A 72,089-nucleotide genomic window follows, 5' to 3' on the forward strand; every position below is an offset into this window, starting at 1 on the left:
CATGCCCTGAACTACATCTCTATTGCAAGTTTTATTTTGAGACAGAGTGAAGCTAAATTGCAGAGGCTGCTCTAGCAGGTTATTGATCTATTTTTGTTTGTTTTGTTTTGCTGTTTGTTAATGAAGGTTATATATATATATATATATATATAATATATATATATATATATATTATATATATATATATATATTTAGAGAATGAACTCATTATAGAAATGGGACCTCCTGAGAAACTGAGGCAGTTAAAAGACCCCCTTGAGCCCTTGATTTTGCAATCACATCAGAAAGTTTTCAGACATGTCACCCTGTAACAGGCATGAACTTCTTGAAGGGTAAGGGGACATTCTCAAGGGCGAGAGTGGATCCTTTCAGGAACAGAGGGACTGCGTGCCTCTTCTGCACTCTAGTTTTATTGGAGTACCTGGGAAGTTTCCAGAGTCCTGCCCAGGTGCACTTTTTGACTTTTGACAGCAGGGTGACATCATACTTTCAAGTCTCGACGGTCATGGCAACTCTATGTCATCTTGGCCCTCTCTGAGCCATTCTAATTGGATTCTTACCCAGAGAATTATCCTTTCTTCCAAAATCTGGTCTGTGGAAAGAGTCACAAAGTCTGTCCCCACATAATCACTTGGGTTCCTCTTAGGGGTTTTCCTGCCTGCATTTCTCATGCAGATCACAGGTAGTTTGCTGAGGATGTGACACCTCCTGTCCACTTAGGCCAGGCAGAGTTGCAGGTAAATTGCTTTTTGGAAAAGAATGCATGTGCAGGTCATCATGGCGGGCCCATTTTGCAGGATTATTCTCTTAACCGTCTGTTTCCACCATTCTTGTGTGGGTCCCCTAAAAGACTAAGAGACACAGGTACAGAGAAAGCACAGCTTTTGCTGACAGTGTTTCAGGATGGAACATCAGGGCAAGCAGGCAAGTTGCAGTCAGCATTCTATCCTCTGGTTCACAAGGGTCCCCGCTTCCCACCCCAGTTCCTCTTTGGCAAAGTACTATGGGGTGCACCAACTTCCAGATCTTCACCTGGGTTTCCCTGTGTCCCACTGGGATGTTTAAAGAAGTATGCTTCGGGGCAGAGTGGCACATGCCTGAAATCCCAGTGGTTTGGGAGGTTAATGCAGGAAAACTGCAAGTTGGAAGCCAGCCTCTGCAGCTTAGGGAGGCCCTAAGCCACTTAGCCAGACCCTGTGTAAAAGTCAAAAAGAGCTGGAAGTTTGGCTCAGTGGTTAGGCAGCGCTCAGTCAACTCCCTGGTATCAAAACCCCACATATTTGTATATAAAGCAATACACCCTTAGTTGTCCCCAACTCCCTTTGTCCTTTTGTGCCAGGAAAGTCTTCTTGGATTGAGTGCATGTTGGACCTAGACAATTTGACTTTAACTAAATCAACACTGTTTCTTTCTCTCTTGGTCAGGGTGACCCCTCCCTGACCTCCTGTGTGTCCAGGGTGGTTTAGGTGCATGGACTCAGGATCTACCACATCCACAGTCGGAAGCTGTACATGTGACTCTCCATTTTGCTCTACTTGCCCTCAGGTTGCCTTTCTTATGTCTCAATTCTACATTTAAGGCAAAATACTATATTCTCATACCCAGCCATGTTTGGTATTTTATTTAGAGTCAATGCTCCGGGGCCCACAACCACAAATATACGGGGCAGTGGAGGAACCCAGCAGCACCATCAGGGTGGTGCCCAGGACACATTGTCCATTAAATCCCTCATCAGACAAACCCGAGGGAGCGCAGGGTTGGACATCTGCACCTCTGCCAGAGCAGTATTAACTCCAGAGATGGGAGTTCAAATCATTCCTACAGGAGTAAAAGGACCTCTTCCCCAAGGAACAGTAGGCTTATTATTGGGACGTAGTTCATCTACATTAAAAGGACTTATGATAAGTCCTGGGGTAATTGATCCCGATTATGTAGGTGAAATAAAAATTATAGCTAGTTCTCCAGGAGGTATATCAGTAATTTCACCTGGAGATAGAATAGCACAGTTGTTAATAATAACCAGCCTACATAATAAGTTCTCTAGTCATAATGTAGAAAGAGGTTCTAAGGGATTAGGCTCCACAGGTGTAGATTGGGCTATGTTGTCTTTAAATTTAGATTCTTGCCCGATGCTAAAACTAAATATTCAAGGTCACGAGTTTAATGGGCTACTGGACACAGGTGCTGACCTTAGCATCATATCTCGTCGAGAATGGCCAAAACATTGGCCATTACAACAAGCCACTCAAACGCTTCGAGGCCTAGGAGTGGCAACTAATCCCCATAGAAGTTTTATGGTATTAGATTGGAAGGATCCTGAAGGATGTGAAGGAACTATACAGCCATATGTTTTGGATCACCTTCCTATTAATCTATGGGGATGAGATGTCCTGGATCAACTAGGTTTGATGTTAACAAATAACATCAATTCTAATGCGCCCACTACTAGGGCTAGACAAGGTGTTAAGAAAGAAAAAAAGATTAGGAAAACAAGAACAAGGTTTAGCAGCACCAATTCAATTAGATCAAGGAACAGACAGACATGGGTTGGATTTTCAGAAAGGGCCACTGAGACATTCAAAATTACTTGGAAATCAGAAAGACCAGTGTGGGTTCCTCAGTGGCCCTTGACTAAAGAAAAGATACAAGTAGCCCATGATCTGGTCAAACAACAATTAGTGGAAGGACATTTACAACCTTCCATATCTCCCCATAATACTCCCATTTTTGTCATCAAAAAGAAATCGGGTAAATGGAGATTATTGCAAGATTTAAGAGCCATTAATAATGAGATGGTTATTATGGGACCTGCTCAATCAGGGATTCCTCAATTTCTGCTTTACCAAAAACGTGGCATGTTTTAGCCATAGATATTAAAGATTGTTTTTTTTTTTCGATTCCAATTCATCCCGAGGATAGTCCATGTTTTGCATTTACTATCCCTGCATTAAATCATGAAGGTCCTGATGAGAGATATGAGTGGAAAGTACTCCCTCAAGGTATGGCTAACAGTCCAACTATGTGTCAAATCTATGTAAATAAAGCAATCCAGCCACTTAGAAATCAAAATCCTGAACTAAAAATATTTCACTATATGGATGATGTATTATTAGCACATAAAGATAAAAACATATTGCTGGAATGTTATGCCACACTTACGAACTTATTAAAAAATTATAATCTAGAGATAGGAATAGATAAAGTACAATTAAATTTTCCAATTAAATATTTAGGAGTTCTATTATCCTCAACCATGGTCCGTCCGCCGAAAATTCAAATACGAGTAGATCAACTCAAATCACTCAATGATTTTCAAAAGTTATTGGGAGACATAAATTGGATAAGGCCTTATCTAGGCATACCAACAGGAGAGTTGGGACCTTTATTTGATATTCTAAAGGGTCCATCAGATCCAAATTCACCCCGAATGTTAACTCCTAAAGCTAGAAAGGCATTAAAAATTATTGAAACATATATGGAAAATATGCATCTAGATAGAATTGATATAAGTTTGCCTTTATTATTTATTGTACTACCAACAAAAAATATTCCTACAGGAGTATTTTGGCAAGAAGGTCCATTATTGTGGATACATTTATCTTATTCTCCTAACACTATTCTTACTAGGTATCCTGAGGCTGTAGGAAAATTAATACTCAAAGGAATAAGAGCAACAAAGGGAGTGTTTGGAATTTCTCCCAATAAAATTATTACTCCATATACTATGGATCAAATTGATGAGTTAGCTAATGAGATAAATACTTGGGCAATAATCATGTGTAAATCTAATGTTTCATTTGATAATCATTTGACATCGAATCCTTTGTTGTCTTTTTGGTCTAAGCATCCTGTAGTTTTTCCTAAAATGACAAGGAAAACACCTATCATGAATGCTCCAAATATATTCACTGATGGGTCTAATAATGGTACAGCAGCTGTAGTTACCCCTGATCAAACTTTTACATTTTTAGTACCCAAACAATCAGCTCAAAAGGTAGAGCTTAATGCAGTTTTACAATCTTTTGTGATGTTCAAAGATTCTGTATTTAATTTATTTTCTGATAGTCAATATATAGTTAATGCTATTAATTCCCTTGAAGATGCTGGTAGGATTTCCCTTTCCTCTACTGTTTTTTCTTTGTTTTCCACTATACAAAGTCTAATCTGGGACAGAAAAGATCCATTCTTTATAGGACATATTAGGGCACATAAAGGATTGCCTGGAGCCCTTAGTTTGGGCAATGATTTAGCAGATAAAACTACACATGACATACATATTTTCTCTACATTAGAAGAAGCTACAAATTTTTATAAAAGGTTTCATGTTAATGCTAATACTTTACAAAAGCATTTTAAAATAACTAAGGAACAAGCCAGGAATATAATAAAACAATGTCAAAATTGTGTGACCTTTTTACCACAAGTTAATCTTGGAGTCAATCCTAGAGGACTGATACCTAACCATATTTGGCAGATGGACATCACACACTTGCCAGAATTTGGAAAATTAAAATATTTACATGTTACAGTTGATACTTCTTCTGGATTTTTGATGGGCTCCCTTCATGCCGGAGAAAAAACTAAAGATGTTATAGCTCATTGCTTACAAAATTTTGCCACTGTGGGTGTTCCTAAACAGTTAAAAACTGATAACGGTCCTGGTTATACTTCTGCCTCTTTTAAACAATTTTGTTCATCATTTGGAATTACTCATATAACAGGAATCCCATACAATCCACAGGGACAAGGCATAGTTGAAAGAGCTCATCAAACTATTAAAACATACCTATTAAAGCAAAAAGAGGGAATTTGTAAGGGGTATATATCCCCCAAAGATAAACTTAAAATAACTCTTTTTACTCTAAACTTTTTAAATTTGGATTCATCAGGACTTAGTGCTGTGGAAAGACATATGTACCCGAAAAATGTACATAAGCCTAAGGTACTTTGGAAAGATATTCTAACAGGACAATGGAAAGGCCCTGACCCAGTTATTGTCTGGAGTCGGGGTTCCATTTGTGTGTTTCCACAGGGAGAACAGCAGCCGATTTGGATTCCAGAGAGATTAACTAAAGCAATTTCTACAGAAAAAGAAGATCATTTGACTCAAATCCATAACAGCTGATATCCAGAGCTCCAGCTTGGCTATTCTTACATCTGCGACAGTGATTAACCACGGTGCTTTTTTCAATATCTATTTTATTATTGCATTTTTCCCACATCGAAAAGTTCTGTTTTATTTTTTGAGCTCATACAAACCTAGGTTAATGTTTTTCTGATCAGTTTTATTTTTTGACTGTGTTTTATTTTTTGACTGTAGAGTTTTTAAACATTGCAATGGAGATTTCACCTAGGTAAAACTACAAGGCCTTTATTGTCTTATGTGTTGTATGTTATGTGTGCACATTTCTGTTTTGTGTTGTATGTCTGTATGTGTGTATGTCCATATTTTATATATGAGGAGCGCTCATGAAAAAATGGATCCGAATTTTTTTTTTATTCACGTGATTTAAATGGTTTAATTTAAATTAGGTAAACAGCTGTTAATGATTATTTTTAAAGGTGGTTAACAGATCTGTTTGCTTACTAATTCAATTTAGGTAAACAGCTGTTAAGGATTGTTTTTAAAGGTGGTTAACAGATCTGTTTGCTTATTAATTTAAATTAGGTAAACAGCTGTTAAGGATTGTTTTTTAAGGAGGTTAACAGATCTGTTTGTTTACTTTTGCCTTTCCTTTTCATTATATTTAATAATTCTGCTCAGGATAATGTCTCTTTAGCGTCATTGCCAGAATTCCCATCTCCATCCCAGTGCTGGTGAAGACTAAGATAAAACCAAACTACAGCTTCTACGATAGCTATCACAGTAAACTGTATAAACTGATACATCAATGAATATAACTCAACAAGTAATGCTCAATCAAGGACTTGATTTACTTTGGGAGGAAATGGACATATTGATAGACTCCTCCAATTTGAACTGCCTGCAGAACTTGCCTGGACTATATATCAGTTGCATGCATTGTGAAATATCGTCTGATGCAGCGAATTGTGGTACTGCTGGCATATCTTTGCTGATGGTGTCACCAGTGATGCAATTTCCTTGCCAGCGCACCCCATGTTAATTGTGGTAATGCTGGCATATCTTTGCTGATGGTGTCACCAGTGACACAATTTTTCCAAAGGAGCCGTCAATTGGCTTGGTGTCATGGCATTTCTGTATCTTCCTCCCTTCTACTAGTGATGGTCTAAAATTTGGGGGCCAACAGAGGTGAGGCAAAGAACCTCACCCCCCCACTGGCACCAAGGCTAAATTTGGGGGCCAACAGAGGTGAGGCAAGAACCTCACCCCCCCACTGGTGCATAGACCTATCCACAAGCATGGCTGTATGCTGGACCGGTAGTCCGTGACGGCTTGATCTGATTGCAGTGGATTCAATCTAAGACAGGAGGCTGACGCCTAAAGGTCAGTTTTCCCATGATGGGTAAGAACCATATGTTGAATTGGACAACCTACCAGGCACGGTCCTTAAGCCACATTGCTTGTTGTTTAATTAATCAGAAGGGGGGAGATGCTGAGGGCCATTACCAAGTAGGAATGACGCATCAAAATTTCCTTGCCAGCGTACCCCATGTTAAATGACTTGCCTTGGAATTTCGCTGTTGACATTGCATGTAAGGTGACCTTGCTCAAGGAAGGCGGATCCAGGTTTAGAGCTGATCAGGTTTGAGGAAGTATCCCGGTCCTTGGGTTTAGGGCATTCCCAGTTTAAGACCTTGGGTTTTAGGGAAGTTCGATGTTGAGGATTATTGCTGCTGGAATTAGGGCGTTCCTGCTGCCTGAGCTCCCATTGAGTTCTCGTGAGATTCAGAGAGCATTTTGGGAAAAAAGCCTCATGGAGTAGGTGAATCGGGTGGCAGTAGAACTGGGATTGCCCCAGAGCGTGTGTGGAGGCCGGTGTGAGTTCGGGAATAAAGATTGCTCTTTGAATCTACAAAGCTGTGTGGTGGCTCGTGATTCTGTGCCCAGCCAAGACTATGGCACAGGCTCTCATTGAGTTGCTTAGCACCTCATTTTTGCTGATGGCTAGATTCGAACTACCAATCCTCCTGTCTCGGCCTCCTGAACCTCTGGGATCACAGGCATGAACAACCATGCTTGGTCTTACCCTCTGATTTGTCAACTTATTCATTGGATTGATAGTAGGTTGGAGTAACCATCTGGAGTTATTCTCTCAGGCCCATTACAGTTATGCTCACACCCACCTTCTTTGGACCACAATAAAAGGGATGCTCAGTGGCAAAGTGCCCCTGCCCTCAATTCAATCTCTACCATGGGGGACAATAAAGACACCTGGAATTCAATTCTCAGCCCTGGGCAGCTATGTGTCCACTTTTCCACACCTGTGGAAATATGACTTTTTACACAATAGCCCCCCTAGTCCATGGGCAATATTGTTAGGTAGCATGAACTTGGGCCAGTGAACAGGATGTGATGGACTTCACAAAGCCCAACTTAAGAGTAGAGAAAAAAATCGTACTTAATTTCCAAGAGGGGGAAAGACATGACAGGCAGTATTGGCCTCAAGTGGCAATTTTTTATGGTTTATATGCAGGGTTAATGGGCCCAGAGTTTCTTTCTGGTTGGACTATCAGTTCAAACCCAGGATGCTAAGAGTGCTGGGTCAGCTCCTGGGGGTATGTTGTGTCCTAAGACTTGTGGCTTTTCTTGAAAACCTTGATATGGAAAGAATACACTGGAGGGGGACTTCCTCCTGACAAAGTGAGGTCAGTCTTTGCAATAGAGCAAAATATGTCAAGGGGGCAAGTGAGCATGAGCTCACAGACAAGTTATAAGACCACAGATGCCTGAAGCTTAAATCCTACAGATAATACTAAATGCTATCCATACATGCCTATGATTACCCTTTCTATAAAATCTCAAAGTCCTCGTCAGCATCTGAAGACAGGGTAAGGACAGGGTTTCCTTGTCTTCCTGGTGTAGCTGCACTGGTCAAAGTTTCTTTCCTGCTTTGCATTATAACCTTTTCTGTTTGGTTTTCAGTGAACACCTGACAAGACCTGTGGGGTCGACAGAGTCACATCTCTGCCGAAGGCTACCTAACAGTCGAAGTAGAACATCGACACTAAGCACAAAGCACCCATTTTATTTCCACCCCACATTGCTGCCCTAGAGGATTACCCTCCTTCCTCCCCCACCCTTTCTGCTGGGGATGGAGCCTTGAGCATCAGAGCCAACCCCAATTGCTTCCTTTCATAGATCAGGAACCTCCTCAAAGCAACAGAGGCCAGAAGGTGAGGAGAATTACTAAATATTTTCAATTTTAGATATTATATATGGGTCATATATATGATATCTTTAAATAGTGTTTCAAAAATTTGGAGACTGTGTCTTTCTAAGTTGCTTGAGGTCGCATCAGCTGGGGGAAATATATATATATATATATATTTATATTTTATATATATATATATATAATATATTATATATAATATTCTGATTAGATGTACTTGGTGTGAGAAATATATATATATATATATATATTATATATTATATATATAAAATATATATTATATGTATAAAATATATTATATAAAATATATATTATATATATTATATATTATATATATATTATTATATATTATATATTATATATTATATATTATATATATATATTATATATTATATAATATATATAATATATATTTTATAAAAATATATAATATATATTTTATATATACAAAATATATATAAAATATATGATATATAATATATGTTATATATAATAAAATATCGTACTTTCTTTTTTAAGGTACTGGGGAACAAACCTAATGGGGCTTGACCCCGACCTCTGAGCTCCATCCCCACCTTTTCATTTTATTTTAAGACAGGGTCTCACTGTTTGCAGATGCAGACCTGACCTTAGGCTCCTCCAGCCTCAGCCTCCTGAAGAAGCTGTGCTTTGTCTTTCTGTTGAAGTTAAACCCAGGGCCTTGCCATACTCAGAAAGCACTCTATGGCTGAATCCTAGCTCAGCGCCAGGTGTCACCTCTGTCCCAGAGGCTAAGCCAAGGCTTCCCACCTGGATTAGTTGCCAGCACAGCCAGGAAGCTCCTCCTGAAAAGGGCTGGGGCCAAGAATCTGTCACTCTACCCAATTTTAGCCAGTGATTGGATGATGTTAGCTGTCAGTCACGATCCAGAGGCGGGCCTGGAGGCCATCCATCCGGGTCATTGGGGGGAACTGTCCAATCAGTGCACAGAGGGAGGGGAAGGGCGGGATTCCACAATCTCGCTGGCTTTTCTTCCTTACCAAATGGGCTACTCCTTCTCCAGGCCCTGTGTTCTCTGCTCCTGGGACCCAGGTGACTCTGCGCTGCCGTGTTCCCGGGGATCTCGGGTGCCCGCAGGTTCCTCCAGAGGATGCCAGGTCACCAGAGAAGCCAAAAATGGTGAGTTTGCTGAAGGTAGGCGGTCAGCACCTGCCTTGGGGCCCTGTGCGCAGGAGAGCTGATGAGTGCCAGCCAAGTCCCCGCTGTCGGGTGGCCCTGGCCCCCGTCCCCTGGTTCCCTGGGTTTGGAAGGGTGGCTCAGGTCCCAGGTGTCCCCTTTGCTCCCTACCAGTGGCCGGCACTCACTTTTCCCAAGGTGTAGAAAGCAGGGCCAAAAATGCACCTTCCTTCTCCCGGTGGAGCTCCACCTAGTGGAGGTCCTCCAAATTGCAGGCGCCTCCTGCCTTCTAAAAGGCCACCTTCCCTCCACCTCACAGCTCAGCCAGACATTAGTTCTTCCTGCTAATTGTCATTATCACTTAGTGAAATATTGGAAAGAATCAGTCAATCTCCCTTCCCCCTCCCTTCCTCCCTTCCATGTGTTTTGGAAGCTGGGCTGGCCTACAAATTGTGATCCTCCTGCTTCAACCTTCCACGTATCTGGGATTAGAGGCCTGTGCCAATGTCCCTGGCAAGAAGAACACTTTTGAAAGCATTTGTTTTCTATTTGTGAATATTATCCTTGAGGGGAAAGAGTAATCTCTTAACACTTCCTTGTGTTTGGTCAAAATAACTGCTTTAAAGGGAATAAGGAGGTTGTTTATAGATCTCAGGGATATAGAATTCTGTGCTACATCAGTATAACTGCTCCCTTTTCTGAGAGTCCATGATGTAGAGTCACACCAGTCGTGTAGTCATGTAAAGCACACGGGGTGATAATGATGTAGGGACAAAGGAGGCAAGGCACTGAAGATAGCTGGAAACTGTTTTATCTGCAGCCAGTCTCAGAGGACAATGCTTTTGCTGTATTCAATTCATCCATCTCCTGAACCCTGAGTTCAGGTGGTTTCAAAATTTTATACCCAGCATGTAAGGGGAGGGGCTCAGAAGTTCACATTTTAATACCGGGACTCCCCAAATAACTCTCAGACCACACAGTCTCATTCCAGTTAAGCTTTTATTGCTAGCCAGTGGCAGACATTCTGCTCTCAAAAGAATGAGATGGTCAGAGTGGTGCCCCTGCCTTCAGTTGGCTCCATATTTAAGCACAAAAGCCACAAAAGGGAAGTTTTGGGGTTCAGACAACGTAAGCAAGCCTGAAAGTTGTGGTCAGTTAGTCTCCAGTTGGCCACATAGATCATTCTGTGTTCTTGGGGGAATTTTCATGAACAAAAGAATACAAACTGCCCCAGTCATGAGCTATTTATTTATTTATTTATTTATTTATTTATTTATTTTTATATTTTCACGGGGAGCAACGCATTATGAGAAGATGCTAATGGAGAATAATTTTTTTTTAAATATTTTTATTTATTTTTGAGAGAGAGAGAGAGAGAGAGAGAGAGAGAGAGAGAGAGAGAATATTTTATTTATTTTTTAGTTTTTTTTCGGTGGACACAACATCTTTGTTTATAATGTGGTGCTGAGGATCGAACCTGGGCCGCACGCATGCCAGGTGAGCACGCTACCGCTTGAGCCACATCCCCAGCCCAATCATGAGCTTTTTGAGTGTCATGGCTGAGTTCACAAAGTGGAGTCACCATAGTCAAGTTGTCACATCACACACATAAAAGCAGGTTTTTCTTTCATTGTTCTGGCCAAGTTAACCCTTCAAGGACAGCATGTGAGAAGGGCTTCTTCTTGCCTTTCTTTCTTCCCCCACCAGCAGTTACCATGGAGCCCAGTTGGTGACTTCTCTGTGAAGCCCAGCTCAAGGCCAGAGGCCTTGTTTGCACAATTCTACAAACTACTATACTGGATACAAGTGTGTAAAAATCTAGTAAGGGAGAGTCCAGCACCTGGAGTGCTGTTGTCTTCCAGACTAGCAGCCCAGTAAAATAGGGTAACACAAAAATGGGAAGTTTATCTACACTGAACTTTTTTGTGGACACTCTTTTGTTTACAGTCCTAAAATTAGACATGGTGCAGATTTCTGGAGAAACCCAGTTAAAATTTTCTGTGAAAAAAGGGGATGCCACTACAATAATGTCTGACTCCTTTACTGTCCTTCATCCCCAGCTGTTTGCAGTATGATTTTCAGAATGGATGTGGCTATGGTGCCCAGCCTCGCCTGAAAATTGTGATCCTCCTGTCTCAGCTTCTCAATCTGTTGGGTTTAAAGGCATCGACAGACCCAGCTACAGAAAATAGTTTATTTTAACCCAAATATTAATGACTGTACTAAGGAACATGGATGATGTGTGTGTCCCTCCCTGGAAGAGATTACATCACTTCTTTCTTTCTTTCTTTCTTCTTCTTTATTTTCTTTCTTTCTTTCTTTCTTTCTTTCTTTTTCTTTCTTTTTTTTTCCTTTTTAATACACCAGGGATTGAACCCAGGGGAACTTAAACACTGAGCCACATTCCCAGCCCTTTTTATATTGTATTTTCAGACATGATGTCACTAAGTTCCTTATGGTCTCACTAAGTTGCTGAGTCTGGCTTTGAATTTAGCAATCCTCCTATCTTAGCCTCTCAAGCTGCTGGGATTACAGTTGTGTGCCACTGTGCCTGGCCTCCATGAACTTTTATAAAAGAAACTGTGTATCACTGCATTAACCAATTGCATTGGTAGGAACATGAGTTTGGTGGGGTACAGAAGAAAAAAGTAAAATTTCTTCTGTATGTATGTTATTGCATTCTGAGCTTTGGTAGATATTGGAGACGTCTGGTAAGGTCAGTGATATATTCTGAGAAGTTTTGAGATTGTGGTCTGATACAGAAATTAAGATGATTGGCTATTAAAGGGCTTAAGATAGCCCAAGATAATGTTTGCTCTCCATACAGAACCCTGCCTTTCCACCCTCATGTTGGTCTAGTTAGCCAAAGTCAAGTACTCTGAAGGTTCTTTGATGTAGATGCAACTGTATAGAGAACTTGAGTTTACAGCTGTAAAAATCTTGTGCTTCTCCTTTTGTCTTCCTTAGGTGTAGGCACCATGTCAGATTTCTTGGGTAGAGGTTCCCTTTGGACACCTCCCAGAGTACCATGTCCTCAGCAACTATCCTCTCCTGGAGCTGCCACAGAGTGCCCCCAGCTGCCCTGTGCCTTGCAGGGTGAACAGAATTTCAGGCTCTGGGTCAGCTCCTCCTAGAGGATAGCCTGAGGTGTGGGGTGCAGCCTCTCAGGGAAGCTGCTGGGGCCCCTGGGCTGAGGAATCTCCTGGAAAAGGCCTCATCTAAACAGCTACTTCCTTGGGACCTTGTTTTCCCCAAGTTCTGTTCCCATTCCTTGGAGACAGGTGGACAGTCAGCCTGTGGATGCTGGTGCTGAGGGGCCAGGTCATCAGTGACTCCTGCCCTTTTAGTCTCTCATGGTGTGAAGGAGCGAAACCTCTCCCAGAGCATAAGGACCACCCACACCAGTGCAGAGCTGTGCAAAGCTAAAAAGCTGAAAAACCTCATGGACTGGAGTCATGGTCCAGGTCCCTGGGAGGGTGATCCTGGATGCTTTCCATGAGCAAGACCAAGAGGAAGCATGTCCCACAGTCAGGGACCTTCCCTGCCCCTAGAGCCTGACACATCTGTGCTCTCTAAACACCAAAGTTTTCTGTGTATCACTTTGAAATGATGTGCTCACTTTTCTGATGCCCAGGTTTATTTATTCAGAGCCAAATGGGATGGACTATTATTAAAGAGGCAAGAGAGAGGTGGGTTAAAATCCACCTTTTTTTGTGTGTGTTAAAAATCCCAGCTTACAGCCAGATACAGTGGTGCACACCTGTGATCCTTCCTGCTCCAGAGGCTGAGACAGGAGTGTTGCAAATTTGAGGACAGCCCTAGCAACTTAGCGAGGCCTTATGCAACCTGGTGAGACTGCGTCTCAAAATAAAATGTAAAAGTGACTGGGATGTGGCTCAGTAGTAAAATATCTCTGGGTTTAATCTTGGGGGCATCAAACAAAAAAGAAAAAAGAAAAAAAAAGAAAAAGAAAACACCTAATTACCTAATTTACCTTATGCTACCCTTGAGTATGTATAGAAAGTTTGTAAGATTCAGATTTGTCTTCTCAGGGATTTCAAATTGAAATCCAATTCTGGATTCCAAAGTACCACATAAGATACAGAGAAACTGTCTTGCATTATTGCTACAGAATTTGAGTCAAATTCTACAAAAATAGTGGTGGGTAAATTTATGAATGTGATTTCATGAAAACTAGTATATGTCCTTCACAAGGTGATGAATTTGACAAAGGGTGACAGTTTTTCACTGTTGTTTTCTGAACTTGGCAGGTTCATGTTAACTGTGTGTTTTTTTGTTATCAACCCAGAGGTGCTTAACCACCAGCCCATTTTAGATTCTTTGTTTTGAGACAAGAATCTTGCTGTATCACCTAGGGCCTCAGACTCCTGAACCACTGGGGTTACAGGTGTGCACCATCACACCCGTCTTCATTGTAAATTTTAAAAACAATTTTGGCAATACCTTGAATACCCAACTGTAATCATTTAATCACTGAATATCACTGAAAGAGTAAATGACACCTGTTTTCTGCAAAGGAGAGATCCATGTGTCTAAATAAGGGTGCTGATCCCCTCACCATGTCACCTAATTCCTGTTCCCTCCCAACTGCTTCCTCGTAGGGCCACCCCTTTGGGAGCTAGCATTTTAGCTTATGAAACTTGGGAGTAGCATAAATGTTCTTTCTATTCTCTCAGTCCTGTACAACATTTTGGCTGGTCTTAGATACAGTTTACTATTTCCAATTTTTTGAAAAGTATTTTTTGTTGTTGCTGTTGTTGGACACAAAACCTATTTATTTATTTTTATGTGGTAGTGAGGATCAAACCTAGGGCCTCTCATGTGCTAGGCAAGCACTCTACTGCTGAGCCAGAATCCCAACCCTACTATTTCCATTTTTAGATATAGTTTTTCTTAAGTTTACCTCCAAAATACAGTAAACCATGCCCTAAATTTCACAGAATTTACTGAAAAGCTCAGTATTTTTTCAGAGAGTTTAGATCATGGGAACATTCAGTCTTCTTTGTTAGAAAGTGTGGTGTCTTTCCACTGATTTTGTTGTGTTTTTATGCCTCTAATTGTGTACCTTTTGTATTATAATCATTTTTATCTTTCATTACATGTATTTTACCAAGCTACTCTCCAGCCCAAGAGAATTAGTATTGTAGACTGTTGTTTATTTATTTGCTTACTTATTGAGTGCTGGGAATTGATGCCATGGACTTGCTCATGCTTAGTTATCTTACAGAAATGAATTTCAATTTCTGAGCAACGTTCTGGAGGTGGAGAATAAACCTACAGGCACTCGACCACTGAGCACATCCTCAGTCCTTCTTCTTATTTATTTTTTTCTTTTTTTTCTTTTTCTTTTCTTTTCTTTTATTTTATTTTTTTACATTTTATATAGTTGTAGATGGATAGAATACCTTCATTTTGTTTATTTTTCTGTGGTGCTGAGGATAATACCCAGTGCCTCACACATGTTAGCAAGTGGTCTGCCACTCAGCTACAGTCCCAGACCCCCTTTTTATTTTTGATGAAGACCAATCTCACTAAATTTCTGAGTGTCTTGCTAAGTTGCTGAGACAGGCCTCAAACTTTTGCCATTTCCCTGCCTTGACCTCCCTAGTGGCTGAAATTACAAGTGCACACCACTACACCAGCAGTTGGAATGAGTTTTGAAGACTTATCCAATTTCTTTCCAGATGAAAATAGTATTGAAAATCATTTTTCTTGCTTTTGTTCATACTTTTGAAATTTGTAACTCTGATTCTTCCTCTTTGCTTTATTGTTTGCATTATTATGAAAAAGGTATTTAGCATATAATATTCTTTCTTATGTATACATTTTTAAAACTTCATGGCTTGGGAGTTTATTTACTTCTTTATTAGATAAACTTTGTTTTTATGAGCAATTTTAGGCTTACATAGTTTATTAGTCAGAGTTCTCTAGAGGAACAGTATCAAAAGGAAGTATAATTATCAAAGGGGATTCATTAGATTGGCCTACTTGACCCTAAGGTGGATGTCCACAGTGGCCATCTGCAGGCTGGAGATCTTGAGAAGAAGTAGCTGCAGAGTCCCAGAGGCTGAAGCCAAGACACCATCCTATTGGATGGTGTTGCCTAGCTTAAGGAGGTTCTCCAGTTTGGCTCACTATCCCATATGTCCATCATTTGTAGACACACCCTCATGGACACACCCAGAAGCTCATTAATCATTGGCATCCTTTAATCCAATCAAGGTGACAATTAAATGTGTCATTACACATAGTATCAAATACCCCTTCTCTCCAGCTGATAGTCTCCACTGTTTTCAACATATTCCATTGGTGTAGGGTGTTTGTTAGTTACTAAACCAGTGTTGAACATTTGATAAAGAGAATGAATGAAGAAACATTTAGGATAAGCCTAAGTTCATCCTTTACTTTAGGGTTCCTCTTCCTGGTGATGTGATTGTGTGTGTCACGTCAAATACAAGATAATGTCATACAGAAGATTTTCACTGCTCTGGGAATCCTGTGTTCCACCTGTTCATTACTCCTCCTCATTTCTTCCTCCCTCTCTGCTCCCTAAGTCCCCGGCACCCATCAGTTCTGCTAGTGCATCTATAATGTTGTCTTTCTCAGAATGTTCTTGACTTGGAATCTTGCTGCACTTGGCCATTTCAAACTGGCTTCCCTCACCAGTCTGCCTTTAAGGGTGCTGTATCTTTCCAGGCTGCAGAGCTCATTTTCTGGGTGATGCTCTTTGGTGTGGTTAAACTTCAGCTTGTCCATTCAGTATTGAAAGGTGCATCTTCCTTGCATCTAGCTTTCGGCAGTTCTGGATATGGCTGCTGTAGTCACTGCAGTGAGGGTTCCTGTGCCCATAATTTTCACATCATTTGCATAGACACCTGGACTGTGATGGCTTAATTGTACAGTTTTTTGCATTTATGATTAAATTTTGCATTTATGATTATGAGCATCATTCATAGTCTTCTTTTCTATCTAATACTTTTCTTTGTCTCTTTAATTTGGATAATATGGTAACTTATGCCTCAGGAAGACTTAGGAGGTCTTAACTCAGCTTTTATGTTTTGGAAAAAAAGTAGAAAACTGGTGGCAGTTCTTATGTGTCTCATGGAAGCCTGTTTGAGATGTCAGAGCCTTGCCTTGCCTTTTTGGGAAGTAATTAGTTATTGAGTCTGTTCTTCTCAGCAGCCATGGGCTCATCTGTTTTGTGTATTTCCCCTTGTGTGTAAGTTGTAGGAGATTGTCTCTCTCAAAGAAATGGTCCAGTTTCTGTAAGTTGTCTAATTTGTGTCAAGCACATTTATGATAATCTTGAAGTCCCAATGCATTGTTGACGATGACACTTTTAAATCTGTTAGTAGGTTTTCAGTCCTCGTTGTTTTTTTCTTTAATATTATTGTATATTTTACACTTTTAATTTCTTTCTTTTTATGTGGCAGTGAGGATTGAACCCAGTTTCTCCCAAGCACTAGGCAAGCACTCTTCCAATGAGCCACAACCCCAGTCCCTGTCCTCTGTATTCTTAGCCTTTCGCTAGTTAATCAGTGATGCTGATGTTCATGAAGAACTTGATTTGCAGACTGTGGATTTCCTGAGTGTTGTTTCATCAACACTTTCTCTGTTACCTACTGTTGAGAGCCACAGGTGAAGGGGCCCCAGCAAACTTTCAGAGTGCTAGCTGATGATTGGCTCACAGCAGCCCCAGCAACTTCTAGCTGATTGGCTCCTCTGCGTTGATGCTCATTGGGCTGTTTGCCCGCACTTTCAGCCTATGGAGCTGCTCATTCAGGGACTTTTTTGGCTCCGCCCATGCGACCCAGCCAATCAGCCTCAAGAGCAGATGGAGTGGGGGAGGTTGAGAGGCTTGTGGGAAGCCGGTGGAGGCAGTTGGACTCTGAAAGTTTTTCCTGAGAAGCTTTTTTTGTTTGGCCTGTGTGGTTCTAAAAATAAAGTTTGTTTCTTTAGACAAGTGGCTCCTGAATTGTGCCCAGCCAGACTGCGGCATTTGGTGGGCCACACGGGGAACGACTGAGGGTAAGTGATAAGGTAAACTGCTTGCCCCTGAGGGCAGGGTGAGAGGATGGGTAGCCATTTTAAGATTCTTCTTTTGTTTTGCTTCACTTTTGTTTTAAGTTGCCTGTCCCTGGAGATGAGTGAGATGGAAGAAAAACCACTCACATCTGAGGAAAAACTATTTACATCTGAGGAACAGATAGGGAGAAAGGACGGATGCACATGTCAGGAGGATAGAAAGGCTATAATGATTTATTGTTGTTCCATTTTTATTTCATTCTATCTCGTTTTTGTTTGGCGTCATCTTGTTGGGTTGCATTATAGTAGAAATATGGGATCAGAAATTAGTAAAAAACAAACCAAAAGAGTGTTAAGTAAATTGTTAGAGGAAGGAGGCATCCCAGTAAAATCAAGAGCAGTCAGGGCATACGTTGATACAATACAAAAATGTAGCCCATGGCTTTTTAAGGAGGAGTTGTTGAATATATCACAGTGGAACCATCATGGTGAAGATTTAAAAAGAATAGAAAAGAAAAGCCCAGGGACTCTGCCAGTTGGCACATTGCCATTGTGGATGTTCATATCTTGTTTGCTTAGTCCAAAGGCCTCTTAAGCTAGTCAGAGAAAGAAAGTGTAAAGCAGAAAAAGCCATCAGGGGAAAGTTACAACAGGAGACTGCTACTAACACCTTTCTGTCACCAGAGGGTGTAAGTGTCCAACCAACAGCACCACCTCTACAGGAGACTGCTATTAACACCTTTCTATCACCAGAGGACGTAAGTGACCAACCAACAAGGCCACTTCCATATGCTGGGAGGCCCCCAATCCCCACAGTAGATAGTTGGGATCCTGAGACAGGATCTCAAATATTAACATGCTCTGTATTTGAGGCAGGAGGGCAGTGAATTCACCATGCTTTAAATTTCAAAAAAGTGAAGCAGCTAAAAGAGGCTGTAACAACCTATGGTCCTCAAGCACCCTTCACTGTAAGCATGGTTGAATCCATTACCAACTTGAACATGACGCCAGCAGATTGGGCTAATATGTGTAAAGCTGTGCGAAATGGAGGACAATACCTGTTATGGAAGGTTGCCAATGAGGAATTTTGCAAGGAGACGGCTAGGCAAAATGCAGCAGCTGGTTATCCTCAGAGAAATCTAGATATGTTGTTAGGAAAGGGGCCTTATGAGGATCAGCAGCAACAAATTGCATATGATCCTGGTGTATACGCACAAATTGCTGCAGATGTGGTTAGGGCATGGAAGACATTACAAGGGCATGGAGGTTTACAAGGTCAATTATCTAAGGTAATACAAGGAGCTAATGAACCTTATGCTGAATTTGTAGATAGGCTTATTCAAACAGCTACCAGAGTTTTTGGGAATACAGAACAAGCAATGCCATTAATAAAACAACTGGCTTATGAGCAAGCGAATCATTGGTGCAGAGAAGTCATTAGACCATGGAAACGTGAAGATTTAAACACATATATTAAATTATGTAGAGACATTAATGAACAAGGGCAAGTCATGGCAGCTGCAGTAAAACAGGCTTTAGATGCCAGAGACATTAATGAACAAGGGCAAGTTATGGCAGCTGCAGTAAAACAGGCTTTAGATGCCAGAGACATTAATGAACAAGGGCAAATTGTGGCAGCTGCAGTAAAACAGGCTTTAGATGGCAGGCCAAGAACATGCTACAATTGTGAACAAACAGGACATTTTAAAAGGAATTGCCCCATAGGAGGAGGGTTTAACAAAACTAGGTATCAAAGGAGTTGAATACTGGGTATTTGCCCACGATGCCATAGAGGGAAACATTGGGCTAATGAATGCCGTTCTCAAACCACCATAGAGGGTACTCCATTATCAAAAAATGAACAAGGACCAGGTGTTTATCCATGATATCATGGAGAAAGGCATCAGGCTCCATTGCCAAAAAATGGACAGGGGGACCCAATGCTCCGGGGCCCAAAACCACAAATATACGGAACACTGGAGGAACCCAGCAACCCCATCAGGGTAGTGCCCAGGACACATTGTCCATCAGATCCCTCATCAGACAAACCAGAGGGAGCGCAGGTTTGGACATCTGTGCCTCCGCCAGATCCGTACTAACTTCAGAGATGGGAGTTCAAATCATTCCCACAGGGGTAAAGGGACCTCTTCCCAAAGGAACAGTAGGCTTATTATTGGGACGCAGCTCCTCTTCTCTAAAAGGATTTATGATAAGTCCTGGGGTAATTGATCCCAATTATGAAGGTGAAATAAAAATTATAGCCAGTCCTCCAAAGGGTATATCAGTAATTTCACCAGGAGATAAAATAGCACAGTTACTAATAATACCCAGCCTACATGATAAATTTTCCAGTCGTACTGTAGAAAGAGGTTACAAGGGATTAGGCTCCACAGGTGTAGATTGGGCTATGCTTTCTTTAAATTTAGATTCTTGCCCCATGCTAAAACTAAATATTCAAGGACATGAATTTAATGGGCTACTGGATACAGGTGCAGACCTTAGCATCATCTCTCATCAAGAATGGCCAAAACATTGCCCATTACAACAAGCCACTCAAACACTTTGAGGCCTAGGAGTGGTGACTAATCCCCATAGAAGTGCAATGGTATTAGATTGGAAGGATCCTGAAGGATGTGAAGGAACTGTACAGCCATATGTATTGGATCATCTTCCCGTAAATTCATGGGGACGAGATGTGCTAGATCAATTAGGTTTGACATTAACAAATAACATCAACAAAAATGCACCCACTATTATGACTAGACAAGGTTTTAGGAAAGGAAAAAGATTAGATAAACAAGAACAAGGTATAGCAGCACCAATACAAATAGATCTAGGTACGGACAGACATGGGTTGGATTTTTCAGAAAGGGCCACTGAGACAATAAAAATTACTTGGAAATCAGAAAGACCAGTATGGGTTCCTCAGTGGCCCCTGACTAAAGAAAAGATACAAGCAGCCCATGACCTGGTTAAACAACAATTAGCGGAAGGACATATACAAGCTTCTGTATCTCCCCATAATACTCCCATTTTTGTCATCAAAAATAAATCTGGTAAATGGAGATTATTGCAAGATTTAAGAGCAATTAATAATGAGATGGTTGTTATGGAACCTGCTCAATCAGGGATTCCTCAAATGTCTGCTTTGCCAAAAACTTGATATGTTTTAGTTATAGATATTAAAGATTTTTTTTAATTCCAATTCATCTTGAAGATAGTCCATGTTTTGCATTTACTATCCCTGCACTGAATCATGAAGGTCCTTATGAGAGATATGAGTGGAAAGTTCTCCCTCAAGGTATGGCTAACAGTCCAACTATGTGTCAAATCTATGTAAATAAAGCAATCCAGCCACTTAGAAATCAAAATCCTGAACTAAAAATATTTCACTATATGGATGATGTATTATTAGCACATAAAGATAAAAACACATTGCTAGAATGTTATGCCACACTCACAAACTTATTAAAAAATTATACTCTAGAGATCACAATAGATAAATTACAATTAAATTTTCCAATTAATTATTTAGGAGTTCTATTATCCTCAACCATGGTCCGTCCACCAAAAATTCAAATAGGAGTAGATCAACTCAAATCACTTAATGACTATCAAAAGTTATTAGGAGACATAAATTGGATAAGGCCTTATCTAGGTATACCAACAGGAGAGTTGGGACCTTTATTTGATATCCTAAAAGGTCCATCAGATCCAAATTCACCCCGAATGTTAATGCCTGAAGCAAGAAAGGCATTAAAAATCATTGAAACATATATGGAAAATATGCATTTGGATAGAATTGATATAAGTTTGCCTTTATTATTTATTGTACTACCAACGAAAAATATTCCTACAGGAGTATTTTGGCAAGAAGGTCCATTATTATGGATACATTTATCTTATTCTCCTAACACTATTCTTACTAGGTATCCTGAGGCTGTAGGAAAATTAATACTCAAAGGAATAAAAGCAGCAAAGTGAGTGTTTGGAATTTCTCCCAATAAAATTATTACTCCATATACTATGAATCAAATTGATGAGTTAGCTAATGAGTTAAATACTTGGGCAATAATCATGTGCAAATCTAATGTTTCATTTGATAACCACTTACCATCTAATCATTTATTGTTTTTTTGGTCATTGCATCCTGTAATTTTTCCAAAAATGACAAGAAAAACACCTATCATGAATGCTCCAAATATATTCACTGATGGGTCAAATAATGGTACAGCAGCAATAGTTACACCTGATCAAACTTTTACATTTTTAGTACCCAAACAATCAGCTCAAAAGGTAGAGCTTAATGCAGTATTACAAGCTTTTGTGATGTTTAAAGATTCTGTATTTAATTTATTTTCCGATAGTCAGTATATAGTTAATGCTATAGTATCCCTTGAAGATGCTGTTAGGATTTCCCCTTCCTCTACTGTTTTTTCTTTGTTTTCCACTATACAAAGTCTAATCTGGGACAGAAAAGATCCATTCTTTATAGGACATATTAGGGCACATTAAGGATTGCCTGGAGCCCTTAGTTTGGGCAATGATTTAGCAGATAAAACTACACATGACATGCATATTTTCTCTACACTAGAAGAAACTATAAATTTTCATAAAAGGTTCCATTAGCATTGGCTAATACTTTACAAAAGCATTTTAAAATAACTAAGGTACAAGCTAGACAAATAATAAAACAATGTCAAACTTGTGTGACCTTTTTACCACAAGTTAATCTTGGAGTCAATCCTAGAGGACTGATACCTAACCATATTTGGCAGATGGACGTCACACACTTGCCAGAATTTGAAAAATTAAAATATTTGCATGTTACAAGTGATACTTCTTCTGGATTTTTGGTGGGCTCCCTTCATGCCGGAGAAAAAACTAAAGATGTTATAGCTCATTGCTTACAAAATTTTGCCACTGTGGGTGTTCCAAAACAGTTAAAACCAGATAATGCTCCTGGTTATACTTCTACCTCTTTTAAACAATTTTGCTCAACATTTGGCATTACTCATATAACAGGAATCCCATACAATCCACAGGGACAAGGCATAGTTGAAAGAGCTCATCAAACTATTAAAATCTACTTATTAAAGCAAAAAGAAGGAATTGGGAAGGGGTATATATTCCCCAAAGTTAAACTTAAAATAACCCTTTTTACTCTAAACTTTTAAAATTTGGATTCATCAGGGCTTAGTGCTGTAAAAAGGCATTTGTGTCCAAAAAATGTACATAAGCCCAAGGTACTTTGGAAGGATATTCTAACAGGACAATGGAAAGGTCCTGACCCAGTAATTGTCTGGAGTCGGGGTGTCTGTTTATGTGTTTCCACAGGGAGAACAGCAGCCGATTTGGATTCCAGAGATTATCTAAAGCGATTTCTTTCTTTTTTTTTTTTTTTTAGAGAGAGTGTGAGAGAGAATTTTTTACTATTTATTTTTTAGTTCTCGGCGGACATAACATCTTTTGTTTTTGTATGTGGTGCTGAGGATCAAACCCGGGCCACACGCATGCCAGGTGAGCACGCTACCGCTTGAGCCACATCCCCAGCCCTAACTAAAGCAATTTCTACAGACCAAAAAGAAGATGATTTGGCTCAAATCCATAACAGCTGATATCCAGAACTCCAGTTTGGCTACCCTTACATCTGCGACAGAACCAGGATGCTTTTTTCAATATCTATTTTATTATTGCCCTTTCCCACATCATGAAGTTCTATTTTTTTTTTTTGAGCTCATACAGACCTAGGTTAATGTTTTGCTGATCAGTTCTATTTTTTGACTATAGAGTTTTTAAACATTACAATGGAGATTTCACCTGTAAAAAGTTATAAGGCCTTTACTATTATGTTATTAGTTGTGTGCACACTTGTGTTTTGGGTTATATTTTTGAATGTACATATGTCCATATATCATATATGATGAGCGCTCATGAAAAAATGGATCCAAATATTCTTTTTTTTTTCACGTGATTTAAATGGTTTATTTTAAATTGGGTAAACAACTGTTGAGAATTGTTTTAATATGTGAACAAAAAAGGAGTTAACAGATCTGTTTGTTTACTTTCACCTTTCCTTTTCATTATATTTAATAATTCTCTTCAAGATAATGTAAATTGTTAAGAAAATTGTTTTCTTTTAGTGCCTTCTGGAATGTTACATAATTTTTTCTTTAGCCATTATTGCCAGAATTCCTATCTTCATCCCAGTGCCAGTAAAGACAATATAAATTGTTAAGAAAATTGTTTTATTTTAGTGCCTTCTGGAATGTTACATAATTTTTTCTTTAGCCATTATTGCCAGAATTCCTGTCTTCATCCCAGTGCCGGTGAAAACAAAGATAAAACCAATCTACAGCTTCTGCAATAGCCATCACTGAACTGCTTGCAGAACTTGCCTGGACTATGTATCACTTGTATGCATTGTGAACTCATCTGTATGCATTGTGAACTATCTGCTGGTGCAGCGACTTGTGGTAGTGTTGGGGTATTTTTGCTGATGATGTCATCGGTGGTACAATTTTTCCAAAAGGAGCCATCAATTGGCTTGGTTTATCTTCCTCCCTTCTGCTTGTCATGATCGTTCAGCTAAAATTTGGGTGCCAACAGAGGTGAGGCAAAGAACCTCACCCCCCCCCGCTGGTACAAAGACCTATCCACAGGTGTGGCTGTATACTGGACCGGTAGTCAGTGACGTGTAAGATCCAATTGCAATGGTACCAACCTAAGATAACAGGTAAGGACCATATGTACTATTGGACAACCTAAGGCAGGCACGGTCCCTAAGCCACATGCGTGTTGTTTAAACAGAGAGGGGGAGATGTTGAGAGCCACAGCCGAAGGGGCCCCAGCAAACTTTCAGACTGCCAGCTGATGATTGGCTCACAGCAGCCCCAGCAACTTCTAGCTGATTGGCTCCTCTGCGGTGATGCTCATTGGGCTGTTTCCCCACCCTTTCAGACTATGGAGCTGCTCATTGGCAGACTTTTTTGGCTCCACCCATGTGACCCAGCCAATCAGCCTCAAGAGCAGGAGGAGTGGGGGAGGTTGAGAGGCTTGTGGGAAGCCGGTGGTGGCAGTTGGTCTCTGAAGGTTTTTCCTGAGGAGCTTTTTTGTTTGGCATGTGTGGTTCTAAAAATGAAGTTCGTTTCTTTTGACACGTGGCTCCTGAATTGTGCCCAGCCAGACCGCAGCAACCTACCTGTGGTTAATTTAGGTTTACCTTGCTCTTTGTTCTCTGGTTTTCTTAAGCAGCAGTTTCATTGGTTGCTTTTATCTGTTCTTTTCTGAAATGTGTGTTGGATGACTTAGATACCAATACAGTGCCAACTCTGGTGTTCTCTATGAATTTCCTATGATGGACTTTTACATTTTTTTTCTTTCAAAATGGTCACCTTTTCTCTTGAGTCACCTCTTTGTCCTGTATCTTTTCAGAGCCCTGTGTTTCATGTCCCCTTCCCTGGAGGCTTTTCAGTTTCTTCTGATCTGATTTCTGCTTTATCTCTCATGTTCTTTGAGATTTCACTGGTGGTGCATGGGATTTCACTGGTGGTGCACTTGTAGGGGTGTGGTTTATGTCCTGTAGAATGTTGCTGTGACCCTGAGACCTCAGTGTGCTTCCTGTTTGGTTGAAGGTCCATGAAGCCCTCCTGTCTGCATCATTTTCCTGACAGAGTTGGGCTGATGTCTCTGAGGGTAATTGTGGGTTCTTCATTGTTTGCGGTGGTTCTGTATGGTTTCAGTCCTTGAGTATGCTTCTGTGTAAGTGGCAGGGACATTTTCTTTTTGTCTGTTCCATCACTGTGCAGACATCATAGCATGCTTACAGATGTGAATGGTGGCCTCTTTCACACTCAGACTGCGTGGGATAGTTCAGAATTCTGGGCTACAAACTTGTTGCTGTACCACACACCGGAAGAGCTTCTGCCTTAGGTTTGTTTGCACCACCATTGCTACAGGCACAATGAATCTCTTTCACCACAGACAACCATTGCATATGTGGCCCAACCTTGATCAAAATGTTCTTGAGCACAACATTGGTATGTGTCTCATGACTGTACATTATGGTAGTGAACCGGCTCCCGTTAAGAAGAGTTTGACAATCATTGGACATTCATTATTGCTGTGAGACTTAGAAAAATAATGCCTGCTGTTTATTAAGAAGATTGTTTTGAGAGTTATAAAACTTTGTAAGGCTGTTGTTTGGACAAGGTGACATTTTTGTTTGTTTGTTTTTTTTTTTAGAGAGAGAGAAGAGAATTTTTTTACATATTTTTTAGTATTCGGCAGACACAACATCTTTGTATGTAGTGCTGAGGATCGAACCCGGGCCGCACGCATGCCAGGCAAGCACTCCTGCTTGAGCCACATCTCCAGCCCATGGTGACATTTTTGGGTCATAGAGTTATTTCTAAGACACGCGCCATCTTTCCACTTACCCCATTCTGCTTTGACAGTAACCACAAGAAATTATCAAATTGTTGTGTTTATTAATAAATAAATTAAATTAATCAAATAGAGAACTGATGTTTGTTTTGGTCATATAATAGTAAGCTAGTTGACTAAATTTGTTGTGGAGTAAAGTACCTGCAAACTTCTAGTTGTTCTTAGTGTAATCACACAGAATGAGCTCAATCTCCAGTTAACACATGTGACCACCTGTGTGAAATGTTGTCTAAATGTTGTCTATGAAGGAATCTCCTTAGTGACCCCATGCCCAGAGGGTGGGAGTGGGGGCTGGTTCTAGGCATTTCTTTAAGTATGGAACAATAGACTTTGAGAGGAAACAAGACATCAGTAAATACCATGTTGCCTATATTAACCTTGTAGGTATAGGGAGCCACTGTAGTTGGCAAAATCTCTCTCAAATGCTTAGTTTCATGATTCCTGCATTTTTATACTCATCACCTTTCTTTTCTAAAGATAATTACTATCAGAAGTGCTTATATTAGCTCTGTACCACACAGGACATTTCTAGGACATGTAATTGAGGTGAAACCCTTAAGGAAGTTAGGAGTGATCTGGGAGCCTGTCTTACTTCCTGTGAACTCACCAAAGGAAGGGTATAAATGAATATGATGTTTGCCTTCTGAGTAGCCAATTTCTAGTGTTGGAATGGGTGTAAGAAATTGAGTGCAGTAAAGATTTGATGGACCAAATCATGGAATTAATCAGGAGGCCAGGGAATCATGTGAACATCATGCATGTTGAGTGCAGATTTCTCATGCTGTCATTCTCTCCTGGCCTCCACTATACATTTGTGGGATATTTTAGATCTCAGTGACCTTTGAGGATGTGGCTGTGAACTTCACCAAGGAGGAGTGGGCTTTTCTGGATGCTTCCCAGAAGAACCTTTACAGAGATGTGATGCTGGAAGTCCTCAGAAACCTGGCTTCTATAGGTAATAATGTTGGTTTTAAAATTAATCAAATAGAGAACTCATGTTTATTTTGGTCATTTATGTAGAAGGTGAAAAGGAAATCAGTTGGTGAATTATTGAAGCATAAATGGCACCTACAATTTGGCAAAGCATTTCTAGCTCCTAAATATTCATAAAGATTGTTATGTTCTCTCATTTTAGGAAACAAGTGGGAAGACAAGACCACTGAAGATCAAATTGAAAACTCTGGAAGCAACCTAAGGTAACTGTACTCACAAGAGGAATTTGTGAGGGAATCTGAGAACTGTCATATAATTTTTAAAGCAAACCAACCGAAGAAGTATGCATAGGGCTGGGGATGTGGCTCAAGTGGTAGCACGCTCGCCTGGCATGCAGGCGGCCCGGGTTTGATCCTCAGCACCACATACCAATAAAGATGTTGTGTCTGCTGAGAACTAAAAAATAAATATTAAAAATTCTCTCTCTCTCTCACTCTCTCTCCTCTCTCACTCTCTCTTTAAAAAATAAAAAAAGAAAAAAAAGAAGTATGCATGATTTCAAATGTATTTATTCTTATAATATTTTTTACCAGAAATATATACTTAGCTGTAATAGGTATTCAGTCTTTTCAAAGTATTTGACATGCAAAAAGTACTATGAAATTGCATATGTGAATATGACTATGTGAATAATAGCCATAGAGAAGCTGTGTTGCAAAGGATTGTTTCCTTTCAATCTCTTTATTTTCAGGCAACTTTAACAAGTCAGAAAATCTAGCCTTTACCTGATGTTAGTAGAAATGTAAAGACCTATAAATAAATAGAAAACTGTGAATGAGTTAGGTATCAATTATGTGCTGGTCACTTCTTCTTCAAAGAAGTCCTATGGTAAACTTCAAACTTTCCCCACAGAATAGTGTGGGGAAACCTTCAAATTGATTCCAATTCTTAATCAAACAAAGAAAAATTTTAATAGAGTAAATCCATGTGACTTCATTATGTGTGCAAAAGATTTCATATGTCCTTCATTCCTTCATAGGCACATCACATCTCACTCTGGACACAAATACTATAAGCATGAGGAATGTGAAGGGAAGCCATGTGAATTTAAACAATATAGGAAATCTCTGGTTTCTCTCAAAAGTGTTCACACACAAATGTTGTTACAAACTGGAGATAGACCATATGAAAGTACAGTATGTGGGAAAGTCACCAGTTGTTCCAATGACATTCAAAGACATGAAGAAACTCATACTGGGTGGCAACCCTATGAATGTCAACAATGTAGTGAAGCCTCTTCTTCTCTCCCAGGTGTTCAAAGACACATGATAACACACAGTGGAGATAAACCTTTGCAATGTGAGGTATGTGGAAAAGCCTTTCATTTCTCCTCTTTATTTAGAAGACATGAAAGAACTCATTCTGGAGAGAAACTCTATGAGTGTAAACAAGATGGTCAAACCGTTATTTCACACACAAGTCTTCAAAAGCACAGGATCACACACACAGGGAATGCACATTTCAAATGTAAGGTATGTGGGAAAGACTTTGCTTATCCCAGATTACTTAAAATACATCAGAAAACTCACACTGAAGAGAAGTCCTATGAATGTAAGCAGTGTGGCAAAGCCTTTGCTACGTCCCGTCAGCTTCATAAACATGGAAGAATACATACTGGAGAGAAGCCCTATGAATGCAAACAATGTGGAAAAGCCTTTGCTACATCCTATGAGCTTAAAGGACATGGAAGAACACACACTGGAGAGAAGCCCTATGAATGTAAGCAGTGTGGAAAAGCCTTTGCTAGATCTGGTGACCTTCACTCACATGGAAGAACTCATACTGGAGAGAAGCCCTATGTATGTAAGCAGTGTGGAAAAGCCTTTGCTAGATCTGGTGACCTTCACACACATGGAAGAACTCATACTGGAGAGAAGCCCTATGTATGTAAGCAGTGTGGAAAAGCCTTTCCTACATCCCATCAGCTTCATGCACATGGAAGAACACATACTGGAGAGAAGCCTTATGAATGCAAACAATGTGGAAAAGCCTTTGCTATGTCCCATCAGCTTAACAGACATGGAAGAACACACACTGGAGAGAAGCCCTATGAATGTAAGCAGTGTGGAAAAGCCTTTGCTAGATCTAGTTACCTTCAGATTCATGGAAGAACACACACTAGAGAGAAGCCCTATGAATGTAAGCAGTGTGGAAAAGCCTTTGCTAGATCTAGTTACCTTCAGATTCATGGAAGAACACATACTAGAAAGAAACCCTTTGGATGTCAACAATGTGGAAAAAACATTTGCTTCATCCCATCATCTTCATATACATGGAAGAATGCATACCGGAGAAAAGCCCTATGAATGTGAACAATGTGGAAAAGCCTTTACTGCTGCCTCTTACCTTCAGATACATGAACGAACTCATACTGGAGAGAAGCCCTATGAATGTAAGTGGTGTGGGAAAGCCTTTACTCAGTCCTCTCACCTTCACTCACATGAACAAACTCATACTGGAGAGAAGCCCTATGATTGTAAGCAGTGTGGCAAAGCCTTTGCTAGATCCAGTGAACTTCAAATACATGGAAGAATGCATACTGGAGAGAAGCCCTATGAATGTAAGCAGTGTGGCAAAGCCTTTGCTAGAACTGGTGACCTTCACATACATAAAAGAACTCATACTGGAGAGAAGCCCTATGTATGTAAGCAGTGTGGCAAAGCCTTTGCTACATCCCGTCAGCTTCATAAGCATGGAAGAACACATACTGGAGAGAAGCCCTATGAATGCAAACAATGTGGAAAAACCTTTGCTACATCCTATCAGCTTAACAGACATGGAAGAACACACACTGGAGAGAAGCCCTATGAATGTCAACAATGTGGAAAAGCCTACACTACTGCCTTTTACCTTCGGATGCATAAACACACTCATACTGGAGAGAAGCCCTATAAATGTAAGCAGTGTGGCAAAGCCTCCACTCAGTCCTCTTAACTTCACTCACATGAACAAACTCATACTGGAGAGAAGCCCTATGAATGTAAGCAGTGTGGCAAAGCCTTTGCTAGATCCAGTGACCTTCAGAGACATGGAAGAATGTATACTGGAGAGAAGCCCAATGAATGTCAACAACGTGGAGAAGCCTTTGGCACATCTTGTCTGCTTCACACATGTGAAAGAACACATACAGCATAGAAGTCGTATGCATGAAAACCTTTGGTAAACTCTTCTGTTATTACTGTTTCACTCATATATATGTAGGAAGTTTACTGGAAAAAAATCCTTTGAATGTGAAATATTGTAAATCACATTTCATATCATTCTTAAAGACAAGAGAGGCTCACACCACATCCAACTGAATAACTCTTTAAATGTGAAAAATATCACAAATCATTCCGTTTTCCCTGTTGCCTTCAAAGCCATTTCACTCACATTGAAAAACAAACCTTCTTAATTTGGGGGATTTGCTACATTCTGTCAGCTTCATTTCCTTTCTTATATATGAAAACACTTATGCAGAGAAGCCCTGTGAATGTGAGAAATGTGGGAAATCTTCCAGTTTTCTAATTTTTTTCCTAAGGACTGGGAATATTGTTTTGGAATAAAAAGAATAAATCCTATGCAAGTAATAAATATAAAGGGTTCAGCCATTCTAGTTTTGTTCAGTTGTATGAAAGAAGTCATACTGTAGAAAATGCTGAGGATAAGCCATGTGGGGCAGTATTCAGCTTTCAGAGTTTTCTCCAAAGGCATAAAAGAATTCACATCTGTGAAAATCATTTTTCTATTTTTAAAAATTGCAGTAACACTTTGAACTTTCCAGGTCCCTTTGAACAGCATTTAAGAAATCACACTGGAGAAAAGCCCTGTATGTAGAAATGTGGTGAGAACTTTGCATGTTTCAGATCCATTTGAACATGTTCAGACTTGAGGAAAATTTTATTTTGTTTCATTTTATTTATTTATTTTGAGATAACCACTGTAGGTGTGTGAAAATGGTGTGTGCCTTCATTTCTTTCTTTCTTTTTTTTAATATATTCAGAGGTAACAAAACTGCACCCTGGGTTGGAGAGGAGCATTGCATCAGCATGAAGATTTGAAAGCAACATGTTTTTCTGGGTTAAATCTCTCTTATTGTTAGATTCCATTTTCCTGTATTTTAAGTCTTTTGTGTCTAATGTTTCATTACATATTGTGTATGTTAGTTTAGGCCTCTCCACTTCAGCCTCTGGTACAGATTGGTTAAATGGCTCTTCTGAACTTCTTTCCTCTCTTTCTTTGTTCAGATTTTACCCAGGAGTGCTCTACCACTGAGTTTCTCCACATTCCTTTTAATTGTTATTTTTTGAGATGGGGTCAGGCTGGCAGCTGGGACCATAGGAATGTGTCTGTGTACCCTGCAGCTGGCCTCTTCTTTTTCCTTGATTGCTTATTGATCTGTTGATGACTCTGTGAGCACCACTCTTGTCACTTGTGCTTGTTCTAAGTCTCATGTATTGTGCTCTTTGTAGGCACATTAAAGAGCATTATAAAATAATGTCATTTGTGTATATTGTTTAGAGAGGCACTTTCTCAAAATATATTTTGCCCTATACTTGAGTTGCTTTCTCTTTTCTTTTCCCAGTTCTGGGGACTGAATCCTGCCTTGTGCATGCTAGGCAGGCATTCTAGCACTGAACGCTCCGTAGTTCAGGTGGTGAGTTTGCTGCTGCTGTGAGTGTGGACCCCACTGATAACCATATCAGCAGATGTAGCTCTGCAGGTGTTTCCTCCACAATTGCAGCTGATCTCTTCCTTCTTAAAGGTCTTTTATACCAGTGAATTAAAAAAAAAAACTACATCCAACTTAGGGTTTCTCCCCATGAATAATACTTAGGTGGAATATGCCAGAAAACCGAGGCTTGATTTCTCTCTGTGTTTTAGAGTACCTCAGTAGCCCTGGAAAAATTGTGTGATGTTTTTTTCTTAATAAACACTACATGACCAAAGGCTTGGTAAGGAGCATCCCAGTCTTATGTCCTAATATAGCGGCACTCCCTTCTCCACCAAATAATCTTAAATAAGCTTCTCAAGAGACCTTCACCATAATTCTCTTTCAACAGAAGGTCAGGAAAAGATTTTGCAAAGATCTCAATGTGGGTTATAACAGAGACTTCTGCTTTTGTGGCAAAGCTTGGATGACCTCTAACCAATCTTACAATTGGTACAGAAAGCAGTTTCTGTGAACTAATCAAAACAACAACAACAAAAAACACCTTTATGTATACCCCTACAAAAAATATAAACCTCCATCCCTCTCCCACTGCATGTAAATAAAGATCAATGAAATTCCAAGCAGTGATCCAAAAATTTTTAAGTTATACCCCTCAGAACCCTGCAGCTATTCAATGTGCTCCTGGAACATTCTTTGGGTGTCTAGCCTCATGTGCCCTACATCACTAATAAAGCTACAGCCTCCAATCAGGTGATATTGTGCAGTACTTGCTGTGGAGAGGGCTGTTTCTGCTCAGGCTAAAGGATTCAGTTACTTGTCCTAAGGATTCAAAGCCTCCTGAGCAAAACCTCACCCACAACCTATTCAGGTGTCATGGATCTTGTGTGATCATTGGTAAGAGTTCCTTACATACTTGTGTCCAAATATTGAAGTTTGCCAACATGCCAAAGATGGGTTGATTGTCACTGCTATCTCTGTTTCAGCCTTTTGCTGTGTCTTGGTGTTCATTTGGAGAGGAAGGCCAAAAGAGTGTGATGTGGCTCTTCTGTTTTAGATAAATACAGCCCAAGCCATCCAGTATAACTTCTTCTTTAAAAGATAGTTTTGAACGCTTCCCAGGATTTCCAAAAACTTTCTTTGCAGCTAATGAGTCAGTGTGGCAATTTCCTAGTTTTACGTTTTTGATTTAGTAGAAATATTGCATAGAGGTGTGTGAGCACTTGATGCATTCTGGACTTCTTTGTAATAAATCCATTTGCAAAAGGCAGTAGTTGCAGGCTTGCTCCTGGGCAGTGTGAGGGACTGGAGTGAATGCAGCTGTCCTGGGGTATGGACATTCCTTGTAGGAGTTCAGTCTTGGTGAGTACATCAGTGCAGGAATCAGACCTTTAGGAGGGCTACAGAATCTCCTGACAGGACCTGCATGTCCCTTTTGGACAGTAGTGTTCTCATGTGAGCTGGTAGGCGGATGGCTACCTTCTGATGGATTTGGGTTTGTACCTGAGCAAATAGTGAGCATGTACAATGATTAAATGAGAATTAAAATATTCTTTGTCATACCAAAGACATAATTTGGGGGCCAAACATAATAACAAGTAACCTTGGACCTTGAACCACATATTTTCCTTCATGTATGCATTTTCTCACAAACTTTTGGAGTGTGATGCTTATGTAGAACAAACTGAGATAAACATGGAGAGGTTTATTTTATGGTACAGTGTACTAGAAGTTTTAAAGACTTGCAGCAGGCTTAGATTCCACTATTGTTAAAATTTTATTAAAGACTCTGAAATTCTCAAAATTCTTGAGAATCCCCAGGTGCTGTGGCATACACCTGAAATACCAGTGGCTCAAGATTCTGAGGCAGGAGGATTGCGATTTTTTTTCCACTTTTTTAAAGAGAGAAATAATTTTAAATATTTATTTTTTAGTTTTCAGTGGACACAACATCTTTATTTTATTTTTATGTGGTGCTGAGGATTGAACCCAGCACCCCACGCATGCCAGGTGAGCACGCTACTATTTGAGCCACATCCCCAGCCCATCTTTTCATTTTCTTAAAAATTATGTATAGTTTTTTTTTTTCCTAAGAACCAAACCCAGTGCCTCCCACATGCTAGGCACATTATCAACCACTGAACCACAACCTTAGCCCAAGGGTTGTGATTTGTAAGGTGGCCTCCCTGGATAACAAGGAGTAAAGAACTCAGTGAGACCGTCTCTAAGAAGTAACTCAAATAATAAATAAAAAAGAAGGCTGGGAAGTGGCTTAGTGGTTGAGTGCCACTGAGTTCAATTCCCAGTACCCCCAAGAAAAATGCATTAGAAACCAAGTTTTAATAAACCGTATGATGGGTGGATGGGCTTGTCCATTATATTGTTTTCTTCTTTGGATTCTCAGTAATGGTTTATTAATTCAGGAACTCTGTAAAATTCACCAATTCAATAAAAATCAAGTGTACGGTTTTTAAAAATAAGAATATAGCAAGGTCCATGAGGAGCATCTTCCTGCTCTGGGAACCCTCTGTAATTGGTAGTCATCACAAGTGACCATAATGTCCTTATCAAAAAAGGGTTTGTGAAAGCTTCTATTTTGCAGGAGTCTCTGAAGGTGCTAAACGTGGCTGTCTTTTCAGAGCCTTTTGGTGGAGGAATTCCATATGGAGGTCTCTGATTTATAGATGATGTCATTGGGGAGCTCAAGTGAAACTGATAAGTGAAGAACACATTACCACCTGGTCCAGTGCAGTCTAAAAGGTGTCAGATTTTCCTGTCTTTAAGGAGTGTCAGGCCACCTTGGAGGAGGATGTCAGCAATTTACAATGTGCTCCTGCAAAAACATGATGCTGTGAGTCTCTGCTCAGGTCATTTGTAAAAAGCTGATGAGTAGTCTGAAAATTTATTTGGTCCTGTTAGTGATAAGGACAATTTGCATTAGAATGCTATTGAAATAGAGAAAACAAAATATTAGCCAATTCTGAGGCCAAAATATATACCAGTTGTTGATCAGATAGGATAAGTAACTTTCATTATATTTGGTATTGGGTATGGATACTTACAGACAGGACCAGATCATCAAAGTAGCAGTAATCTACCCAAGGCAAATGTTGAGATAGAGAATATCTGTGTTTCTGTAGTTGGTATTTTATTTTTTCCTCTGTGATTATCAGTGACTATGTTTAAACATTTCAGGATGCCCAGATAGAACTCTGATTTTTTCATATTTAATGAATTAGAAAATGTTAGACTATTAAATATTCTGAGAAGTACATCAGATTTTATATGAATTTTTAGTTTCCATATACCTTATTTTAACATATCAAAAAACATATGAAGTGATTTAATTAGAGATTGATGGTGTTTATTTATTTTTGCTACTGGGGATTGCTGTGACAAGTGTGGCCAAACTAGCAGGTTCTGGCAAGGTTTGATGGGACATTGGAAAAAATAAAAAGTCACACATGCAGAAGATACAACATCTGGGATTGGGTGGAGCACTGCTCTATGATGGAGCAGTAGGTCTAAAGAATTATACCAGGAGGGCTGGGGATGTGGCTCAAGTGGTAGCGTGCTCACTTGGCGTGTGTGGGGCACTAGGTTTGATCCTCAGCACTACATATAAATAAAATACAAGATGTTGTGTCCACCAAAAACTAAAAATATAAATGAACAAATATTAAAAATTATCTCTCTTAAAAAAAAGAAAAAAAGAATTACACCAGCAATCTTTATTGTGTATCTTTCATTGATCATATTAAAGACTATGGAAGCATTATTCTTTGTATTTATGAAAGTTACACAGTTAGCAACAGTATGCAGCTATTTCCTCAGTTACATTCTATAGTTGGAATGTGCAATGTTAAGAGCACCCTGCAGCTCTCAAGAAAGTCCATCCTTTAAAGTTATTTTAAAGCTTCCTTTACAACAGTGGAACTGGTGAACCATGTGGTTGACTTAGCAAGGAACTTTGTGCCTGAGAATAAGGTCAAAGCTGAAAAGTCTCCCACAACAGTCTCCCCCATGGAGAGCATTGCCATAGCAACCAGGCATCCTATACTTTTGCATAGAAACTTCCAGTCACCAAGCATGCCACTGTCATTATGTCATTAGAGACGTCCATCTCAGACACTTGTCTCCCAATCACTGTCACTGGTCTCCACAGGGGATTGAACTCAAGGCTGCTTTACCACTGAGCTACACCCTCACCAAGGCTCCCCCTCTTTTATCTTTCATGAGACAGTGGTGGACTCGGTTGCCCAGGCTGACCTCACACTCATCTAAAAATGGAGCAATGTGGTCTCTGAACCTTTACCCCAATGGCAGTCACATTTGCTGGGAACTCAGCTGAAGTGGTTCAATTAAAGTAATAACTTTGGAATTCTATGGGATGTGATTACTGTTTCCAATCCATTCTACCAGGCCTGGTAGAAATTTGCAAGTTCATTTGTATGTCTGCAGATCATAAGAAATTTTTTTTTTCAAATTTTCACAGATGTACCAATATCACACAGACCCTAAGTACTTGGTAATGAGGGCAGGAGTTATGGGAAACTTGTTGGATTGGGTGGATCTATCCTGCCTTCTGATTTGTCTTCCTATTTTCTCTCTCATTTTAGTACAAGGGGTCTTAACCACTAAGCCACATCCCCAGACCCTCTTTCATCCCCATGACAGTAGAATGCATATATATATATATATATATATATATATATATATATATATATATATGTATGTATATGTATGTATATATATGTATATATATATATATGTAAATATATATATATATATATATATATATATATATATATATATATATACACACACACACACTTTGATATATCATGCTTGGATGGGATATCATTTCTCATTTTTCTGAGTGTACATGTTGCAGAATCATATTAGTCATGTAGTCAAATATATATACATCCAGTAATGATGTCTGTTTCAATCTACTACTATCTTTCCTATTCCCACATCCCTCTCCCCTCCCTCCCATCACTTCCCTCAACCTAATGTAAGGTAAAGCTTTTCTGCCCCAGTGCCCCCTCCCTCCTGAATTAGCATCAACATAATAGAGAAAACATTTGTCTTTGGTTTTGCGAGACTGGCTTATTTCACTTAGCATGATATTTTCCAAATCCAACCATTTACTAGAAAATGCCATAATTTAACCTACTTTCAACCTGAGTAATATTCCATTGATTATATATACCACATTTTCTTTATCCAATCATCTTTCGAGAACCACCTATGTTGGTCCATAGTCTAGCTATTGCAAATTGAGCTGCTATAAACATTCATGTGGCTGCTGAGGAGGTCATACATGTGAAAATATTTTTGAAAACAACAAGTTGCTGAGCAGGAGAAAATATTTTACATTACATATTTAATTATTTCATAGTATTCAGACTATAAAATGAACTCTAATGACTCCATAATAAAATGATCAACAAATTAAAAAATGAATTCCAGATTGTGAACTCCTCAGATATTTTTGCTACTCTTTATGGTGTTTTCTGAGAATGATTTTCAAAATGCTAATTGTTACTTTTTGCTCCCTGTCATCTGGAAGTTTCTAGAGAAAGTTTCTAGTCATCTGCACTAGGCCTAAGTTCCAGTGGTTTTGCTAACTTCTGTTGCTGGAAGAATTGCTTCTCTCTCAACTCAATTATAGGTACCAAAGGGGAAAATTAAACTACCGATAGACTCAATCATATTTGAGCACTTTCTGAGCCCTGACCTACCCTTGTTCACCCCAGTAATAATTCCAGGCCTTACAGTTGTTTTCAGAAGTAGTTTCTCCATGTACTGAGCATCTAAAATTAGTGACTTCTGTTCCAGGGAGTATATCCTAAACATCCAATTTCTATAAGCAATGGAGACTGAGCATGTGCAAATATTCATACATTACAAGTAGTTGGATTTGCATTGTTTGTAACTACTTCCAAAAACTAAAATTTGCAGCTGTAGTGTTAAAAAATGTGTTAGAAATCACAGATTCCTGTTTCACCACAGAAAATACAGTACACTCTTCTTCTAGCTACTTGACAGCCTGGAAAATAATACACTTGCCTCAGAAATTTAATGCATCAGTCAAATGAAAACTTTCCTTCACCCTAAGCAGTCTTGTCACAATGCCTATGATAAAAATCTGAAAGATAGGAGCTGGGGTTCTGGCTCAGTTATAGAGTGCTTCCCTAGCACATGGGAGGCACTGTGTTCAAGCATCAGAACCACATAAAAACAAATAAATAAAATAAAGTTATTTGTCTATATGACTAGTAAATAAATAAGTAAAATATTTAGAAGTAAAAAATAAAAATCGGAAAGATAGTAGGTAATCCAGAGCATATGAGCATGGATATAAAGATTCACTTGTAAAAATGCTGGTGAGAATATAAATTTAATAAAGCTATTTTTGAAAATGGTATTAAGGTTCTTCAATAAGTTAAAATAAAAATGTCATATGATTCAGTAGTAGTAATTCTGGGTATGTATCTAAAAAAAATGGAGTCATTAGATCATAGAAAAGACTATATTTTCATTGTAGTATTTTTCACAGAACCTGGTAAAAGAACTGAAGTACCTTTAAGGTAAATGGTAGGTTGGGCATGGTGCCACATACCTGTATTCCCAGCAGCTTTCGAGGGTGAGACAGGAGAATCATGAATTTAGAGCCAGTCTCAGCAACGTATCAGCCAGGCACTAAGCAAATCAATGAGATCTTGTCTGTAAATAAAATATAAAAAAGGAGCTGGTGATGTAGCTCAGTGGTCAACTAGCTCTGATTTCAACACACAGCATAATAAATAAATAAATAGGCTCAACACATTGACCCTATGCTTTATTTTCCAAGAAGCAATTTACTTGCACCCTTTCTGGATTAACTGGATAGGATATGTTACATTCTTTAACAAACTATTATCTGCAGGAGAAATGCAGTTTCAAAATAATGTTTGTAAGAGGAACACAAGTTACACTAAAGGGGAGACTTTCGTGATCTTGTTAAAGACCAGATTCTGGAACTCAGGGAAACAAAGATAATTCATACTAACCATAAAATCTGCAAGAGTTTATGATTAAGAATTCAATTATAAATCATGAATATGAGGCTAGTTAACCTAAAGTTTTTATGGCACTGGATACTTGAGAGTTTGATATTATCCTGCTGTCAGTCCAAAGTCAAAAAGTGTACCTGGGCAGGATTCTTTAGAATATTTTTTTAGATCTCTAATTAAAAATGGAGAGAAAGAGAGCCATGTTCTTTTCTTTACAGAGAGGACACATTCTCTCTCTTTAAAGTGTCACCTTTTTCTTCCTTCACATCACTTCTAATAATCTCATTGTGTCTGCTTTTTTCTCATGTGAAATGCTCTCAAAGAGAAAGCAAAATCTATAAACTGTCATCCAGTTCTTGGAGGAAAAATTAGAAATACTGCAATCATTTGAAATATAGCATAAAATAGTTCATAAGGCAAAGAGGGAATGCTGGCATTAAAATTGTGAACAGAGCTGAGTGCAATGCTGCACTCGTGTAATCCCAGGGTCCTGGAAGGCTGAAGCAGAAGGATCATGAGTTCCATGCCAGCTTCAGCAAGGGAGAAGTGCTAAGCACTTCTTTAAATAAAATACAAAATACTGCTGGGGATTTGGCTCGGGTCGAGTGAGCCAATAAGTTCTAGAATGACTTGTTATCCAGTGACAATTAATTGACCCACCATAGGCTGAAACTCAAGATTCAATCACAAGTTCCACAGAAGTCATATGGGAAATAGCTGGTGTCTTATAGATAATGTGGTTAAGTTGTTCCTGCACCCTCTGTCTGACAGGGTCACAGCATGGGGGAATGCCATGGCAGAGCTACACCATTTCGAAACTGAAACCATGGGGAAGGTTAAATGTATTGTTTATGATACTCATGATATGGATAATAGGGTATACATCAATCAATAATAAAAGTACATGTTGATGGTTGATGGAAATGGCAGGAAAATTCCCAAAATGAGACTAAAGATACACTTAAGACATGCCTGGAGATGTGTTTTAATATCTCTCAGGACACAAACAATAGCATTATTCCTCAAAAATTTATGAAGAAAATATTACAAATCTCAAGTTTCTTGAGAAAAACTTAACAATTTGCACTAAGCCCCACATTCTAAATCTATAATCTGTGCAACATACATTTTCCCCCCACTAACAGGCCTTCCTTTGCCTTACACAGGAATTCATGATAAAAATGGGAAACACATTGTTAATATTAATGGTAAATGGGCTGTGTTAAAGAGCCTGCTCTTTTGTTAAAGATTACAAAAAAAAAAATAAAAATAGTTGTACTTTGGAAAAGTATCAAAGAAACTCTTAAAGAAAGCAGTTAAATAGGTCATATGAAAAAGAAAATTACCTTTGGAATTAAAAATAGAATAATGTAAAATTAATATACATACATTTTAGAAGCACTTCAGAAAAGTGCTTTTAAGTAATAGGCTTTAACTACTTTAAGTGTTTTATTGGGACTTTAGAAGTAAGAAATCTTACCAATAATCATAGGTATGCTTTAAAGTTAAAGGTTAATGATATAATTATACATGTGCTTTAAAGTTAAAAGTTAATAATAGGTCAAGATACATGTAGTCGAGTTGTGTAGTCTAGCACTTATTGATTGAGGTGAAAATGTAAAAGCTTAATCGTGATTGGCAAAGGTTACAGGAAAATATTTTAAACAATGCACTCAATATCTTAGGTAATTAATATATACCTGAAAATATTGTAACTCTTAAAAATTATGTAAATCAAAGAAATTTTGAGCTTTGAAGATATCCATTAACTACATGAAAAAACACTTGTAAAAAATGTTTAAAAATAAAGGCCCCTCTAGGGGCAGCGGGTACTTCTGAAGGCTGCTCATAACTTGCAACTATAGTCCTGTCTCCTCTTCTTTCACCTAAGCCACTCATCCTTCAGGATCCCTGGATTGACCTAAACAATGGAGATTTAATTTTTTTTTCTTTTAAATTTAATGTTGAGTTTGTTGATGGGCTGTATTGAAATATATATAAAATCTGTGATTTGTGCTCATATTCTCATAGTACCCCATACCAATGGGGGATAGACATCATAATCCTATCACTATGCTCAAGGCAAAATTGCAAATAAGTCTGTTTTTAATTGCTTATATTCCAGAGTCTAGAGATCTGGCACCCTCCATCACTTTTTCATTTTTATCATTAATAGTAGAAAATTTAAATTTTATTTGTACTCTTCAAGAACAGCATAAGGTGTGTTGAAATGGTGGGTATATTTTGGACTGGTCTCCTAAAATTGACAAAAGGCAGTTATGCAAGGGTAATGCCATGAATCCTGGAGGATTTGTTAGTAGCATCCTTACTTTCAGGGAAGGTGGCATTCAGAAAGATGTTTGGCACTTAATTGCTGCCTCAGAATTCTTACATTTTACTGACAAAGCTTTACCAGACTTTGTAGGCAAGAACTTAACAGGAAGGTTCTTGCTACAGCTTATGGGCCTGTGTTCAATCTCCTTATGTTTTAATTACAGGAAATGTAAAAGTTAAAAGGGAAGATGATAGATATATTGTAACATATAGTAAATGTAATTTAACTAATTGTATCACCAGAAATAATAGAGAAAAAGGAACGATGATGCTCCATCAGGCCTCCTTTGTCTTATTACCAGGAAATATTTCAGAGCCATGGTAGGCTGATGCTGCTTTTCAAGTCTTACAACAAATACACACCCAGCTAGCGAGACCTAAGTGTGCTCTTGGACTCATAATAGTGAGAGTTGTTCCCTTGTTTTCTTTTATTGCTTCCATGGTGACAACTTTGGTGGCCATATCTCAAATATTCAACATACAAATTTTCTTAATTATCTGGCTCAAAATACTTCCAAGGCTCTTCACAATCAAATAAATGTTGATGAAAGGAATGAGACCAAGCTAAATGCCTTAGAGACTGCTGTCATGAATATAGATAATGAACTTTCCACTTTGAAATTCAAGGAAAGACCTAAATGTCATGCTAGCTATAAGTATGTGTGTGTTACTGCTGCCAAATGCAATGCTTCTTAATGGTATTGGAGGAAGCTTCAAAACCATTTGTTGGATATTTGGCAGAATAATGCTTGGATCTTTTGGAGCTGCATCATCAGATTCAAGATACAAAAATGTAAGATTCATGTTTCAGATCCTACTTCTTTAGCTGATCAAATACTTAAAGAATTAAACAACTTTAACCCTGGAAACATTCTTAAACACTCTGCATGGTATATCCTTGTATTGTTCTCATTGCTACTTATTCTCTCTTGTGTTGTAATTGTAGGATGTTGTGCCCCTAGAAGAGGAATTCAGGAACTCAAAATAATGACCCATCACCTGCTTTTTCAAAGAAAGAAGGACGGATATGTGAGAAGCCCTTCTGAATGACCCATGCCTTCCAGTCCTGAAGCAGGAGGCTCTGACCAGTCACTACATTTGTGGTGACTTGGGTGTTGTCCCAGCTTCGATAGAGAGATGGGTCTTCAGATGTAGGCATTATTCATGAGGGTTGACTTACCCTCATGGTACTTGTAACCCTGCTCCTCTGGCCTTTTTTGAATAGAACTTTCTAAGAACAAGAGTCCTCCAATGAAAGCTGTCTTCTGAATGTGGTCACTTTCTCACCAGCCTCTCATGATTTTTTTTGCCCTCCCTTTTGGGGAGCCTGAGGCCAAGAGCAGAGAAGAAGTCCTGAAGCTTGTGTAAAGGTAAAGTGTGTCTATGTTTTATTTGGTGTCCCTGGAAATTCACAGGAGTGACTTTGAAGGTCGGGGGCAGCAATTTGTAACTGTGTGGGCAGCAATTTTCCTGATCTGCATGGGCAGCAATTTGTAACTGGTGTTCAGAGGAATTACACACCCACACACACACACATACAAACACACACAGTGCTTATATTTTTCAAGAGTAAAACTAAAGCAAAAATGCCCCTGAGATGACTAGATATCCACAAGAAGAAAAAATGTATTTGGATACGTACCTCACATCATATACAAAAATAAAATTAAAAAAGGATCAAAGTCCTTTGTGTAATAGCTAGAAGCATAAAAGTCATAAAAACAGTTGAGGAAAATTTCATTACTTTGGATATGGTTATGGCTATATAATATTTGTATTTATTTTAATCACGCCACTCAGATAGAATAATCCCTGTTTAAAAGTGGTATGATTTTATGTCAAAATAAACCTTAATGTTATGTGTAACTGAAATTCAAAAATAAAAAAATAAAATTTAAAAATGAAGAAAGGCACTGGACATGTAGCTCAGGGGTAAAGCATCCCTGAGTTCAATTTTCAGTACCAACAAATAATTATTAAAGGAACAAAGACATTTCTCACTGTAATAGGCTTAATCTTGACTCTGTTGACACTTCTGTGAGTTCGGTGAAAATGAGAACCATTTTCATGATAATTCATAATTTGTTAAAAAATATGCCCACAAAATTATAAGATTTCTCTTTTTTTTGACTCAATACATTCATGAGTACATGAAGAATCGACAAGTATACAGATGTTATTTGGGGTCAGAAGTTAATTAGTTAATATTATTTCTTTTACAGCCCTTCAGCTAATGTGATTCCACACAATGCTATGGATCATTTGGCACCAGAGGAATAATCTTTACTCTTGAGAAATTTCAATTTTATTTAAGTCTATAGATTAAGAAAAATGGATGTCCAGGTTTGACTTATACAAGGTAAATGTGGTTGGAGTTTTTCAGATAGAAGTCCCCATTGGGGACAGTGAAATTTCAAATAGTATATATGGAAGCCTAGATGAAGTCTATAGTTAAAAAAAAAACATATTGGCTAAATTATAAATATATTTTTCTTTACCCTTCACAAAATTTATTATGCCACATCATAAACCTCATATCTAAAATCCTGTAGATACTTTCTAAATATGTGGCATTATAAGCAGTATCTTTTGGCACATGCCTATAATCCTAGCAGTTTTGGAGGCAGAGGCAGGAGGATCACATGTTCAAAGCCAGACTTAGCAATTGGTCTCTAAGTAAAATTTTTCAAAGGGCTGGGAATGTTGCTCAGTAGTTAAGCTCCCCTGTGTTCAATCCCTGGTACCAAAAAGAAACAAAGAAAATTTGTCTTTTCTAAGAATCTATTGTTCAATGCAGGGTCATGAGATTTTTACATGTTTTCTGCCAAGAATCTTTAGTCCCAATTCTCATATTTACACTTTTCTTCCATTTAAAATAAATTGTGTAAAGTGTGAGATAGTGTTTGAGATCGTGTTCCAAGTTTTATATGGATAGTTGTTACAGATGATTTGAAAACATTTTTCCTATAATTTCTTGGCATTCTCCTTGAAAAATAATTAACCATAAATATAAGAATATATTTCTAAATTCTATTCCATTTACTTATTTTTTTTTTTTTTGCAGTAATGAATTTGAATCTAGGAACACTCTACCACTGAGATTTATTCCCAGTTCATTTTTTGTTGGTTTTGAGACAATATCTTGCTATGTTTCCAAGGGTGACCTCAAATTGTCAATTCTCCTTTTTCAGTCCCCTGAGTTGCTGGTACTATAGGCATCCACAACCATGCCTGGAATATTATTCCATTTAATCATTTTGTAAGTGTGATTCAGTACTGATTACAGTAACATTTTAAAAATAGCTTTGATGAAGATGTACTATATATACATAATAAAGGGTCTCTGCTTGGTATTTTAACACATATGCCACATCCACTGATGAAATCCCTTTCTCATTTCCCACCTCCACTTTTTAACCTTTAAAAATCATCAACCTAGATTCAAGTTTAGCCTTCCCCACATGAGGGACAGCATGCAGTGTTTGTATTTATGTGTCTGGTTTTGTTTCATTTTCCCACTCTACCCTCCAATTTCACCCAATTGGTTGCAGGTGGCAGGATTTGATTTTTATGGATGTATGCATACATATATGCCATATTTTCTTTATCCATCTGCCCCAGAATTCCTAGGTGATTCTATATCTTTTCAATTGGGATGTGCCTCAATAAACATGGGCATCCAGGTATCAGATGAAGGTTTCATACTTGTTCATTACATACTCCCAAGTGGGATACCTGAATAACAAGGTAATTCTATTTTAGTATTATTTAGTTGAGATACAAAAGACAACCAAAGCCTCATGTGCTTGGCAAACATTTGACAATTAGACTACATCACAGTGCCTATTTATTATTATTATTATTATTATTATTATTATTATTATTATTATTATTAATTTATTTATTTTGAGGGAGCATTACATTAAGTTTCCTATCCTCGCAGCAAATTCAGGATCCTCCTCCTGTGGTCTCCCAAGTTGCCTACTTTACAGGCATTTATCATTATTCCTGGCCTCCAGCATATTTCTTTTTTATTGGAGACAGGGTTTTGCACTGTTTGAACTTGAACTTGCACAAGCTGGCCTTAAACTTTTAATCCTCCTTCTTTAGCTTCTTAAATATATGGGATTAGTCGTGTGCCATGATCCCAGCTATTGTTAGTTTTTTGAGTAATATGCACAGTTTTTCATATCAGCTACCCAATTTACTTTCACACACCGGTGCACAAGTGTTGATTTTTTTCCACATCCACATCATGTTTGTCACTTTTCTAATTTATCCATTCTTACTGGGATTCGATGATAATTCATGTATTTTTTTTCCATGTGGTGCTGGGGACTGAATCCAGGGCCTTGCACATACAAGGCAAGCACTCTACCTACTGAGTTATTTCCCCAGTCTTCCTCATTGTATTTTTTATTTGCATTTTCCTGAAGGCTAATTATATTGAATATTTTTTCTTCATGTTTGCTGGAACTTTTTGTTTCTTTTGAAAAACTGTCTACTTCATTTGCCCACTTGAATGGCATTACTTAGTTTTTGATTGTTTGGTGTTATGATTTTTTTTTTGTTCTTTACATATTCTAAATATGAAGCTTGTGTGAAACACATACTGGGCAAAGATTTTCTCCCATTTTATAAAGATTCCCCCCCCCCTTTTTTTCTTTGCTGTTCATCAACTTTTTAGTTTAATGGAATTTTTAATTTTTATTTTTTGTGATTTCAAAATTCTGTCCAAAACATTTGTTGTCCTTACAAGTGTCTTAAATTGCTCTCCTTTGTTTATTTTGTAGTTTCACAGTCAGGTCTTTTACCCATTTTGAACAGGGTGAGGAATAGGGATCCAGTTTCTTTGAGTACTGAAACTTTATAATGAGCTTTAAAATTGGGATGCATGAGTCTCCCAATTTTGTTCTTTATATTTTTATTGAAAGCGAACAAACAAACTGTATTTGGTATTTGAGGTTGACTGAACTTCCATATTCACTTTAGGCTTACTATTACATCTTTTTCAAAAATGGCATGTGGGAATTTTGGTAAGGTTTACATTGGTATGTAAATCAGTTTGCATTTTACCATTTCAGCAACATTAATCTTATCAATAAATAGTCAATGCCTATTTATTCTTTTAAACATTTTCTATAGTATTTTCTGCTTACAAGACATATTTGTTAATTTTTTGCTATGTATTTAATGTTTGATACTACCATAAATGGAATTTTTTAAAGTAATTTTGCTTTGAATATTTATTGTTCAGCTACAAAAATTGTATTGATTGGTGCTATATCCTGCACAAATGCTGAACTTTTTTATTTAAATCATTCTTTCATAGAGACCTTAGGATTTAATTCACACAAAGCTATCTATCTGTTTTTAGAGTTAGATATAGTTTGATAGTTTCACTTCACATTTCTAATATGGAATTTTTTGTTGTTGTTGTTGGGTACCAGGGATTGAACTCCATGGCCCTTGACTCCCAAACCACATCCCCAGCCCTATTTTGTATTTTATTTATAGACAGGGTCTCACTGAGTTGCTCAGCACCTTGCTTTTGCCGAGGCTGGCTTTGAACTCATGATCTTCCTGCCTCAGCCTCCCAAGTCACTGGGATACAGGTGTACACCAACCATGCACAGCTCTGATATGGATGTTACTATTGTGTTTTTTTTTTTACTGATTCAATCTCTTATTATGTCTTTTGAGATTTTCTATGTCTAAGTCAGTTTTGATGGATGTTATGTAAAAATTTGTTCACATTCAGTTGTTCATAATGTGCCCTTAAATTTTTCTAAATTTTGTGGAGTCTGTTTTGATGGTCTCACTTTTTTTGATATTTATTGATTTGAGTACTCTCTTTCTCTTTTTTTTTTTTTTTTTGCTTGGTCAATTGAACAATCAATTTTGTAAATCTTTTGAACAATCAAGTTTGTTTTCTTAATTCTTTTGTCTATTTGTTTTATGCTTGCTCTATTCTTTATTAAAATTTATCCTCTGTGCAATTTGATTACAGCTTGCTTCTCTTTGTCTAGTTACTGTGTAAATTTAGGTTTTTGTTTGGGCAGTTTTTCTTTTACAATGTAGGCCTTTATGGTTATGAATTTTTTTCTCAGGGCTGCTTTATCTGCACCTCATCAGTTTTGGCATGTTTACTTTCATTTTCATGTTTGATTTTCATTTTCATCCACCTAAACTAGTTTCTATTTTTTTTCTCTTTCTTCCTCCTAAGGAGTTCACTGTCTAATTGCTACATGTTTTTAAATTTTTAAATTTTCTGTTTTATTAACTTTAGTTCATTGTAGTTACAAAAGATACTTGTCCTAATTTCAGTGCTTTAAAATTCATTGACATTTTTATGGCTTTAAAATGGCGAGTTCTGCATAATGTTTTCTACACACTGGAGTAAAATGTGTATTCTACTCTTCGGGACAGAATATACTATATAGTACTCTAGACCTAGTATAGTTATACTGTTGTTCAAGTAATTTTGTTTTGTTTTACATGGACTTTCTGCTAGACATTTCATTCATTCTTGAAAATGGGATATCACAAATTACCCACCCCTTTTTGGAGAAATTTTTCTTCCTTTAATCCTGATAGTTTTCACTTCACATATTTTGGAGCATTGTTTTTTTGACATGTATACATTTATAACTTAGTTAGTGAGATTGCCCCCTTTATTGATATGTATTATATATTTTAATTTTTATCATAAATATGCATATGTATTTAATATATAATTTAATATATGTAATTATGAGCATATATCATGTTCTTGCCTCTATCTAACAATTTCTGTTACAGCTTATTTTGTCTGACATGTGCATAGCCCTCCAGCTGTTTTCTTTGTTGTTTTTTATTTGTTTTTACTTGTACTGGGGGTTTTACCCAGGAGCACTTTACCACTGAGACCTATCCCCAGCCATTTTTATGTTGTATTTTGAGGTAGGGCCTCACTAAGGTTCAAGGAGCCACCTGTGAATTACTTGGGGGTCTTCTATTTATCCACCTAAACTATTTTCTTTTTCTTCTTTCTAAGGATACACTGTCTAATTGCTATATGTTAGCAAATTTTTAAATTTTATGTTTTTTTTAACTTAATTTCATTGTAGTTACAAAAGATACTTGTCCTAATTTCAGTGCTTTTAAATTTATTGACATTTTTATGGATTTAAAATGGGAAGTCCTGTACAATGTTTCCTACACACTGGAGTAAAATGTGTATTCTACTCTTTTGGGCAGAATACTCTATATAGTCCTGGAGATTTAGATTTAAACTTGGGAAGAATTGCAGCTCCCCAAGGTACATTAAATTGCCCAAGGCACATGAACTCTAAAAATTACCAGGTGATATTCATTGGCTGTGACCAAGTTTAAAACTAGCCATTGCAGATTTGTGTCCTTTGTTTCAGATTGCACAGGGAGATCCTTCTCTACCTTCTAATCAACTTTGGCAGAAGAAAGGATTGTCATAACAAAAGTTGAATCTGCAAGGATTACTGCACAGCTTACTAGAATTAATCCACAAGAGCTTATATATTGATTAACATTTCCCACTGTTCATACTCCTACAGGAGCAATATGACAAAAATTGGGAATTATTGTGTGGCCTTGCCTACCTTATTCTCCTCAAAAGTCATCAACTTCATACCATGGCTTTATTGCTCAGTTAGTTACTAAAGGAAGAACACGAGTTTTGCAGAGAGTTGGGTCATAGCCTAATATTAATGTTGGCCCTTTTTCTACTCAAGAGCATGATTGGCTTTGGCAGTCTTCTAATACTTGGCAGATAGCTTTTGCTAATTTCCCAGGTCAAATGGAAAGCCATTACCTTCATGAGAATATTATTCAGTTTGCTCTTGTGACTACATTTATTTTTCCCAAAATTCTATGTGTTTAACCAATACTTGGAGAACTAACAGTATTTGCTGATGGAGTGAGTTTAAAAAAAGCAGGTTTCTATAGCCATGTTTATACAGAGATAATACAGACATCATATACTTCTGCAGAATGAGCGGAAACTTAAGTTCTCATTTGTGCTTTAATTCATTTTGCAAACAAGTCAATCCATATTCATTCTGATAGTTTATATTACAGTTGGAGTCACAAATAATATTGAAACATAAACTACTGGGAAAACATATTGCAAGAGTTATTTAATTTGTTTCATACCTTACAAAAGACAATTCAAATGTGTCACCATCCATGTTTCATTAGCCATATAAGGGCACATTCTAATCTTCCAGGTCCTTTAGAATCAGGTAATGATAAGATTGATAAACTCGTTGCTGTTTGTGAATAAATATCTTTATATGATTGTGCAAAAGCCTCATTTTCTTTACATCATCAGAATGCTTCTACTTTACATAAAAAAATTAATATTCCTGGGGAAAAACTTGTCAAATTGTTCATTAAATCTCACAATATTTTATATATATTTTATCTTTACCAACTGGGGTTAATCCCATATTTTATGACCAAATCAGTTATAGCAAATGGATGTAACTCACATTCCTCAATTTCGCAAACAGTGTTAAGTTCATGTTATTGTTGATACTTACTTTAGATTAATTTTTGCCACTGCCTGTGTAAAAGAAAATACTCAGCATGTTATTTATCACTATCTAGCTACTTTTGCAGCATTATGATTACTTTACAGATTGAAATTGATAACACATCAGCTTATGGTAATTTTTGTTTTCAGCAGTTTTGTCATCAATTTTGTATTGATCATAAAGCAGGTATTCCCCATAAGCCTCAAGGTCCAGCCATTGTAAAATGAGCTCATTTATCTATTAAGCTACAATTACAAAAAAGGAGGGGTAAGGCCCCACAAAATAACCTTAATCATGCTTTGTTTTAATTTTTTTTTAATTGCGACTCTGAAAGTCACACTGCAGCTGAAAGACACATCTTCCACGGCAACAGGATCCTTGGTCCAAGTTTGGTGAAATGATTTACAAACATAACAACAGAAAAGATCAGATTAAGTGATAATGTGGGGTAGAGGTCATGTTTGTGTTTTCCCAGAAGGTGCCTCTCATCCTATTGGGGTACCTGAACATGCTATCAGACATGGAGGACCTAGAACCAAGGTTCAGATGACTGAAGATTGATCCAGAGATGTCAGCCCTGACCCCCAGCATGAAGTGAAAGCTACAAAAGAGGAAGAGGATGAAAAAGGCCCAGAGAGACTGAATGTTGAAACTACCATCATGGAAACAACTGGAGAATCTAATGCTACAACCTGAACAGATAGTTCGACACAAGGAGGAACTAAGTCTGCAGCCACAATGTTTGTGGCCATGTTAGCTCTGTTGTCCTGCCCGGTAAATGAGGTCCAGGGAGAAACCAACTGGACATATTTTCCAGAACCACCTTTGGTACACCCCGTGGTGTGGACCGGAGAACCCATTCCCGTATTTACCAGTGATATTTATGTAATGTGTGGTTTTACAGATACTCAGATTACACCCATCCATGTGACTGGATTTAGTTATACTGGTTACAGTGGACAACTACGTATATATTGGTCCCATGGTAAGCATACTGGCTATCCAGGGGTATCTTTTGAAGAAAAGACAGCATATGGGGGTCTGGACGAGCCGATGTTACTGGACCCTGGGACTCTAAGGAATATGTCCAAACAGTTATTAAAATGAGACTTTCTCTAATAAGCCAGTGATAGCCACAGAACGTCTGCCAAATCTTACTGTCCTAATCATTCTGCAATAGAATTTGGCACATTTCCTAAATGGATAGACTGTGCATATGTCTTGCTAGTACAACAAAAAGGTTCTAGAAATAGTGGATAGATTTTAGACTGGTCTCAAAGAATAGGCCAAAGACAATCACATATGCATGCCATGAACCCTGGAGGTTTTGTTGGTAATAACCAAACCTTCAGTGAAGGCGGTATCCAAAAAAATGTTTGGTGCTTAATTGCAGCCTCTGATTTCCTATATTACACTGACAGCACTATGCCTCACTTTGTAGGCAGGGGATGTAAAGAGGGTTCCTGGTATGGCCTGCAGGCCTGTGTTCATTCTCCTTATGCTTTAATTACTGGAAATGTGTGAGTTAAGAGAAAGGATGATAAATATCTTGTAGCCTGTAAAAAGTGAAATTTACCTAATTGCATCACTAAATATAACAGAGGGAAAGGAATATTAATCCTTCACCAGTCTTCCTTTGTCTTACTATCAGCCAAAATTTCAGAGCCATGGTATTCTGATGCTGGTGTTCAGGTTTTACAACAGAGGTATTCTCCAGTGACCAGACTTAAGCAAGCTTTTGGACTCATAATTCTTGGTTATAAATTTTTATATAATCTCATTCATCATTCTACAGTTATAGCCTCAGTGGCTATATCTCAGAATATTCAACATGCAAATTTTCTTAATAATTTGGCTCAAAATACATCCAAGGCCTTCAATAATCATAAATATTGATGAATGCATTGAAGCTAACTTGAATGCCTTAGAAACTTCTGTCATACATATCAGTAATGAGCTTTCTGCTCTCAAGTTTAAGGAAAGGCTTAAATGCCATCTGATTATGAAGGTCTGTGTTACTGCAGCCAAATATAAGGCTTACCAATGGTATTTGGAGAAGGTTAAATTATCTAATGGGCATTTGGCATAGCAAAAATAATAGCCTGGATCTTATGGGGTTACATCACTACATTCAGCATATTCAAAAAAGCAAAATCAATCCTTTGGATCCTACTTCTATAACTGGAAATACTTCAAGAATGGAATGGCTTTAACCCTGGAAAAACACTGAAACACTCTGCATGGTATATTATTGGAATGAGATGTTTGCTACTAGTTCTTTTTTGTATTGTGATATAGGTTATCAGATCCTCAGACAAGAATCCAGGAACTTAAAATAATGGCTCATCATTTTCTATTGCAAAGTAAAATGGGGGAATATTCAGGGTGCCACCCGTTAATTACTTGAGGGTCTTCTCTGAGTATGGAGACATAGAGACTTGGGTCAAACCGTGGGAACAAACCACAGCTCCCCAGAGTGCACTAGATTGCCCAAGGCACATGACCCTATCTCTGCTCTACAAGGAAGACTCCTATTGTAGCTCCAGAGTTGGGCATAACCCATTGGGAACTGCAAAGCCCACCTTTTACCTTATTTGTCAAAGAATATTCCATGGAAAGCCTTTGATATTCCCTGATATAAATAAAGAAAACATGGGCTCCATATTGCTCTTTTGAGTGTGGAAGCTTCATCCACAGATGAAGATTGGCTAGCCCATCCCACCCCCACTTTTAAAATTACTTTCTGTATCCTATGGAGTTTTTCTGCTTTACCTTTCTTAGATTTTATTTTGCAGCCAGACCATTCCACCAAGAGGAACTCTATTTTTACCACCTACACTTTTGAACTCATGATCTTCTTTCCTCAGCTTCTCAAATCACTGGGATTACAGGCTTGCACCACTATGCTGGGCTCTTGATTGCTATTTTTATTTAGCACTTTTTGTTCTCATCCTATCTGTGTTTTGGAATATAAAGTGAATCTGATGTAGACAGCAGAACAATTTTGTTTGGTTCTAGGTCTTATACCCAATAGTGCCTTAACACTGGGCTACATCCCCAGCCACTTTGAAATATTATTATATTTTATTTTTAGATAGTGTTACGCTACGTTGCTGATGCCAGCATCAAACTTGTGGTACCCTAGCCTCAGTCTCACAAGTAGCTTAGTAGCAGCATTGCTCCACTGTGTCCAGATGATGATGATTTAGACAAGCTGTACATAAGTCACCGAGTTTTCCCTCCAACTTGCAATCCTTTTACCTCAGCCTCCTGGGTTTCTACAGTCACAGAGGTGTGCTGCATGCTCAACTTGATCAATATATTTTCTAATATTGGAACAAATTGGATCTATATGTAGTAATAGTAATGAAAAAAGTAATAATAATGAACAAAATGCTTCTTCTATGTTGCCACTTGTTTTCTACCTATATGTTTTTGGTTCATCAATTTTCCCACTATTACCTATTAATGATTCATTTTTATTGTGTACCATTTTTATTTTATTTTCTTCTTTTAGCACATGTTTCAGTTTTTCCTTAGTGACTGTTCTAGGAGCTCTAACATCTTACATTTAGGACAATCTGTTTTTATTCATGCCAAATTAGTTTCAATAGTATAGAAAATTTTTGCTGATCTTACAGATTTGTCCATCAGTCCTGTTTTTATCTTTGTCATAGACTATAACTTCATACATTGTGTGTCTCCTATGGCTTGATATCATTTGTCCCCAAACAAGCTTATGTTTTGGACACTTGTTCCTCATTATGGTAGCACTGAGGCAGGGTAACCTTTCAAATGTGCTATTTGGTGTTAACTCAATCATTGAGGACACCAACCTCAGGAGGAATGGACCATAGTCTCTTGGAATGACTTTTTGAGAAAATGATTTGTTATGAAAAATCAAGACTGCTCCTCTCTGCTCTATGGCTCATATTGGTCCATATGATTTTTTTTTTCTTTTCCACTTGTCCCCACTCTGATGACAGCCACCATGCTGGAATAGAGCAAAGTGGGTACTCCCCAGAAGCCAAGTGGATGGGGTCCCTTTATCTTGTACTCCCAGACTCTAAAATTCTGACCTAAATTACTTTCTAATCACAAACTACACAGCCTTAGTTATTTTCTGATAGCAATGAAAAATGGAGTCTTGTAGTCATTCAGCATCAATGTTTGTTTGGTCCTACTGTTATTTTTATGTTCTAAATGTTATTTTTGTGTTCTAAGTGTTACATTTGCACTCATTTATCTTTAAGAAATTTTAAATTTTATATTTTAAAATACACCACAATGGAATGCATTGCAATTCTTATTACACATATAGAGTACATTTTTTTACACTTATATTTTTAAAACAAAGAGTAAAGGGTTAGAAACTACATATTCCATGGCACTGGCTACAGTAAGCTACCATATTGAGCTACTGAGCTATATCTACCATTATTTATCATTATTTTATATGGGCTCAAGGTTCTGTCTTTTTTCATTTCCTTTAACCTTGATGGCTCTATTGGCATTTCTTGAAGAGTTGTTTACTCACCACAAACCTTTCTGTGTACAAATATCCCCTTATGTTTTGAAGCACAGTTTTGCAAGGTATAAAATTATTGATTGTTAAAAAAACAAGTTGCACTATATCCTCCCATTGCCTTCCAGCTTCTTGGATTCTCTAGGGAAACCTGCTAATTCTGTCTTGTTCCTGATCAACTGTTTCTCTCTGACCACTCATGAAATTGCCTCTTGCTATTTGTTTTACAGTGGTTTGACTACTATAGTTCCTCTTATCTGTGGTTTCCCTTTCTGTAAGCTTTAGAAAATTCCAGAATGAGCAACACATGAGTTTTAAATTGCAAAGTGTTCTGAGTAGCATGATGCAGTCTCACCCCACCCCACCCCACCCCTCCAGGACATGAGCCTCTGCCTTCTCTAGCAGTTTCCCAATTGATATACTGTTTTTGTAATACCTTTCTGTTAATTGTGAGTTGCCATCTTTGTTGAGAGACTGACTGTCATGATAGTGCTCCACTGTGTAGAAGAGAAAATCTCTCCACTTACTCATGTACCACATTTTGTTTGTGCCCATGTTGCATTGTTAGCACCTTGGAGCCTAAGAATAGAAGACACACCTTGACCCTCTCCTAATGGAAGATATGATTTCCCATGAGACTATGACTCAAGAAATTGAGATGTGTTTAATAAGTTTAGGATGAAACTCTTTCACAAATAAGCTCAAGAGAAAGTACCAGTGACTAGGAAGTCAAGTCTACTTCATTGTAATGCTAAAATGTCCACCAGTAAGAAAGTTGAACCATGTTTCCATAGTATATGGTTTTATGCCAAAGTGTCATTAAGAATGGCTCATGTGTAACCAAGGCAGTCTGGTGCTTGCCTAACTCCCAGGGTTGAATCTGATTTCATCTGACAACACAAGGTAAACCTCCACCCCCGCCACAATGCCACCATGATCTGAGGGATGAGGTATCAGTCCCTGAGCATAATGAGGAGCCAGTGGAGGCCCTTATTCTCTCCAAAAGAAAAATTCTATAGTTGTCATCCATGGGAGAATTTAAGCCTCATTCTCAGACCATGTAATACATGCAGAAGCACATATTTCTCGTGATCCTGGGCTAACACTTTCACAACCTCTACCGATTACTTGGCTGTGAGAGTTTGAAAGCTTCTTAGAAAGAATTTCAGTGGTCAATTCTGCTCATTATTTATTTATTTGTTTTGGGCACTAGGGATTGAACCCAGGGCTGCTTAACCACTGAATCACATCTCCAGGCAGCTTCCCGTTTTAAATATATACTTTATTTGAGACAGGGTATCACTTGGTTGCTTAGTCCTGACTAAGTTTCTGAGGCTACCTTTGAACTCACGATCCTCCTTGCTTAGCCTCCCAAGTTGCTGGGATCATGAGCATCCACCATTCTGCATGGCTCAGTTAATTTTCCTTAATGATAAAAATAATGATTGTTTTGATGATAAGGGTTGAAGTCAAGAAGTCAGAGAAAAGTTGATTTCTATTTGTTTCTTAGTCCCCACCAGTTTAAGATAGAGCCAGTAAGGGTCCGTACCAATGCTGGATGAGAAGAGAGTTATAGAAAAACTTCCATATGAAGTTGATTGCAAGTAATAGAATGGATATCTGGCCAAGGACAAGGAGTCAAAGGCCAGTTCAAACGTCTTGATGACAAAATATGAGAACCCAGATAAAAAACAAGTTTGTGGGAGGAGAAAAGTGAAGACCGAGTCCAGCAGTGGAGATATCTTGCAGTTTTCATTCACCGTAGGTGGGTGGCTTGTTCCAGGCCACCAATCCCCAAAGGATTGCAAAGTGCATCAATTTATGTATACAGTTTGCAGACAGCCTGCTAACCTCCTCCTATAATTTAAATGATCTCTGCGTTACTAGTACAATTTGCTACAGGGCTTGGGCTGGGGCTCAGTGGCAGAGTGCTCACCTAGCACTTGTGAGGCACTGGATTTGATCCTCAGCACCACATGAAAATAAATAAATAGAAAAAGGTATTGTGTCCATCTACAACTAAGAATATCTTTTTAAAAACCTGGTACAAAGTAACCACTATGTAAGTAGCCATTATACCATTGTAATTATTGGGAAAAAGTCTGTATATTTACTTGGTACACGAGTGAATCATGTTCAAATCCTTCCCAGCCACCAGGGTTTGAGACCTTGGGTGCAGAATCCAGGCATGTGGCCACAGGTATTTCCAATCCCTGGAGAACACCCAGGGCAGGTTGTCTAGAAAAGGATTAGAAATATGTTGTAGGAATTCCAATAACATCTTGCCCAGAGAGAGAGGCTAGTAAAGGGTCAGAGATGGCACCTGGGAAAGCAGCAGGTGACAGGCAGAGCCTTGAGTGTTGGGATGACAAAGAGGGCAGGCAGAACCTTTGGGGACACAGGGAAGGTGGGCAGATATTGTGATGGAGAAACACTGAATGCTTGGGGAAGCAGACAGAGAAAAAGATGTCACCGTTAATAAAATAAAAAATGGGTACAGAATAGATTTAGAAGCTCAGGTAGTCTTGACCTTCAAACTCCTCCATTCCAGAAGATTGCATTCCCCTTTCTGAGCAGAATGCACAGTGCGGTTTTTTGTTTTGTTTTTGTTTTTATTTTTGTTTTAGAAAACTGGTAAAAGTGTTCACTGGTTTTGAAAGATGATTTATGGCCCATGAATAAGGTTTTCTTGAGTTTCTGGTCACATAGTATTGGTCTCTACTCTTTTACATTTTCAATGAATATTGAACACCTGGCCTACCAGTGGATACTACATTTTATAAGCCAATGATTGTATTTTCAAAATGCAAAATTATTAGGGAATTCTATGGAATGATACATAATTGGTTCTCAAAGATGCAGCTCATGCCTGCCTTGTTCTATCTATCTATCTATCTATCTATCTATCTATCTATCTATCTATCTATCTATCTATTTTCAGTGCTCATGGTAGCTCTACCACTCAGCTACATACTAATAGAAATAGGTAGCATGCAGACATGGTTGATAGGATCATGCAGATCAGTGAGTCATTTTATAAACCTGCCCTCTGTGCAGACCCCCACTTTTCTTTTAGAAACGTAATTTACCTAGAGCCCTGCCTGGGTCACCTTGATGTGCTAGATTCCATTCCTCAGCAAACAACCTGTGATTTATATGAGCAATACAGGTCTCTTTACCAGTGAGAACACAAATTACCCTGGTGGGGACAAGTTCTGGGACACGTTCACAGACTAGATTCCAGAACTCAAGAAGATAGGATGATTGCACCTAACCATCAAATATGTAAGAACCATTCCAGACCAGCGTGGGCCAAAGTGACCTAGAGTTGTCCTAGATCTTTGGCATGTCAACTTGCTGTTCCTGTCACTAGTGTGCACCTGATAACTACTATTTCATACACATCCCTCAATCTATCTGGTATTAGTTTATTTAAAGACATAGTGAAGGGAAAGAGGTACAATCTCAAGCAGGAGTGTCCTTTCTGATAGTATGATGTGCCCCTATTTTCCTACTGGTCCCAGAAAAGGTCAAATTAGAACTGGTCAGTGCAGAGCAAGGTGAATTGAGAGTTGCATTTATATATTTAGAATATCATCTTAAACTTTTCATAATGAGTTTTTTTCTATTGATTTTTAAAAACTAAATGACAGCAGAATGCATTACAATTCTTATTACACATATACAGCACAATTATTCATATCTCTGTATATAAAATATGTTGACACCAATTCGTGTTTACATACATGTACTTTGGATAATGATTTCCATCACATTCCACCATCCTTGCTAATCCCCTGCCTCCTCCCTTCCCCCCACCCCTCTGCTCTATCTAGAATTCATCTATCCCTCCCATGCTTCCCCTCCATACCCCACTATAGTCAGCCTCCTTATATCAGAGAAAGCATTTGGAATTTTTTGTTTTGGGATTGGCTAACTTCACTTAGCATTATCTTCTCAAAGGCCTTCCATTTACGAGCAAATGCCATGATTTCATTCTCTTTTGTTGCTGAGTAAAATTCCATTGTGTATATATAACGCATACGTTTTTTATCCATGCATCCACTAAAAGGCATCTAGGTTGGCTCCATAATTTAGCTATTATGAATTGTGCTGCTATAAACATTGATGTGGCTGTGTCCCTGTAGTGTGCTGATTTTAAGTCCTTTGGGGTTAGACCAAGGAGAGGAATAGCTGGGTCAAATGTTGGTTCCATTCCCAGATTTCCAAGGAATCTCCATACTGCTTTCCATATTGGCTGCACCAATGTGCAGTCCCACCAGAAATGTATGAGTGTGCCTTTTCCCCACATCCTCGCCAACACTTATTGTGTTTGTCTTCATAATAGCTGCCATAATAAAGTTTTATTACAGTAAATTCACACGCACACACACAAACACAAACACACACACACACACTCAGGTTTTCCTTTAGTGTCTCTGGACAAGACCATGTGGAGTAGGAACCTACAAATATGATGAAGTAGAAATTGGTCCATGGGCAGGCCCCTCTAAAATCACCCACAGCATCTCCCAGGAACTTGAGGAGCAAATCGGGTGTGAGGCCTAGAGATGTCAGAGAAGCCTCACAGTTTCCTCCCTCCCTCTTGATAGTGATTTCTGGGCCAATAAACTTTGCTCTACTTTCATTATATTTTATGTATTATCTAAAATCATCTCTGGCTTTTTAAACATTTTTATTTTTAAATCTGACCTTTATTTTTAAAAATAGTTTTTAGTTGGACAAGATACCTTTAATATATATATATATTTTTCCGTGTGGTGCTGAGGATTAAACCCAGTGCCTCACAGGTGCTAGGCAGATTCTCTGTCACTGAGCCACAACCCCAGTCGCTTTTTTTTAATTTCAAAATTTGTGGGCATTCCTGCATTCTGGTGATTTATGAACCTCTTCCTTTGAGGTTCAGTGTAACTTTATTCTTGGTATCCAACATTTCTGCCTCAACCAGACATGTTCCTTGGTTCTTTATGAACCTCAAGTGTTGCTAGAGGAATTATTAAAAGCAAATAGAGCAGTGTTTTCAGGAAGGAAGTCTTAAGAGAATGATCATTATTCGATTTCTTTTTTTACTTATGTATTTAGCCATGGACTCATATGGTTTTTGTAGTTATCCTCAAATGTGGTCCACAAACCAGCAGATTTCAGAAACATTTCATGTTGACAGCTATTTTCAAATGGTGGCATTCTGTTTGAGGCACATTCGACTGAGGGTAAACATTAAGATGCTTTTAAAGTGCTTATGAATTTTCCTGGCTAGAATATTGCAGAGGGTTTTGCCTGTTTTCTTGCCCCTCTGCCTATCTCATTGGTGTTGAAAAACCTCTCAGATGCAAGGAATGCACCCCAGAATACAGCTCCTGCAGTTGGCCACCCACAGACCCCCACACCCACCGATTCAATTCTCCATCCCCTTTTAATTGGGTGTCAGGTCCTGTTGGATTGTTAATTATTGGGTAAAACCCAGTGTTTTATCCTCAAGAAACCTAATGTCTAGCTTGTTAGTTTTGTCTTTTTGTCATAACAACACAAAAACCATTGTGTTGGTTTTTACTTTTCCTTGCCTCTCAAGACAAATCTGAGCTCCATCCAGGGACCTATATCTAGTGGCACTGGTAGCTTAGGAAAATTTCTAATTTTCTTTAAGAAAATTAACAGCAAGAATAATTTCCCTCATGGGGGACGGAGTGGTTCTGGTCCCAAGGTGTCCCCACCTCTTTCCTTCTTCTCACCCACATAATCTTCTCATCATGGGCCAGACAACCGTGTACTGCTCATCCCTGGAATCCTGGGCATGTGCCTTGACCTTCTAAGTCTTCCTTCAAAAGAAATGTTCCCATTTCACAAATTCAGGAAAACTGGTTCCCCAAACACCTGGGCTGCTGTTACTGAGAAGCAAAAGAAAAAAATACTGAAGATGGGGGCTGGGGCTGGGGCTCAGGTGTAGAGCTCTTGCCTTGCACGTGCGAGGCCCTGGGTTCCATCCTCAGCACCACAGAAAAATAAATGGATAGAATAATTGTATTGGGTCTGACTCCAACTAGAAAAAATTTTAAAAAAAAATACTGAAAAGGCAATGGATCTAGCACGTTGGGAAATGCAAATTAAAACTGCATTGAGCTTCTCTTTCACTCCAGTTAGAATGGCAATTATCAAGAATACAGTAACAAAAATTGGTGAGGATGTGGGGGACAGGGAATGCTCACACCTTGTTGGAGGAACTGCACATTGGTGCAACCCCTCTGGAAAGCAGGATGGAGATTCCTCAAGAAACTAGGACTGGAACCACCATCTGACTCAATTATCCCACTCCTCAGCATAAAGAGGATAAAATCAGCATACTACAGGGACACAGCAACATCAATGTTTATGAGAGAACAACTCACACTAGCTAAGCTATGGAGCCAGCCTAAATGCCCATCAACAGAAGAATAGATAAAGAAATTGTGGTATATATACATGATGGAATATTACTCAGCTTTAAAAAGGATGACTTCATAACATTGGCCAGTAAATGAATGTATCTGGAGATTATCATGCTAAAGTAAAATAAGGCAATCCCCCAAAACCAAAGGTCACATGTTTTCCATGACATGCATTATCTATATCACAAGGAAGGTGGAGGGCAAGAAGAGAAATTCTGTAAATGAGACAAAGGGGCACAACAGGAAGAGAGGGGAGATAAGAACAGAAAAGACAGTAGCATGAAGTGTCCATAATGTTTCTATTTAATTATATGAAAATACCTAAGTGAATCTACTCATCATGCCCACTCACAAGAATGGGGTCCTAAGGAGAATAAGGTATATTTTATGTTTGGATAAGTTTACCACAATGGATTCTATGGCCATGTATAACTAAGGAGAAACAAGAAAATAGAAAAAGAATTAAAAGTACTGAAAAGGACCATGGGAACAAATTGATAGCATCCTAGACAGATGAGGAAATGTCTTTAGGTACATTCCAGAATTTTCTAAACCGCTCCCCCATTGGATGCTGCCAAAGGTGTTGGAGCCTGTGGGAATGTGGAGGTTCAGAGCACTGCATGGAGAAGAAAGGACCCCCCACCCGCATTCATCTGCAGGTGCAGGGTCCCAGGGGGCAGGTAACCTCGAGGCCTCCACTGTTAACTAAGGCAGAGAGGAGCAGGGTGCATTCGAGGCTATGGAGCTATTTACCAAATTAGGAAAAACTTGAATTGGCTTTCCTGGACTCCCAGTCAAACGCAAATTGTTTTTCCTTAAAGAGAGAGACCCTTGAGCCCCTCTTAATGAGAAGTCTTCTCTGTATTATGTGACTTTTTGCACCAATGAATTGGGGGGACAAGACGCAGAGCTCTCTTTGGAGACACATTGACTTTGTTTGCATCAAGACAAGCAGGTAAGATCTCTCTCTTTTTTTTTTCTTGATAAGTGCAGCATATTCAGCTGATACTAAGGATGCACACCTGGGCAGGGTGTGTCTGGTTTTTGGAGAGGGCAGGATCCCATTGCCTGGGATCCAGGGGGACTGAAGGGATCCAAGGAGAGCTCCCAGGGTGGCCTTGATCTGTGCAAGGCTGTTATCCTGTGGCCACCACAGGTATTTCTCTCAAAAAGAAAGAACGAAAAAAAGTGGCATATGCCTGTCATTGCAGCGGTGGGGAGGCTGAGGCAGGAGGATGGCAAATTCAAAGTCAGCCTTAGCAAAAGCAAGGTGCTAAGCAACTCAGTGAGACCTTGTCTCTAAACTTCAAACTAGGGCTGGGGAAGGGACTCAGAGGTCAAGTCCTCTGAATTCAACCCCCAGTGCGCCGGAGAGTGAGGGAGCCAGGGTGCAGCTGGGGTTTACCCAGGTCTGCACTCTCGGGTCTCTTCTGTGCTGATCTCCTTATTCTGCCTCCAACTCAATATAGGCTCCAGACACAGATTCAACTCAGCTGGAGGAACATCAGCTCTCATGCTGCCAACCTGGTCGGAGCCTCCTCCAGGGCGCCTGCCAGTCCCTGTGAGCCTTCACCAGCGCTGGCCTTGATGCACTGGGCAGTTCCCAAGGGAGGAAAGGCCAGTTCTTGCTTGGAGAATTTTGCACAGATGAACAGAGGACAAGTCAGCACCCGAAGACCCTCTGGTTGGTCTTATTATAGGAGGAGGCCCAGGTGGTGAAACTTTCAAGAAATGACTTCAATTTCCTAACTTCAAAACCCAACAGAACTTAGAATTCTGGTCACCCTAACCCAATGCGCAGACCTCAAAAGGAAAAGAAAAAAAGCTGTACCCAAACCCTGCCATTCTGGCCTCCTTCTTGCCTGAAGAGGATATCACCCGCTGTCACTCAAAAAGAAGGCTCCCTGGGGTCAGGCTGGGGGGGGTGGTGGGAGGCGGAGCAGAGACTGACTGAAGCCCTGTCCAATCAGAAGCCCCCGTGCCGAGCTCTGTCCAATCCTGAGCGCAGCCAGCGAGCAAGGGGCGGGCCTCCGTGCTGTGGATGGGATTTATTTCTCTAAGGTCCTTGCTTCTAGGATTCCTGCAGTTAGACTCCAAGCTTCACTCCGTTAGGTGCCCGGGATCCCAGGTGACCCTGCCTTGCAGGGACTGAAGCTCCCCAGGGCAGGCTTGGCTGCTGGGCACCAGGGAATGGTGAGTGTGCAGTGGCACCTGGTGCCTGGACAGGGAGGCTCGGGAGGGAGGTTGGGCAGGGAGAGGGTCAGGAGGGACCCACTGTAGTGGGAACCCAGTTGGCCGACCCCGACTCCGAGCGCTCTCTGTGTCCTCAAGCATGAGACCCTGGGGGACAGCGCCCTTCAGTCCCCCTGGCCAGCAGGGTGGGGGGCGTGACACTGGCGGAGATCCCTCGCAGCCTCCTCAGCCCCTGCTGGAGTCCTATATATCTGGCAGGTGAGCGCGGCTGCCCAGCATCATCCTGGGCTGTGGTGATTGACAGGTGGGAATTAGGGAAATGCAGAATCTAATCTACAAGCCTTGGGATGGCACACACCTGTCATCCCAGCGGCTGGGTGGTGCATGGTGCTGATGCAGGAGGACTGTGAGATGAAGGCCAGCCTCAGCAAGTGGGTGAGGCACTTAGACTCAGGGAGACCCTGCCTCGAAATAAAATGCAAAATAGGGCTGGGGATGGGGCTCAGTGGTCGAGGGCCCCTGAGTTCAATGCCCAGTACCCCTCCCGCCAAAAAAAATCAAATCTCCAAACACCATTTTCCTGCAGCAGGGAAGCTGCGGAGAACAGGGACCTTGCCTATTCCTGAGCTAGTTTTGTGGAATTTGTTTTATTTTTATTTTATTTATTTATTTTATTTATTTTTTGTAGTTAACAGAAGGGCGCTTTACCACTCAACTCAGCTCTGTCCCTGGTAGTTTTTAGTTTTTTTTTTTTTCTGAGCGCAGGTCTAGCTAAGTTGCTGAGATTGGCCTGGTTAGGGTTTGATTGACAATGACTTTTCCATTGCAATTAAGTGTATGATTTTTACATCCACGTGGGTTCGTGGGTGGACTTTGTTGATGTCGTGATTCCTCAATGACAATTGTAACAGTACAGCTTCACAATGCACCTGTTGGATAATAACTTCTCCTTTTTCTTTTTTTTTTTTTTGCTCTTAAAATTTTTGCTCTTATAATTCAAAAGTTTCTTGGTTAAGTTTACATATATTTAACTGTGGATGAATTTTAGGACTGGGTCCTTCCATTAAGAGTAAAGCATGCTGGATTGTTTATTAGTGCATCAGAGTTATACATAACACCACCTGCATATGCCACCCGTGTAAAACTTACCCATGGTATTTTATAATATTTTTGAGCTGAATGTACCATGAATACTAACTTATTATCCTGTTCATATGAACTGATTTGAGTAAGTCCCTGTGGTGGGGGACTATCATGTGTCTTTAATGGCAAAACAGTTTCCACAAATAGTTAAGACTACTTAAACTCCTTGAGTTTATTAGAATTCTTTTGTTTCCTATCTTCATTGATACTGTTTCTTTTTCTCTCTGATATGGTTTTAGTTTACATTTCTCGGGCTTCTAAAGATGTTGGATTATTTTTATTCTTATTATAGAACACATGGGTATCTCCTTGACAAATTGGCAGCTCAAGTCTCCTCCCTGAATTTCTTCTGTGGTGGATTTGGGTGTCTTGACCATGAAAATCACCACTCCATGTGCCCTTTTCCTTCCCAAGGGGGCTGGGATCTGCAGGGGTCTCAGGTTTTTCTCCCCCCTGAGGTTTTCTTTGTTTTGGAAGAGGGGGCATGGGGGCATAGTGGATTGAAACCAGAGCCCCTTTCCCACTGAGCTACATCCCTCGTACTTTTTATCATTTATCTTGAGACAGAGGCTGAGTCTGGCCTAGAACTTGTGCCTCAGCCTCCCCGAGTGGCTGGTATTACAGGTGTGGCCCTCCTGCCTGGGTCCCCCTGAATGTTCTAAATGTAAGGGAAGCAAAATGTCAGATTCAGAACCACATCTCCCAGATGAAACCTGTACATATGTATCAATGAATTCCTCAAATTCAAGTCCCCTGTCCCCATTTCCAGTAAAAATATGTGTGTGCATGTGTGTGTGAATGTGTATTCTCCCTTTCTCTCCCAGGCCAGACACCTTGTCAGAATGTCTTTGGGCTGAGTGTCCCCCCTGTGGACTGCATGTCCCAGGGGTGTCATGCCCTCTGTGATATTCTTCTGGTCCTATTTTTGCTCTGCCTGACACAAGGATCCCACACCTGGGTCATCTGAGGTCTCTTGAGCATCTGGTAAATCTCAGCCACCTGTTGACCTATGAGCAGGTGCATTTAGGGGAAGTAGTTTCTCAGGGGAGCAGGTGACTGCTCTGCGGCTGCGAGGAGTCTCCTTATCCAGAAGCCACTTCAGAAGTTCCCTCGTCCTGGCTCCTGTGTATCCTGGAACAGCGATGGGCATGCAGCCATTTATTAACACACTGGTTCAAGTTCCTTTGGAAATGCGTCCAGAGTGGTTGTTACTCTGTTGGATTTTAAAGAACTCCATGCTATTTTAATAATGGCTGCACTAAGCTTATATTCTAGCCCCATGTGAGCAGGTCTCTTGCTCCATACCCATATCATTGGAGGACTAGTTCCTTTTCCTGTTTGATAGGAGCCTTTCCCACAGCTGGGCTCAGGCTGCAGAAGCTCTCCGACTTGGCTGGGGGCTGAATTCCTGATGCAGTTGGTTAGAACCCAGGCTGCCTGTGCTCACTGCAAGAAGGTGGTGTGAGCCTATTCTAGAAAGAAACAGGGAGCTGGGGTTTTAATCCTTTTTCTTCACTCCTTGTGGAGATTGTAGCCCAGGGAAATACTTACACACCAATGTGAAGCCCCTCCTTTGTGATCCAGGGAGATTTGCACATGCACAGTTGCCATTGCTCCCAAAGCTTGGTGGGTTAGGATGGAGTCCATGGAGTGGGAAAAATGTTGGGACCCTTAGTGCCTGGACATACTTCTTCCAGAAATAACTGGTCAGGCCCAGAGTTATTACTGAGGTAGGGGGGAGAGGGCTCAGGCAGGGCTGCTGGGTGGACTGCATTTGTCCTGTCTACCCTTAGGGACTGGCTAGAGAGGAGCTCAGCTGTTAGCAATCACAGTTTGTAGATCATGCTGGCAAACCCCTTCTAGGGATAAACTGGGACCCCTGATCTCACTCCCCTTCTGCCCTGGTCCCATGGATAAAGCTCATGACCCACCACAGCCATAGAAAACCACCCCTTTTCTCTCATCCTGGTACGTTGTGTATATCTGGCTCTTTATGTGCACCAGAGAAATCGCATTTCCAGCTACAAGTCATTTAGTGTTCAATGTACTCCATTTGTGACCTCAATCAATTTTCCTCTACTCTGGGTGACACTGGATTGGGGTATTCTGTCCCAATTATGTGGCACATTGCTCAAGGCAGGTCTAATGCCCAGGTGTCCCCCAACTTTGCCTGCCCTTCGGACGGTAGATATTTTCTCAGTGGTCCAATGCATAGGTCTCTCAATCCATGTATAACTTTATTTAAGAGAGACTCCAAACAGAAGTAGGTGCTTATTTGGTGTAGTATAATCCAGTACAATGCATGTCCTGCACCCAAGCCCTACCAGTGCTCTGCACCTCCAGTTCCCACACCTCCCTTCATGCTGGATTGTCTCATTCATTCACATCAAATCCTCTGCTGGAGATGGTTGCATATACACAGGCCTTTTCATTGCACTTCATAATAAAGATGACATTTACGTAATATGGAGTCATCTATGAAATTTCTGCATTGTGATTATTTTGGGTCCTCAAATTACTGCAATACGATAATTTTATAATATGCATTAGTACCTGGTAATGATAGCTCCTGATTTTGCTCTTAGAGTTCAGAATTCTTGGCTAATTTCATATCAATTTAACCTTCCAGGAGAATTTTCAAACTGTTTGCTTTGGTCCCTTCTTCAATGAAAAGGAAATCATGGTGAAATTTTGATGGGGTGTTATCATAGATGAACCTGAGAGAAGCCGTCCTCTTTATAATGAGGAGTCCTATCTATTCCCAGGGTATGTAATTCAGTCTTTTATGTGCTCATCTGTATTTGCATTGTTTCAATTCTGAAGATGCACTTTGTAAGTATGAGTATGTGTGAAATGCAACATTTATGTGACATCTATATAAAACTGACATGGTGTTTCATAGTATTTGTCAAACTATATGCCAAATGGCAAACAAAATATGGCTGTTTGCCAGAAATGGTTATTTTCCATAGTTTATTATTTATCTATTCCCAAATGGATATCCTCTGTCACCAGGCCCCACGTTTTGGCTCTGGAGGAGCATGCTGTGTCCCCATATGCACAGGTGCTGTAGTGTCCACATCTGTTTCTGTGTACCTTCATCATAACCCTACATGTTCTTCAACACTGTCTCAATTTGTGTGTACAATGTGACTTTATTGAATAGTCCCTCATTTCTAAAGATGTTGATTGCTTTGTGATGATGGGACATTTAGATACCTGCTATTTGAAGGGGCTGTTCACGGCTCTTGCCTGTGTTTCTCTCACAGTCTCTGTTCCCTTTCTTAGAAGAGTTTGGTTAAAGGTGAGGCAGTTGGTTTATTTCATTTGTCACTTCTCCTTGCACCTTTAATGGAGTCATTTGAGGAATAGAATTTTTGTTTTCATATATAAAATTTATAAATTTAAAAATATTTTTTTAACTTTGAAAAAAAACTTTTTTGTACTTTTTTCTTTTTGTGAAATGGGGGGAGGGTTTGGAAATTGGGTGTCCTATTACTGAACTATATCCTCAGCCCTTTTTAAATTTTTATTTAAAAAATTTAGATTTTTAAATTATTTCTTAATTTTTTTTTAAAATTACTATTACCTACTTTAAAAAAAAATTAGGGTTTCACTCAGTTGCTGGGGTCAGCTTCACAATTGCGATCCCCCTGCCTCAGCCTCCAGACCACTGTATATATCATGTGTGTAGCACCACAGGCATCCTGACTCACAATCTTTTTCTTTTTCTTTCTCTCTCTCTTTGTCTCTTTCTTACTTTCTCTTTCTTTCTTTCTTTTTCTTTTTCTTTTTCTTTCTATTTCTATTTCTCTTTTGATCTTTCTCTTTCTCTTTTCTCTTTCTTTTTCTCTTTCTCTCCTTTTCTCCCTTTCTTTCTCTTTCTTTCTTTCTCTTTTTTCTCTTTTTCTTCTCTCTCTTTGACTCTCTCTTTGACTCTCTTTGAATCTCTTTCTCTCTCTCTCTCCCTCTCCCTTTCTCTCCCTCCTTCTCTCTCCCTCTCTCTCCCTTTCCCTTTCTCTCTCCCCTCCCCCTCCCTTTCTCTCTCCACCCTCTCCCCCCTCCCCACCCTCTCCCCCCTCCCCCCTTCCCCTCTCCCCCTCTCTTCTCCTCTCTTCCCTACCCCTCTCCCCCTCTCTCCCCTCTACCCGTCTCCCCCCCTCTCCCTTACCCCTCTCTCCCCTACCCCTCTCCCCCTCTCTCCCCCTCTCTTTCTCTTTCTCTCTATTTCTCTTTTGATCTCTTTCTCTTTCTCTTTCTCTTTCTCTCTCTCTCCCTCTCTCTCCCTGTCTCCGCTCCCTCTTTCTTTCTCTTTCTCTCTCTCTCCCTCTCTCCCCTCCCTCTTTCTTTCTCTCTGTTTCTTTTTCTCTCTCTCCCTTCCCTCCCTCTCTCATTTTAAGTCATAATTTATTTTTAAAGATTTTTTTTTCTATTTTTATACTTTTTATTATTTTTTAAATACACGACAACAGTGGAATGCATTATAATCCTTATCACCCATAGAGCTGAATTTTTCATATCTCCGTATATAGAGTATGTTCACATCAATTTATGCCATTAGACATGTACTATTTTGCATTTTAATTCTTAATACATGTATATATCAATATTTCATTGCTCATCCTCTTCCCCCTCCCTTTCCCTCCCACCCCTCTGCCCTATCTAGAATTTATTTAATCCTCACATGCTCACCCTCCCTACCCCACTATGAGTCAGCCTCCTTATATTAGAGAAAACATTTGACATTTTTTTGGGGGGGATTGGCTAACTTCACTTAGCATTATCTTCTCCAATGTCATCCATTTACATGCAATTGCCATGATTTTGGTCTTTTTAATGCTGAGTAATATTCCATTATGTATACATGCCATTTTTTTTTAAATCCAGTCATCTACTGAAGGGCACAGTTATTGTGAATTGTGTCTCCACAGTTATTGTGAATTGTGCTGCTATAAATATTGATCTGGCTGTGTCAGATTGTGCTGTTTTTAAGTTTTTTGGTATAGTCCGAGAAGGAGAATACCTGGGTCAAATGGTGGCTCCATTCCCAGATTTCCAAGGAATCTCCATACTGCTTTCTATATTGGCTGCACCAATTTGCAGTCGCACCAGCAATGTGTGAGTGTAGCTTTTCCCCCACATCCTCACCAATGCTTATTGCTGCTGGTCTTCATAATGGCTGCCATTCTGACCGGACAAGATGGTATCTTAGAGTGGTTTTGATTTGCATTTCTCTGATTGCTAGAGATGATGAACATTTTTTCATATAATTGTTGATTGATTTTGTATCCTCTTCTGAGAAGTGTCTGTTCAGGTCCTTGGCCCATTTATTGATTGGATTATTTGGGGGTTTTTTTGGTGTTAAGATGTTTGAATTATTTATATACCCTAGAGATTAGTGCTTTATCTGATGTATGAGGGGTAAAAGTTTACTTCCAGGAAGTAGGCTCTCTATTTTATTGTTTTTTTGATAAAATGCTTTTTACTTTGAATCCATCCCATTTGTTGATTCTTGGTTTTAATTCTTGTGCTATAGGAGTGTTATTAAGTAAGTTGTGGCCTAATCCCACATAATGGAGATTAGGGCCTACTTTTTCCTTCTATTTGGAGAGTCTCTGGATTAATTCCTAGATCCTTGATCCATATTGAGTTAACTTTTGTGCGTGGTGAGAGATAGGGGTTCAATTTCATTCTGTTGCATATGGATTTCCAGTTTTCCCAGCACCATTTGTTGAAGATGCTATCTTTTCTCCAGTGCATATTTTTAGCACCTCTTTCTAATATAAAATAATTGTAGTTTTGTGGGTTGGGCTCTGTGTCCTCAATTCTGTTCTGTTGGTTGATCAGCCTGTTTTGATGTCAGTACATGCTGTTTTTGTTACTATGGCTCTGTAGTATAGTTTAAGATTTGGTACAGAAATGCCACCTGCCTCCCTCTTCCTGCTAAGGATTGCTTTGGCTCTTCTGGGTCTCTTATTTTTCCAGATGAATTTCATGATGGCTTTTTCTAATTCTATGAGGAATGTCATAAGGATTTTGATCAGAATCACATTAAATCTGTAGAGTGCTTTTGGTAGTAGGGTCATTTTAGTAATATTAGTTCTGCTTATTCAAGATCAAGTTAAATCTTTCCATCTTCTAAGGTCTTTGATTTCTCTATAGTGTTCCATAGTTTTCATTGTATAGATTCTTCACCTCTTTTATTGACTCCCAAGTACCTTTTTTTGAGGATATTGTGAATGGGGTAGTTTTCCTCATTTCCCTCTCAGAGGATTTGTCAGTGATACACAGAAATGCCTTTGATTTCTGGGTATTGATTTTGTATCGTGTCTCTTTGCTGAATTCTAGTTCTAGATGTTTTCTAGTGAAGTTTTTTGGGTCTTCTAGGTATAAAATCATATCTAGGTATAAAATCACCACCCATGCAAATCCCCTGCCCCTTCCCATACCACTCCTCTGCCCTAAATAGAATTCATCTCTTCCTCCCATGCTCCACCTCCCTACCCCACTATGAGTCACCCTCCTTATATCAGAGAAAACATTCAGCATTTGTTATTTTGGGTTTGGCTAACTTCACTTAGCATTATCTTCTCCAATGCCATCCATTTACCTGCAAATGCCATGATTTTATTTTCTTTTATTGCTGAGTAATATTCCATTGTGTACAAATGCCATGTTTTCTTTATCCATTCATCCACTAGAGGGTATCTATGTTGGCTCCACAGTTTAACTCTTGTGAATTGTGCTGCTAAAAACATTGTGACTGTGTCCCTGAAGTATGCTGTTTTTAAGTCCTTTGGGTATAGACCGGGGGGTGGGATAGCTGGGTCAAATGGTGGTTTCATTCCCAGTCACTTTGACAATTTTTATTTGCTTCTTCTGTTCCAATTTCATTGCTTTCAGCTCTTATTTTAATTATTTTTTGTCCTTTACTGCTTTTGGTGTTAATTGTTTTTCCTAGGGCTTTGAGATGTAATTTTAGGTCATTTATTTGACTTTTTCTTTTTTTAAGGAATGAACTCCGTGCAATGAACTTTCCTCTTAGTAATGCCTTCGTAGTGTCCCAGAGATTTTGATATGTTGTATCTGTGTCCTCATTCACCTCTAAGAATTTTTAAATCTCCTCTTTGATGTTTTCTGCAACCCATTGTTCATTCACTAGCATATTATTTAGTCTCCCGGTATAGGAGTAGCTTCTATTTTTATCATTGATTTCTAATTTTGTTCCATTATGATCTGATAGAATGCAGGGTAGTATCTTTACTTTTCTGTATTGCTTAGAGTTTCTTTTTGGCATGACATATGGTCTATTTTAGAGAAGGATCCATTTGCTGCTGAGAAGAAAGTGTCTTCGCCTATTGAAGGATGAAATAGTCTATGTATGTCAGTTAAATCTAAGTTATTGATTGTATTATTGAGTTCTACAGTTTCTGTCGGTATATTGTTTGGAAGATCAATCCAGTGGTAAAAGATGTGTGTTAAAGTCACCCAGAATTATTGTCTTGTGGTCTACTTGGCCCTTAAACTTGAGAAGAGTCTGTTTGAACATAGATGCTCCATTGTTTTGGGGGTGTGTATATTTATGATTGTTCTGTCTTGTTGGTGTATGGTTCCTTTAAGCAGTATGTAGTGTCCTTCTTTATCACTTTTGATTATCTTTCACTTGAAGTCCACATTATTTGATATAAGAATGGAAACTCCTGCATGCCTCCACAGTCCATGTGAGTGGTATGTGTTTTAATATTTATTTTTTGTATATGGACACAATACCTTTATTATTTAGTTTTATGTGGTGCTGAGGATTGAATACAGCACCTCACATGTGCTAGAGGAGTGCTCTACCACTGAGCCCCAGCCCCAGCCTGAGTGATATATTTTTTTTCTAACCTGTCACCTTCAGTCTGTGGGTGTCTTTTCCTATGAGATGAGTCTCTTGGAGTCAGCATATTGTTCGTCTTTTTTTTTTATCCAATCTGCCTGTCTTTTGATTGCTGAGTTGGAACAAAACTTTCAGGGTTATTATTGAGACAAGATTTGTATTCCCAGTTCTTTTTGTTTATTTTTGTTATTTAACTAAGTCAGTTTCTCTTTGATAGGTTTTTCCTTTAGAGTGATACTATGCTTTTCTGATTTTTTATTGTTGTTCATTTCCTCCTCATGGAATATTTTGCCAAGGATGTTCTGTAGTGCAGGTTTCTGGTTGTAAATTCTTTTAAATTTGTGTATGATGGAAGGT

At 39.1% G+C, this 72,089-nt stretch overlaps 1 protein-coding gene across 1 annotated transcript; it reads left to right on the top strand.

Moving 5' to 3' along the window:
* Window positions 1-9,413: 9,413 nt before the first annotated feature.
* On the top strand, window positions 9,414-34,279 carry LOC308640211 (zinc finger protein 124-like; the record flags this gene model as incomplete). Its single annotated transcript, XM_081312193.1, has 5 exons — window positions 9,414-9,470; window positions 26,787-26,913; window positions 27,094-27,154; window positions 27,931-28,255; window positions 34,205-34,279. Exons 1-5 carry the CDS (start codon window positions 9,468-9,470, stop codon window positions 34,277-34,279), a joined length of 591 nt encoding a protein of 196 aa, XP_081168319.1. The 5' UTR covers window positions 9,414-9,467.
* Window positions 34,280-72,089: the final 37,810 nt, after the last annotated feature.

The sequence above is a fragment of the Spermophilus citellus genome, assembly GCF_964194105.1.
Source record: "Spermophilus citellus genome assembly, contig: SCAFFOLD_36, whole genome shotgun sequence".
Classification (NCBI taxonomy): Eukaryota; Metazoa; Chordata; class Mammalia; order Rodentia; family Sciuridae; genus Spermophilus; species Spermophilus citellus.